The sequence below is a fragment of the Cupressus sempervirens genome, chromosome 5 (genome assembly GCF_028749045.1).
Source record: "Cupressus sempervirens isolate cs-2001-9-10 chromosome 5, ASM2874904v1, whole genome shotgun sequence".
Classification (NCBI taxonomy): Eukaryota; Viridiplantae; Streptophyta; class Pinopsida; order Cupressales; family Cupressaceae; genus Cupressus; species Cupressus sempervirens.
Genome location: NC_143122.1, coordinates 816,150,700 through 816,222,788, shown reverse-complemented (window position 1 = coordinate 816,222,788; position 72,089 = coordinate 816,150,700). Strand labels below are relative to the sequence as shown.

At 32.7% G+C, this 72,089-nt stretch overlaps 1 protein-coding gene across 1 annotated transcript; it reads right to left on the bottom strand.

The window, feature by feature from the left end:
• Positions 1-35,574: 35,574 nt before the first annotated feature.
• On the bottom strand, positions 35,575-67,053 carry LOC149558402 (protein ACCELERATED CELL DEATH 6-like). The gene is made up of 3 exons (XM_089832643.1): positions 66,536-67,053; positions 65,594-66,072; positions 35,575-36,514 (listed from the first exon to the last, which is right to left on the bottom strand). Exons 1-3 carry the CDS (start codon positions 66,987-66,989, stop codon positions 35,690-35,692), a joined length of 1,758 nt encoding a protein of 585 aa, XP_089688769.1. The 5' UTR covers positions 66,990-67,053; the 3' UTR covers positions 35,575-35,689.
• Positions 67,054-72,089: the final 5,036 nt, after the last annotated feature.

Sequence of the window (72,089 nt, the reverse complement as noted above, 5' to 3'; positions counted from 1 at the left end):
GGCAAGGGGCCCCTTATCATGATGTGAAATTTGTAGTACTTGAGCCTAGACATACCATGTTCTCTGCAAGGTTCTTTTGTTCCCATATATTCCTAAAAATCATTACAAGGAAACTAATAGAAAGATTTGAGTTTTTAAATAATGAAGGCTTCTATAATAACTTAGAAGAAGGGAGTCATAACCAATTCTTGTCAAGATAGAAGTTAGAAGGGAGTACCAAGAAATGTATTTAACTCTAGCACATCCAACTGTGATATCAATAATAGTGATGAATTTAGATCTATGGCAAAAAATCATTAGCAAGATTCTCACAAAATTAATCCCTAGATGATTCTTATTACTAGAAAATCTATGACATTTGATATTGGTGCAAACATGATTTCATTGGGAACTAGCTCGAAACTTCAAAATAAAAAGTCACTCTATGTAAAGAAAAGTGATTAGGTCCAACCCATGCCGTTGGCTAAGAGATAATGCTTGCGTACAAACTGTAAATACCAAAACATGATGGTGACCTCTTTATAACAAACAATTTATGATATGATTGATCGCTGAACAAATAATAAAAATTATTTGTAGTGGTCAATTATGCACAAAGAATGTATTTATACCATGAATGACAAAATTTGATCAGCTTAGGGGCTTCTTATGATGTAAATCAAAGATGTATGCTTGGGTTACTGGAAGCATATGCCTTAGAAATCATATAAATTATGATTGTGTGCCACATGGACAAAACTTGAGTATTTACTTTTGTAGCAAGTTGGTTGCAGTAAACATGTGTGTTAGTTATATTATTTCTAGGATAAGAAAAGTGCAGATGAAATATAGTTTCTACTCTTCAATACTATTTGCTACAACAAGGACTCTAATGATATCCATAAAAAACAATTAATAGATATCCTTCTAGGCCAACATGATAAGATTAACTTAGGGAAAAGATATTGTGTCATGTAAATGGGTGTCCAAGTGTCACAATAGCTAGATTTTGGTTGGGGGAAAGCAGTGTCATCAATGACCTCTGGAACAGGGCCAATGTTCATCAAGCTTCTCTAGACTCATTTAACACCTTGCTTGATAGAATTGTTCAACACAAGAATCAATGAATGGCAACACTCAAGAAATATACATGATAGAGAGTCTATGGGTAATATCATTAAGAAATTAACTTGCAATCACCCATGCAAGTCTAGATTCTAGACTCAATGTATCTAAGCTAAGAACTCACGAGCACAATTATAGATATTTTAATTGATTATATATATATATATATATATATATATATATATATATATATATATATATATATATATATATATATATATATATATATATATATATATATATATATATATATATATATATATAGAATTGGACATTGCAATTTTGATGCAAAGAAGCATAGCATTTCAATGAGGATGCTATGCATGCGACATGAGTTTTGATGAGTATTCATCACAATTTTGACACACAAACCCATAGCATTTCAATGGGGATGCTATATGTGTGACGCACATGTCTACTAGTATTCGTTGTAATTTTGACAACCATTGGTCACATAGGTGGATAGTGTAGTAAACAATGCTTGTAGGTTGAGGTGGATATCCTAACAATAGCTCCATTGATATATCTACCATTGTAACATTGCAATTTTGACAAATGTTTAGGGTGTCATAAAATAGACAAAAAAAAATCAATGATTGTGTTCATCATTTTATCAACATAGTGGTGTCAAAATTGTGATGAATCCTCATCAAAAATTAGGTCTAAATTTACTAGTGTAAGTGAATCCATAGGAGAAAGCATCATGGTGACCAATGTGGAGTTAGAAACGGATTTGATAGAACAACAAGAGAAGATCAAGCTTCTTGAGGAAGTTGTGGAAGAGATGAAAAAAACCTAGAGGAAGTTAATAAAATTGCAGGCAAGATAAAGATAAGTTAGAAGTGGATAAGGACAAATGAAGAATCAATTAGAAGAGGAAATAGAACTAGAATCAGACCATCCACTAGCAAAGGAACCTTTTCTAAAGGAAATAAAGGCACTAAGTGCCAAAGCACTAGAAGGCATTCCTATCTTTACTGGAATAATGGATGTAGAGTTAGTTATGGAATGGATTGAGGGTATGGAAAATCACTTTGAATGTGATGGAATAAAAAAGGCACAAAAGGTGATGATATCCAAATCAACGTTAAGAGGACAAGCATAAACTTGGTGGAAGTTCTTGCAAGAAGAAAGAGAGAGGGAAGGCAAGAAGACAATAGTCAATTGGAAGAATATGGTTGCTAAGGTGAAAGAAAATTATTTTCTAGAGGATTATGACATCTGACTACATAAGAAGAAATAGAATCTTAAACAAAGAGACCTAGACATGACTACCTATACTGAGGAGTTTCAAAAACTAAGCCTCAGCATTAAGGTTGGAAAGTATCTAAACGGTCTTAGATGGAGTATATAAGAAGAACTAAGTCTCTTTACACTTACTACCCTTCATAGATATTATTAGATGGTTGTTAAAGCAGAAGAAAAGTTGAAAAAGAAACAAGACTCAAGTACTAAGGGCAGAGGAAGAGGTATAGATTCTAGAGGAGGACATAGAGGAGGTTCTAGTGGAAGAAGCAATGAGAATAAAGGCCAAGAAGACTCCAAGTTTGTTGAACAAGAACATGAACCTCATAAATTAGGTAGTTATGGAAGAGGAAGAAGATTTCCCAATGGTGGAAGAGGAAGTTCAAAGGGATTTAGAAAAAGTTCCCATAGTTCTTCCATGAAGTATCACAATTATGGGCAAGTGGGTCACCCAACTTATAGGTTGTTGGATACAATTGATTAACTTTGTGTTGTCTTTGATGTTACAAAAATGTCATATCATTATCAATCAGTGTATGTCAAGCTCACTCAGACAATGAAGATAGATTTCTATGTCTACTAAGCATTTCTATTCAGAACAAAGTGTTTTCTAAGTTCACTCAGGCATCCAAGGAAAGTTTGTAGAAGATGAGTGTTAACTAAGCTCACTTAGTTAATGAAGGAAATGTTGATGGAATCACTGCTAACCAAGTTCACTCGGTTACCAAAGGAGTTGTCCAATTTGTAGTGTTAACCAAGCTTCACTTGGCCAACATAGGGAAATTGTTTCTGAGTTAGTGTCTACTAAGCTAGGTCAGCTAATGAAGGATTTTCTTATTTTGGCATATTAAGATTAATTGATTGGTTCTAGCTGACTAAGATGATGAATGTTAATGATTCTAAGTTATATTATAGTTGACTTGACAAAAGAAAAGATATAAGCATAAGGTCAAGCTATGGGATAATGTATCACATAGAAGAAGTAATGAAGATTTGAGAATTTCTCTAAGCAAGTGAATCTGAAGATAAGAGGGATGTGTTTGAGGAGCTGAAAGGATACATTCAATTAGGAAGGATCAAGTACAAGCCAAAACAAAGATCTATAATCAACAAGTTAGTTGCATCTAAATCAGGTCATCTCATTGTTACTCTCTAACCATTGTAGCAGTGATATAAAATCTCTTAATAGAGTTGGCTTAACAACTATTTGCAAATCCTCTAACAAGGTGGTAGTTTTATTGAATTGTTGAAAGACCTCTAACAAGGTCACTCCTAATAGGGTAATTGAATCCTTTAACATGGTCACACCTAATAGTGTGTTTTGTAACCTTTAACAATGTTGGCTCCTAACAGGGCTCACTTTAGAAGAGTGAAAATTAGTAACTAGTTACAATTGGTGGTTTTTTCCCAAATTGGGTTTCCACACTAAATCTTGTTGTCAAATGTGTTCATGCAATTTCTTTTATTCTATCAATTAAATTAAAGTAATTATAATCATTGATAACATCTTAAGATGTGCAAAGAAAATTCTTTATTAAGTACATTCAGTATCTATCGAGTTACAACACTAATTGTGTGTATGCCAAGCATCAACATTTCAGTTTTCAAAGTTTATTTTGTACTAAGATCTAAGGGATCTAGGATTTATTTTTGTAGTAACTAATTCACCCCTCCCCTCTCAATTACTCTCCTTTATATATTCAACAATTGGTATCAGAGTTGTTTTGGAGCTTGTAGAGAAGGTTTTAAGGACCTAAGCTAAAGATCGTGATGTCTTACAAAAGAGAGATTCCCAAATTGAAAAGAGACAATTTTTCAACATGGAAAGGACTTATTAGGCTACATCTAGCTACTACTAGTGACTTACGTTTCAAATATCTTGATATTGAATACAAAACTCCCACTAGAACATTATTAGTTGAAGATATTGTTAAAAAGAAGAATCATAACATCATGATGATTGATATTGCATCTGCTCTTAGTTATGCTAAATTTGATGAGGTAAAAGACTATCAAAATGCTCATGAAATGTGGACCAAACTAAAAGATATCTATGGAGGAGATGACAATGTAAGAAGTGTCAAAGCAAAAATTCTTAGTGGACAATTTGACCAAATGAGACTGAGAGAAGATGAAAACATTACAAAATATGTGGAAAGAATCAAGGCCAGTGTAAGTGCAATCAAAGTAGTAGGAGGAGACATTTAGGAGACAACTATTGTAAGCAAGGTACTCATAACTCTTCTTCCTATCTATGCAATTAGAGTACCTACTATTCAAGAAATGAGATGTGATCCAAATAATAAATTAACCTTGGATGTTGTAGTTGAAAGACTGATAGCTTTTAAATTAGACAACTATGATAACTATGTTCCTATTTCCAAGAATATTGTGTCTACATTTGAAGCCAAGATCTCACTTAAGGAAAAGAGAAAGAAATAAAAAGCCAATAAATTAGGAAGTGAGGAAGAAACTAAAGAAATTTTTGACAGTGATATTGAAATTTTTGAAGACCTACTTGCAAAGAAATATTCCAAAGGTAGAGAAAAGTACAAATTAAAATTCCTCTAATCTGCTTCTCTTGTGAAGAAGTTGGTCATATTGTTGCTAGGTGTCCTAACAGAGAAAGAAAGGATGAAAATAAAATCCACAAGCACAAAAGCAAGAGGGAATTCAAAAATCATAAGAACTACAAGGACAAAGGAAAGAAAACTTGTTTTATGGCTAAAGATTCTGATAGTAGTGAAGATGAAATGGTATATATTGTTGTAAAAGATGAGTTTGATGATGAAGGAGATAAGATGGCACTTATCTCTCATGTTAGAAAAAATGATACATGGATTATTGACAGTGGATGCTCACACCATATGACTGGAGATAAAACAAAGTTTGAACATTTTGAACATTATGATTGAGGAAGTGTAATATTTGGTAATAATGAACCTTGCTACATAAAAGGAAAATGTCATATATCATTAAATAATGAACTTATATATGATAATGCTTATTGGTTTAAAGGACTAAAACATAACCTACTGAGTATGGCACATTTGAATGACATTGGATTCAAGGTACAATTCATGAATGGCAAGGTAAAATTGTTGGATGACAAACAAAACCTGGTTGGATCTAGCAAGCAAACAAAAGATAATCTATTTTATCTTGATCTCAGTGAATCTTCATGTTTTATTTCTCAAGTAGAAGAAAGCTGGTTATGGCACAAAAGACTATGTCATTTAAACTTTGAAAATTTGGTTAAGATAAGAAAACATAAAAGAGTAAGAGGTATTCCTAGATTGAAGATAACTAACATGGGTTTATGCAAGAATTGCCAAATTGGTAAGATGGGAAAGACTAGTTTCAAGAGAAAAAACTATTATTCAAAAGAAGTTTTAGAAATTGTACATACTGACTTATGTGGACCTATTGGAATAGAGAGTTATAGTGGAGAAAAGTTCTTCATTCTTTTTGTTGATGATTATTCTAAAATGATGACTATGATGTATCTAAGAGAAAAAATAGAAGCTTTTAAAAAATTAAAGTGGTATCTAGCAAGAGTAGAAAAAGAAATTGGAAAGAGATTGAAATGCTTAAGATTAGACAGAGGTGGTGAATTGAGCTCCAATAAATTCAATAATTTTTGCATTGAAAGAGGAATCAAAAGAAAAGTATCATCCCCTAGTACACCTCAACAAAATGGTATAGTTGAAAGAATAAATAGATCCATCATGGATTGTGCAAGGACACTAATGAAAGAAAAGAATGTTGCAATCAAATACAAGAAGAAAGCTATTAGCACTATAGTTCATACCTTGAATAGAGTTTAGTTGAAGAAATTCTCAAACAAAACTCCCTATGAACTATGATATGGCTACAAACCTAATGTAAGTTATTTGAAAATATTTGGCAGGAAATGTTATATCCTGAAAGAGTCTAGAAAAGGAAAATTTGATGTCAAAGGTGATGAAGGCATATTTCTAAGATACTCCTACAGAAGAAAAGCATACAAATGTTTGAATTTTTATACTCATTAAATCATAGAAAGTGCACATGTTAGAATTGGTGAGTTTACAGAAAAGAGTGAAGAAGAAAGCAACAAAGAGTCAGAGGATTATAGAAGATTCATTTACTATGAAATTGATACCCTATCAAATCTATATGAAAGAAAGGAGGCTTCACCTTTTGAGTTCCCAAAAACTCCAACAATTATCAAGATACAAATAGTGCAACCCAAGTTACACTTTGAAGGACATGAGTCATAGTTAGAAGCTACCGAGCTAGTTCAAACCGAGTTTGAAGGACTTGAGTCACAGGAAAAGGGACTCAAGCTTGATACTAAAGTTCATGATGAAAATAGTGGAACTCATACCAAATACAAAGAACCTATTTTAGCAAAATGTCAGAAGGCATCATGCACCTGATCAGATCATTGGAGACAAATCTAATGGAACAATGACAAGAAGCAAATTGAAAGGTATATGTTTACTTGCTAAATTTGAACCAAGAAATACTAAAGATGCATTAGATAATGAAATTTTGGTTGAAGCAATGAATGAAGAAATAGAACATATAGAGAAGAATAAAACTTGGACTCTAGTTCCTAGACCCAAAGATAAAAATGTAATTGAAACATAGTGGGTGTTCAGAAACATGCTAAATGAAGATGGAAAAGTATCTAAAAACAAAGCAAGATTGGTATGTAAAGGCTATTCTCAAGAAGAAGGTATTGATTATGGTCAAACTTTTTCCCCTATTGCAAGATTAGAAGGTGTTAGAACATTACCTGCATATGTAGCTCATGGAGGATTTTAAGTATATCAAATGGATGTTAAATTTGCATTCTTGAATGGAATTCTTGATGAAGAAGTCTACATTGAACAATCAAAAGGTTTTGTAGATCCTAACAAAAGAGACATGGTCTAAAAATTACACAAAGAATTATATGGTCTTAATCAAGCTCCCATAGCTTGGTATGAAAGAGTACATAACTATTTGATACAGATTGGATTTCAAAGAAAAAATTATAATAGTAGTCTATATATCAAAGGACCAGACAAGAAGATTGTGTTGGCTGAAATATTTGTTGATGACACATTATTCAAAGGAAATGATGACTTGTGCAAAAGATTTTTAGAATAAATGAGAAAGAAATTTGAAATGTCTATGTTTGGAGAGATAAAATTCTTTGTTCAATTATAGATTCGATAGAAGAAAGATGGTATCTAAATCATTGAAACAAAATACATCAAGGAGATATTAAAGAAATTTGGAATGGAAGACTCAAGACCAATTGGAATCCCTATGTCTACCAAACACAAGCTTTCCAAAAATGATGGTTCCAAAGAAGTAGGATACCACATACTAATCAATGATTGGAAAATTGTAGTATGTAGTACATACAAGGCCTGGCATTGCATTAGCAATTGGTATGGTGGCAAGATTATCAGAAAATCCTAGAGAAAATCAGATGATAAAAATCAAAAGAATTATGAGATATCTAAAAGGTACTAAAGACTATGGCTTATGGTACAAACTTAGAGGCAATCTAGACTTGAAGGTGTTTACTGATTTTGATTGGGTAGGAAGTCTTGATGACAAAAAAAGCACTAGTAGTGGAGCATTATTTCTTGGTAAAAGACTAGTCTCTTGGACAAGTAAGAAACAAAATTGTATCTCTCAATCCACAATAGAGGAAAAACATGTGGCAGTAGGAGTCAATTGTTCTAACATTTTTTGGTTCAAACAATTGTTGGAAGGAATGAAGGTAGAGATCAAAGATCTAGTAGTCATATATTGTAATAACACTAGTGAAATCAATATATCAAAGAACCCAGTGATGCATACACAAACAAAGCACATTGTTATAAAATATCACTTCTTAAGAGAATTGGTGCAAGATAAAGAAGTCAGATTGGAATATATAAATACAAAAGAGAAAATTATAGACATATTCACCAAGCCATTACCTAAACATGCATTTTGTATCTAAAAGGTAAGCTAGGGTTCATTCCTCTATCTGAAGCTGACTAAATAAAGTTCAATGATGCATCAACTAGAGCAAGTTGAAGATCAATCAGTTGATGCAGTATTGACAAGGGCATCTTGCAACAAGGGCATATTGCAAATGAATCAGTACTTAAGGTACATTGATACTATCAAAATTATTGTCTTTGGCATGTGTTGTCAAAAATGGAGAAGTTTACTATTATATCTAATAGAAATTTTTGTTATTACAAAGAGGGAGAATGTACTTAGTAGAAGATTGTTGCAAACATAAGTTTTTTGATAAAGAAAGTTCTCTCAATGAAACTAAGGATATGCTCCTTATTTTATTCTTATTCCAAAATTTCATTGTGTCATGACATGTTGTGTTGTCATCAATGCCAAAGAGGGAGATTGTTGGATACAATTGATTAATTGTGTGTTGTCTTTGATGTTATACAAATGTGATATCATTATCAATCAATGCATGCTTAGCTCACTTAGACAGTGAAGACAGTTTTCTAGATTTACTATGCATTTTTGTTCATAAGACAATGTCTACTGAGTTCACTTAGGCATCGAAGGAAAGTTTGTAGAAGATGAGTGTTAACTGAGCTCACTCGATTAATGAAGGAAATGTTGATGGAATTAGTGCTAGTTGAGTTGACTCAATTACCAAAGGAGTTTGCTACTTTGCAGTGTTAACTAAGCTTCACTTGGTCAACATAGGGAAATCATTTTTGAGTTAGTGTTTACCAAGTTGGGTCGACTAATGGAGGATTTTCTTATTTTTTCATATTAAGATTAATTGATTGGTTCTAGCTGACTGAGATGATGAATGCTAATGATTATAAGTCATATTCTAGCCGACTTGACAAAATAAAAGATATACGGTCAAGTTGTGGGATAATGCGTGAGATAGAAGAAGTAATTAAGATTTGAGAATTTCTCTAAGAAAGAAAATCTAAAGATAAGAAGGATGTATTTGAGGAGCTAAAAGGATGCATTCAATCAGGAAGGATCAAGTACAAGCCAGAACAAAGATCTATGATTAGCAAATTAGTTGCATCTAAATTAGGTCATCTCTTTATTATTCTCTAACCATTGCAGAAGTGACCTAAAATCTCTTAACAGAGTTGGATTAACAACAATTTGCAAATCCTCTAACAAGGTGGCAATTCTACTAAATTCTCTAAAGACCTCTAACAAGGCCACTAATAATAGGGTGATTAAATCCTTTAACAAGGTCACACCTAGCAGTGTGTTTTGTAACCTTTAATAGGGTTGGCTCTTAATAGGGCTCACTTTAGAAGAGTGAAAATTAGTAACTAGTTACAATTGGTGGTTTTTCCCAAATTGGGCTTCCACATTAAATCTTGGTGTCAAATGTGTTCATGTTATTTCTTTTATGCATGCAATTAAGTTAAAGTGATGATAATCATTGATGACATCTTAAGCTCTACAAAGGAAATTCATTACTGAGTACATTCAATATCTACTGAGTTACAACATTAATTGTGTCTATGTCGAGCATCAACATTTCAATTTTCAAAGTTTATTCTGCACCAACATCTAAGGGATCTTGGATGTATTATTGTATTAATTGATTCACCTTTCCCCTCTTAGTTACTCTCCTTTATATTTCCAAAAATAGGTGTCCTAATAAAACATCATCTTCACAAGGGGAGAAAAAGATAGCATATGTGCAAGAGGAGGATTTTCCTAAAAACTTAGAGGTGAGTTTGGATTTAGAGAAAGGTGAAAATATAATGCTAAAAAGATATTGATCAAATATCCTACCAAATATGAGCACAACTGAAGGAGGGTTCTTTTTAGGGTCAAGTTCAAGATATTAGGCAAAGTGTCTAAGGTCATAATTGATTTTGGACCAACTGATAATGTCATTTTAGAGGAGGCAATTCAGAAGTTGAAACTCACCAAGATACCTCATGAATGTCCCTATAAAGTCAATTGGTTGAATAAAGGGCATAACATATTAGTTAATGAGCAAGTATGGATTGAGTTAGCCATAGGCAAGTATCAAGATGAATACTTTGTGATGTGCTACCAATGGATCCATAACATCTATTTCATGGAAGACTATGGAAATATGACAGGGAGGTAGTACACCATGGCAAGAAGAACCACTACTCATTCAAGAAGAATGGGGTAACTTTAAAATTTAGTCTTTGATAGAAGAAGATGCAATAGAGAAGGTAGAATCCAATACACTCTTGATGAGTGAGAAGGAACTCCTAAAAGATATGAAGAAAGAAGAAGGAGTGGGCTATGTTATATTGGTGAAAACAAGGAAGGAAGAGGCACCTAAACACTCACCTATGCTAGAAGAGGTGAAACAATAGCTAGATCAGTTCAAAGGCATCATTTGTGGAGGTACACTAGCTAAATTACTACCAAAGAGAACAATTGGCCATCACATTGATTTTGTGCCAAGGGCATATTGCCTATTAGGGTCTAATCAAGAAGATTATAAGCCCATGTATTATCCTAGTAGTATTGGCTCCTGAGAAGGGAGGTAAGTGGAGAATGTGTAATGATTCTAGGGAAATAAATAAGATAACTATTAGAAATAGGTATCATATTCCTAGAATAGAAGATTTGATGGATTGCTTAGGGAGCGCTAAATACTTCTACAAGATTGATTTAAAAATTGGCTACTATCAGGTTAGAATGAAAGAGGGAGATGAGTGGAAGTCATGATTTAAGACCACAAAGGGGTTATATGAGTGGCTAGTAATGTCATTTGGGCTTACAAATGCATTGATGTAGGAGCATCCAGAGGTATAAGGGAAATCTTGTGTCACCCAAAAAAAAATCTACTTAGACTTAGTTTCTGTTTCATGTCTTTACATTTTTGGATACCCATTTGGGTCAAATAGAGGTTCCAAATCTCACAATTCAACTATCAGTGTGCTAGAAAATCCTGAAAAAATAGGAGCATGCAATTTAGCCATCATTTTGGTGACCTAGAAGGTGTAAATTGGCCAGATGAATGTAATTGTGATTTAGAGCATTCCAGAAAAAGAATCAGGTCAAAAGGCCCCACGGTTCGAAAGTTATTGCAGTTTTTCAGGTTTTGGAGACCTCCTAAGAATGCTTTGAAGTCAGGTTAGGGGCATTAAATGACCTCAAAAAGGGCTGAAAAATGGGGGACAAGCCAAGCTTGTCCATAGGACTATAGAGCGCTTCGAGAGCTTTTCGAAAATATAAACGGTTCGTCAATCAGAGCTACGGTTCAAAAGTTATGCCTCCCGGAAGTTCGGTTACCATTTTTGGATTCTTCTAGATTTGCACCGACTTCTAACGCAGCTTTTGGAACCTTCTATTTGGTCAGTGGAAGCCTACTAGCACTTTCTAGAATGTACTCCTAGTCCTTAACCCTCCGGGGTCTATTTAAGGAGATTTTTGGCATTGTAAAAGGTAGTTCAGAGTGGAGTTTGAGAGGAGGTACTGAAAGGAGAAATTATCTCCAGATTTATGCTATTGTAAGCCCTTAGGGCATGTTTTGAAGTTTATTTTCTTGTACTATTTGTACTAGCTTATTTTCTCAGTTAATATAATTTTCCCTTTTCTATTGTGTCCATTCTGTTCTTGGGTTGTGTCCCCATCATGCACCTAGTACCTTAATGAGGGTAACTAATGGGGTTCTAAAGGACTATATAAGAGTCTTTATGGTAGTATATTTAGATGATATCCTCATTTTTAGTAAAAAAAAGAAGAACACATGAAACACCTAGAACTTGTGTTTAATAAACTCTAAGAGGAAAATCTCACCATAAACCTTGAAAAGAGTGAGTTCATGAAACAAAACCTAGTTTACCTAGGTTTTTTTGTATCACAAGGTAATTTGAAAATGTACAAGAGAAAGGCTAAGGCCATTTTAAGCTGGCCTACTCCTAAGACAAGGACTGCAGTCATAAGTTTTCATGGGTTTGCTTAGTTTTATAGAATTTTATAAGAAGATTAAGTGAAATATGTGCATCAGTCCTTGACACCATAAAAGGAGGAGTCAAGACAAAGTTTGTGTGGACCAAGGGAGCCAATGAAGGCTTTGAAATATTGAAGAAGGAAGTGGCTACCCAACCTATGCTAGTTTTTCCAATTTTTAATAAGTCATTCATAGTGGAATGTGATGCAAGTAACATTGCAGTAGATTTAGTCCTAAACCCAGAAAGCATGCCAGTGACATTCTTTAGTGAAATGTTAAATGAGGCTAGGTTTAGGTATTTGTCCTATGACTTAGAACTATATGCTTTGGTACAAGCCATTAAAAATTGGAGGTAGTATCTATTGCCTAAGGAGTTTTTGGTTTTCACTAATAAGCAAGCCCTTAGTTAGATCAACACTAAAGATAAGCTAAGTTTAAGGCATATCAATTGGATGGACTTACTACAGTCTTACACCTTCACTATTAAGCATAATAAATGAGTAAATAACAAGATTGTAGATGCACTTAGTAGGAGGTTGCTCACTATTTAGGAGATCTAGTTGTAGAGAATTTGAGTTGAGGGATTCAAAGACCTCTACAAAGGAGATGCAAACTTCTCAAAGATCCATAAGGTGTGCACTGAATTTGACAATCATTTTCATAGTGAATATGTTGACTACACATTACAAAATGGTTTACTATTTAAGGGAAAATAATTGTGTGTTCCAATAGGTTCCATGAGGGAGAATCCTATTCAATAAAAACATAATGGAAGTTTGAGAAGGAACTTTGGGTTGTACAAGACCATAGACTTAGTAGAGAGGTTATACTATTGGCCTAAGATGTAAAAAGATGTAAGGAGATATGTAGAGTAGTGTGGAGTATGTCATAAAGAAAAGGGAACATCATACAATGTAGGTCTCTATCAGCCATTTCCATCCCAAATAGGTCTTGGGAATGTATAAGCATGGACTTTGTATTAGGGTTACCTAGAACACCAACTATTTTGTAGAGTGTCTTTGTGGTAGTGGAAAAGTTCAATAAGATGAGTCACTTTATCCTATATAAAACAACACAAGATACTAGTCACGTTTTCTTCAAGGAGATAGTTAGGATACATGGCTTTCCAATGAAAATAGTGACAAATAGAGATGTGAAGCTCATGGGTCATTTCTAGAAGACCCTTTGGAATGACTGGCAACTAGTTTGTCTCATAGCTTTACCTATCATCCCCAAATGGATGGTCTAATAGAGGTAGTAAATAGGGTGCTTGGTAACTTGTTGAGATGCTTGACTAAGGAGTATGGACAAGGATGGGAGAAAGTCATTCATCAAGAAGAATTTTCTTATAATGACAGTACTAACAAGACTACTGGTAGAAGTCATTTGAAGTGGTGTATGGGTTACATTCTAGAGGATTTCTTGAGCTTGGAGATAGGAAGGGTTGTGTGGGAATTAATGGGCATGCTAATGATTTTTCTCAATTAATGAGAAAGGTACATGAGGAAGTAAAGAAGACACTGATGGAGGCAAATCAAAAGTTTAAAGCTAAGAAAGATGAAGGGAGAAGAGACCTACAATTTGAAGTAGGAGACTTGGTTATGGTTTTATTAAACAAGGCTAGACTACAAAAAGGCATACCAAGTAACCTACAGATGAAAAGGATTGTGCCATGCAAAGCATTGGCTAAATATGGTCTAAATGCCTACAAGGTGGAATTACTGAAGGAGATGTCCATCTCTCCTATAGTCAATGTGAGGGACTTGATCAAATATAAAGGACTAGAGATGGATGATGAAAAATATAGTACTAAGGTAAGTAAAGATGTGGAAGAACTCAAGGTACCTAATCATTGTAATATCCCCACTTTAGTAGTTGTCTAGTAGTGTGACTATTGGCCTTTTCTTTTCTTTTCTTTTCTTTTTTATTTATCCCACATTGCTTGTAAAAAGTGGTCACTCCTATGAAGTAGACATAAAAGGAGAGCTTGTGGCTATTGTTAGGCAAGTTGAATATGAGAAGAAAATAGATGTATGAGTTACAGATCTATTCTTGGCATTAGAGGATGTCTATCCTCTCTTGTGGCATTCTATACATCATTACTAGAATATCATGTTATAATGTTGGAGTAATTAGTGAGTTGAAGAGTTGTCTATGTATTTTATTTTATTAGTTTGAAAACTAATATTATTTCAACAGTAGTTCAATCTTTAGTTTGCATAAATTCCTTCTTATTCATTTTATGTGTTCTCAAATCTATGCAAAGACATTAAAATCTATATCAGTAGTTGGTTCATTTTTTGGGCATTTCCAGGGTGTCCTTTACAATGGTAATAGAGCAATTTCCTGCCATCCTATGGGGTAGGAAATTTATATTATTGTCTAATTTTCTATTACAATTGGAGTGACCAACACTCTAGCATTTTCTAGCCATGGATAGACATAGAAGGACTAGTAGTTCTAGAAGTCAGTGGAGTAATGATGAAGTTAGCATGAAGATGAATGCTTTATGGGAGAGTATGGAGAAACTTAAGCTTCATCAATAGAGATTAAAAAAGAGCTTGTTATATCTAGAGGCAATTGAAAGGGTAGCAATGTATATGGTTTTTGCCTTTAAAAGGTCGACATTGAGGTTGCAGGGAAGGAAGCTTGAGTTTTCCCCGACAAGAGTCCCTGATGCAAATGTACCTATATTTAGTACAACATTTGCAAGTCCTATCTATAATGTTGATGATGGAATTATTTCATAGGGACATATGGTTGTGTCAATGGTAGCAAAGGATAATGACACCAAGCTTCATCAGGTTGAGGCTCTTAGAGCTCTTGCTATAGTTAGAAGAGAGATAGTTGATGCAGTTGTTACCACTAATACTTTCAGCTCTCTCAAGGAGGAGATTATTATTAAAGATTTGTATGTGAGATCTCATGGTGTTGCTACAATGCAAGAGGTGGTTGCTTCCTTAGGTGGGATCAAGACACATATAGAGCCACCTAGCTATGATGTTGGTGATGAGGGTGTTTTAGTGGAGTCATGTGTGAAGAGTCAGGAGTCCACATATGAGACTTTTTCATGGGATGGTGATGCATCAATAGTGGGATTAGGAGAATGTGAGCATGTTGTCATATTAGCAACCACTTATGTCTTAGTTAAACCATCCAATGAGAAGTTTAGCAGTATGCATGCAATTGTTGATGTGTGTTCTAATGATGGTGCACATGTTGATGATTATGAGTTTTCATCAACTATAGATTTAGTTCATTTTTCTGTTGTGGCAATTAGTGTTGTTCCTAGGTCCATATATTTTGATGTGGCTATATATATTATTGATATAGTTGGCATGAGTGCATATGATTGACTTGTAGCTACATCTTTTTCAATGCATGTTGGTGATAATCAGGATTCCAATCCAATATGTATTATGTGGGTGGATACAGGGAAGAAGAGGTTTCATAGATCTTTTATGTAGTTGCCTTCTGGTAACATTCTAACTTCTATATCATCAGAACAAGTTTTGGGTGCTAGGTTGTAGGACATGTGGTTGATCCTAATGATGCTAGTTTGTAGTTGGTGTAATGTCCATAGGGATGTCACATACTACTTCATTTGGGATCCAGGTGGAGGTTGGAGTTCATCGTGTTGTTGGATTTCTTGAGGACAAGTAATTTCAAGGGGGGTCGACTGTAATATCCCCACTTTATTAGTTGTCTAGTTGTGTGACCGTTAGCCTTTTCTTTTATTTAATTTTGTTTTTATTTATCCCACGTTGCTTGTGAAAAGTGGTTGACCCTATGAAGTAGGCATAAAATGAGAGATTGTGGCTATTGTTAGGAGGGAAAAATATGAGAAGAAAATGGATGTGTGAGTTATAGATTTGTTCTTGGAATTAGAGGATGTCTATCATGTCTCATGACATTATAGACATTGTTCCCTTGGGGTTTATCCTTTGGAATTCATTTCTATCAACTTCATTAATAGGTATCTTGGGCACATCTCTAGCTATAGGAAGATTGGGTGTTTGCTCATATCTTTCTCACTCCTTGTTCGATACTTATGCCATTGTGGAGGGATGATTTTGTTAGCAGCAAGATGGGAAGTCATTACTAAAATATCATGTTATAATGTTGGAGTAATTAGTGAGTTGAAGAGTTTTCTATGTATTTGATTTTATTAGTTTGAAAACTAGTATTATTTCAATAGTAGTTCAATCTTCAGTTTGCATAAATTCCTTCTTGTTCATGTTATGTGGTGTCAAATTTATGCAAAGACATTAAAATCTAAACCAGTAGTTGGTTTAGTTTTTGGGCATTTCCAGGGTGTCCATTACAATAAGATCAAACCACAGGTTGACAAGATTCTAGATTCAAGAGTGAAGAAGAAGACTAGACATAAGACATACATGGAGCACCTAGCTAAGTGGAGACACTAACTAGAGTCTACCTAGATAGCGGAAATTGATTTCAAGAAGCATGGTATCAATCTAAAGTTCTCAACACCACAAATCCCTTATCTTTATGTTTTAAGGGGAGAATGGTGTAGGAGCACCCTAGAGTCTTACTTAGATTCTACTCTATTTTTGGCCTATAGCTGGTTCTATCCAACCACCAAGGTAATAAGGAATAATCATAAATTCCCAAGGTTTATTTGGTGTGTGTGTTGAGTTAAGGTTGTTTAGAGGTTGTGATTTGTATGCTCAGTCAGGCTCTAAAGTCAAAGTCCTAGCAAAGTCAACAAAAAATGATCAAAGTTTGACCAAAATCCCACAATAGAGTGGCACTTATTTTTTAAAATTTTTTTTAGGTTTTTTAGGATCCAATTATTTGATTTTGGATTGAGTTATTCAAGTTAGGAGAGGGAATTGCTCAATTAGCAAAAAGTTGCAAAAGTTGCTCGTGACAACTTTTCCTAAAAACTAGGAAATCATCTTAATGGTGTTCTAAGAATGACATAAGGGTCCAAAAATATGGGAATTAGATATATAAGGTAATATAAATCCTAACTTGACAATTGGGAAATGAAATTGTATGGACTAATGATTGGAAAGAGCAAGAATTGACTATAATTGCATAATAGAGCCTTCATCCAATCATATATGGATTGACAGGACAAAACTACTACATTGAATCTTCAATTTATGTTGATTACTTACCTAGTGTAGCATTGGTTTAATTTTTTTGCACGTATTGTTATCAATTTTGTTAATTTTTTGTGTGTTTTATATTCACTCTTTGGTTCAAAGCTAGTCTTGTAAATATGTGCCCCACTTGAATTCCTATGGTTGAACTTCCATGGCCTCTTGGAATCAAGTAGGGGACTCTATATATAGTTTAAATATGGTCCATGCATTCATTTTTTGAAGGGGATTTAATCTTACTAACAAGCCCTAGGTGAGTGCAGAGGCATTCTAGCTAGGTGCTTGTACAAGACAAGAGTAAGAGGGCTTGTTTAATGGATTAGGTGTGCCAATTAATAAGTATATAAATGAAGGTGAGTGTTTCATAGATAGTTTTATGCAAGGATTACTATAGAGGAGACCATTGAATCATGTGTTCAGATCAAAGAAACCAGACAGAGTCACATGCCCTAGAAACCCTCAAAAATAGGGGTTTGGTGAAAGTCCTATGTATGGACTTTTTGGGGGACTAAGACCTAGGGAATATTGAAGCCTAGAAATACCTTAGAGAGAATACCTAACCAAGTTGGGGGTTAGTTTGGAGAAATTTAGAGCTATTCTAAAAAATCAGGTTTAAGGAGGCCTAATTGGAGCAAAAAGTCCACAAGGCCTAAAACCTTGAAAACTTAGGACTCGATAGAAAATCCTAAGATGAACCCATCAAAATTGATCAAAATGGATTGAAGACATATCATGAATAGTAAGGATAACTATTCCTATTACCAAGAGAAGTTTTAGAGGAAAGGTGGTTGAATTGAGCCCATGAGTGCATAGTTGAGTTTGAGGTATGGTTGATGTTTGAAGTTGGTGGAGAGTTCTAAAGAGGATAGGGATTGTAGAATTAATCTGTGCATAGGGTAATGAAAATTACCCTAGAAATACCAAGGAATAGTCTTAGGGAGAGCTAGAAAAACTCTTGAGACTTAGTTAGGAATCTCCACCACTGCCTTAGTAAAGACAACCATCATGAAAGTTAACCCATAAATCACTAGATACAAAGAGCCTCTTCCTCTTATTTTTAAAATAAACAATTAAAAGATCTCAACCATCTCCAAGAAAGATGTTATACATTAAAGGATCTCAAACAAGTAAGAAATAATTCATTGAAGGAATTGCATCCATCTATCAACTGATTGAGCATTTCCTTCCATAAATAGAGTTTCTTTCTTCATAGGAGACAAATCATTTAGTCATCAAGGGAGGATATCTACATCCAATATTTATGCTTCTTCCTCTCTAGTAAATCAGATCAATAATATATACATCCATGATCTATGATTTGGGAAAATATTGACCTATTGTATAAGTGGAGACATCCTAAATTCTACATCCCAACATTCAATAAAGTATACATATTTTTTAATGTAGTGGACTTAGATCCATACACATGGGTTTTATAAGAAATTTAACATTTATAATTTATCTTTTTTTGCAAGCCTTATCTCATTTCAATATTACTTCCTATACATGGGCTTGAATAAGGAAATCCCCTTTCCCCTAAAAATCCCACCTTCTCTTTTGAATAGGTTTAGAATAATAGAATTTTAGATTTAGAAGTGCAGTTACAATCATAATGTCAAGATCTTCATATGCAATCCTCTAAGGCATAGGTAAAACTACATTTGAACATAGGTTGAATTAGGTCCAACTTGGTCCTATTGAACCTAGATTTTACATTAGTAAGGTTCATCTCCCAATTTTCTAGATCTTAGTTTTTTTCCAAGTTTATTATAGTCAAACAAGGATTCTACAGATCTACATGTGTTTCCTCTACTAGACCTCAAGATGAGTACATATTCTTCCTCCTTGATTTATAGAAGTTAGTTTGATACACTAGATTTTATATCTTGTTTCCTATCATTAATTAACTTTTTTCTATACCTTATTTTACTTGTATATATACATTTCTATCAATTGACATAGATCTTTCCATACATTTCTACACATTAAATAGAAAAGAATGCAAAAGGATCCTAGAATCAAAATTTTATATTCCTCTCATTAGCATCTATATATCTACTTGGATTGGGGTAGTCTAATTTTCAACTAAGAAGACACCACATTTTAGGATCCCCATATTTTCCAAATATATTAAGTGTAAAGTGTGTAAGAATTTGGTATAGCTTTGAAACCATGTAAGAACTTGTCTTAGGGAAAAATCACACCAAGATCAAAAAGCTCAAGCACTGGCACAATATGGACCAATAAAGTATTATCAGAATAACAATATGAAAATGAATTGATGTATATGTACACTAGAAGTGCCTATATATAAAGGCCTCTAGAATGACTAGGAGTCAACAAAGTGATAAGTCTCACAACTAAGCACATGTCCACCAAGAGTGGATTATCCTCCATTGAGCACAGAAGTTAGTGCAATGATGAGAGGATAAGCTTACATAGGTGTGTCATGTAAAATGATGTTGTAGACACCATGTGCTTAATAAGAGTGTAAAAAATTGTGTTGTCTACATGACAACTCAATTGATTATGCAAACTCCTATGTTGTAGACACCATGTGCTAAATTAGAGTTGCTAACTCATGTGTTGTCAACAAGAGAACTCATATGAGTACACATACTCCTAGGTGTCTAACTAATAAATAATAAAATAATGCATTAACCTAAGTAAACTTAAGTAAAGTATAATAAAAATTAATTGTTTACAGTAACACCCCCCCTTAAGTGCAACTTAGGGGAACACACTTAAGCTCATGAAAGCTATGATAAAAATGCATGATGGGTCCTAGCTACTAGGACATTTTAGGTACCCATGTAGAAATGCAATGCAATCTCTCTGAAAATGGAGACAGAGGGGAAACCTCATGGGAGAAACCCTCCCCCAAAAAGAGAGATGAAAAAACAAGATGCATGGATGGATAGAGTAATTAAGACAATAGAGAAGCATGAGAAAGAAAAAACCCCCAAAGAGGAAAAGGTCCCCCTCCAATAAGAGAGAAGAAGAAGAAGAAGAAGAAGAAAGGATCAAGGTAGTCCCCCCCCAAATGTAGAATGCCTATTAGTGATAGCTGCTCCAAGATGAATGTAGAATTTGATCCATGAATGTTGAATAATGTTCTTCCCCTTAGGAAGAAAAAATGTCATAGGTACATATGAGATGCTTCCCCAATATGTAGAAAGAATCCCAAAGATGAATGGTGTCTCTAAAACTTGCTCAACTATCCTTGTGTTGATACTGATGATCACCCCTTCCAACACTATTGAAAAGAACAAGTTCAGATCTAGCAAGGATGGATGTAGAACATATCCCAAAGAACCAACTATCTCCTCGAATGATAAAGAAACCTCCTACAACTACTGTACATAAGGATCCACAATCATATCAACCTTGTAAGATTGATCATGTAGAGAATGGATAAGAGGTTTAGAGTGTTCCCTCACAACAACTAAAAAAGGATCTTCTTCATTAAAGAGAAGAATTATATCATCAATAATGTCTCCCAAATCTTCTATGTAGGACTCCACAAACAAGCCTGAAATATTTGTAATGTAGTCATCCCCTGATTTTGGAACTGGAAGAAAAGGTGTACCCAACTATACTAAATTACATGGACCTATCACTGTAGCAATTTATGCATGTGGAATTTTCTAATGTGTTGACCTCGTCCTGCATCTATCAATAGGATCCCCCACAAGTGAACCTGTTGAATCAGTATCACTATGGTCACTATCAGTTCCACAATGTATGAAGTATGGAGAGGATTAGAGGATAAGCTAGGTGAACTTTCCTCAAAGTGAACATTCCTCTCTATGAATATCTCATGAGTCTCAGAATCTATAAGTCTATATGCCTTAACACTTTCATCATATCCAATGAAAGTACAAGGCCTTGGTGCTAGTGCCTTGAATTTCCTTGAAGATATGGGTGCCCATGCTGAACAACCAAAAACTTTGAAGTGTTTCATAACTAGTTTTCTTCCATACCATGCCTCAAAAGGAGTCATTCCATCTAAGACATTTAGAGGAGACCTATTAAGGATTTTATTAGCACTACTTATAGCTTCTACCTCAAGTGATGGATCAAGAGACTTAGCTTGAATCATGCAACTTGCCATTGACATAAGAGTTCTAATCCTCATTATTGAAAAACTTGTCTTTTGTGCACTAAATGCTATAGGATTGTAAAGATCAATACCCTCAAGTTCACAAAATTCTCTAAGTCTTGAGTCCACATATCTACTTTCATTGTCCATATGAAGAATCTTGATGGCTTTACTTGATTGCTTCTCAACATGACTCTTGAAGGCTAGAAAATTATCAAACACTTCATTCTTTTGATTAAGAAAGTAGACCCATGTGTAGCATGAAAATTCATCAATGAAAGTGAGGACATAGTTAACCTTGGTAACTGATGTCACTAAAAAAGGGCCTACTAAAACAGTGTGAACCAACTCAAGAACAACTAATGCTCTCCAAGACTTCCCTTTGTCATACTTTTCTTCTAGATGCATATCCATTGAACAAGTTGAACATTCACCCTTAGAAAAGTTGATTGTAGGTAGACCTTTGACCATATTTTTTGAGCTAAGTTGGTGAAGATAGTGGAAGGCAAGATGTCCATACCATTCATGCCATAATTTACTTTGTAATTGTGAATGTGTCAACAAGGCATGTGAAGGAGACTTAGGCACAAAGTGGGAGAAAGAATAAAGCCTTGTGTCATGATTAACTTTACCCACTGCAACCAATGAATCATCCTTAATATTTTGCACTGTTACTAAATCAGGAAGGAACTCAAATTTATTGCCACCTCCATACTGAGTGATTTGGTAAATTGAAAGGAGATTAGTGGTAAGGTTAGGAACATAGAGAACATCTTTGAACTCTCCATTTTTCATCTCAACTTGTCCTTTCCCTTCAACTTCCACTTGTGTATCATTCCCTACAAAGATGTGAGGTACCTTGGACTGCTTTAATGAAGAAAAGTGTCCTTTTGAAGAAACATACGATGTGAGTCACCTAAGTAAAGAATCCATTCCCCTGAAGAACTTGAACTTGCCATAAATGCTTTCCCTTTTCCCTATGAAGTGAATGGATATGAATCCTTGGAAGCATTTGGCACATTGATTTTTTTCTTCCTAAGTAAGTTTTCCAACTCATCTAATCTCTTAGTCTTGCAATGATGCTCATCATGATTTGGTTTCTTGCAATATGCACAAAATAGTTTATCCTTATTGTTGTTGTTTCCCTTCTTTTTGGAAGAAGAATTGCCTTGTTGTGAGGAGGAAGATTGTTGTGTCTTTGATTGTGATTTTTTCTTTCACTACTTTTTCTTACTATTGTTAAAAAATTTTCCACCTTGATTTTTTTGGTTCTCATTACTAGCCACCAATGTCATAGACTTGGATGATTTGAGAATTTACATATCTATCAACTTAGATTTTTCCAACATCAACATTTCAGCAAAAAGCATCAAATGAAGGTTGAGTGAAGGCACTTCCCATGGTCAACTGTGAGTTTTGTAACTCGAAACAAAAGATGCATACTTTGAAGGTAGCCACTTCAAGATGTGATGAATCAAACTATCATCCTTCATGGGATTGCCATAATACTTAAGTAGTGCTCTCAATTCATTGGCTTTGTTGACATAGGCTTGATTTGTGTCAAAATTCTTAGGATCCAATAGAAGTAGATCATCCTCAATTTCAAATCCCTTTTCCTCATCCACCTTACCATACAACCCTTCAAGTTTTTCCCAAGCACCCTTGGCATTCTTAAAGATGGAAATGTGTAAGAAGAGATCTCTATGAACACAACACCTAATAATTCCTAAAGCCTAGTTGTCTTTAACTTTCCAATCAACTTGTGCATCAACATCAATGGATTTTACAATTGTACCATCAACATATAGATTTAAAAAATTTCCATTAGTCTACTCCATACAATATCTTTCCATATAGTATAATTGTGTGAAGTTAAAAGTGGAGTTTTAGGTGAACCCATGATGCAAAAAATTAAAAAAGCATGAGAGAGAGAGACACAAGAACACAAGACATACCCCCCCCCCCCCCCCCCTTTCACTTAATCAAAGAACCCCCCCAAAAGTGATACTTTTGGCACTTTATATGTAGTGTGTTTACAATAGACCACTTGTTAAAATGGACAAAAGTGGAGTTCTATTTTGTTGTTTACAACCTCCTCTTGGAGTTTAGATTTGGTACTTAGCAATGTAGCTTAGATGTACAAAAATTTTGCAGTTTAATCAAAGCAATACAATATAAAAAAGGACCTATTTATGAAAGTGGTATTTTTGTCCACAGAAGCCTATAATCTAATTGCAAATCTGAAAAGTAGATGAAAAATTGTTCACTTTAAAAAAAAATGAACTTGAAAATGTTTCTAAATGAGACCGTACGAAGCATTTGAAGTTGCAAAATGTAGGATTGGACAAGTACAGTTGCCAAAAATTGAAATGTCTAACACATTCATGTACCAAAACCAAAAAATAATAGCACTACTAAATTTTTTAGGAAATTATAGCCAAAATCAAAAAAAATTGCACCAGATTTGGAGTCTGGATGACTAAGATATGGCCTCCCCAAGTTAGACTGTCAAATCAAAACTGCATATAGAAGGGGTCTACTTAGTAAAACACTGGGTTAAATTTGAAGTCCAAACGGTCATTGTTGCAATGCAAATTAGCCTACTAGTGATGATCAAACGACCATCAAATCTAGGCAAAAAATCCATCTAGCAAGTTGGCATGGTTGGGTCATACCGCTGATGTGTCAGATTTGTACTATACAGATAGCTAATTGGAATCCATGTGGGTAGCTGATGTTTCACCTAACATGGCAGCATGTGTTGGTAGCCTAGGTGGTAGTGATGTTTCTATTTAACCATCGTTGGTGGCTGATAATATATCTAGGGGTGGTAATGTGGATTCACTGATCAGAGAGGTTTGCAAGAGCTTTGCAACATGTCACTCGATAGGAGAAAGGCTAACAGAGAGGTCATCAATACTAAAAAATGTCTACCCTAGTAGGGGTTATTAGGATCCAAAGAAGTTGATAGAAGATAGTGCTGAAGGTGGATAACAATCAATGGAGGAGGTAAGAATGCCAGAAGAAGTAAAAGCCGTCGGGAGATTGGATGTCTAGTAGGAGGTAAGTCGACAGGGGGGTGTGGGGGACTTTAGTCCCACATGCACCCCACTCTAATGCAAAAGGGCTATTAGTCTTAGATTGGTTTTGATGTTTGAGTGTCAACAAACAACCAAATTCTCAAAATGATATCAAGTATAATACAGATGCCAAGCTACACTGTTTGCCAAGCCAGAGAATTCAATAGGTGTCGAGTGAACTTCAAGTGTCGAGTGAAGTTCAAGTATCGAGTGATAAGTGATTCTAAGTGAAATAGAATTTCTATATGTGTCAAGCATTAGCAACTAGTAAGTGTCAAGTAACATAGAATCAACATATGAGTTTGCATCTTCACAAACTCAGATGTAAACCATTTTTTGAGCTGACTTAGGATGAATCTTGAAGGATCTTGAGGATAAGATCAAATCTTTTCCATTACCTATGTAATCAACATGTAGCTAATAAAAAAAATGGAAGAGGCATGCAACCAATAGGTAAAGTGTAAGAATTGAGTGGGAAATGAAGAGTAAATATTGATTGTAGATTCCTACCTAAACCTAAGTCTTTGAAGCCTTTAAAAGGAGGACAAAAGCCCATTGTATGTGTGTCTGTGGGAAGTGTATGAGTGAAATATAGAAAAGTTCAAAGGGGTGTTTAAATACTTAGAGAAGAGCAGAGAAACATTACAAAATTTAGTTGATCAAGAATAGAGTATCAGAGTTTCGAAGAGTGACATATTAGATCAAGCAAGGATCAGAGTAGACAGAGCTAAACAAGGATATGGAATTAGCAATTGAGGATTGCAAGTCATCAGGTCAAGACATTCTTCTATACTCTCTAACCATTGTATTATGCGAATGAAAATCCTATTTTGATAGGTTGGCTTAGCAGCTATATAGGTTTAGTAGCCACATTCTAAATCCTTAATAGGATTGTAAAACCTTTAACAAGGTAACATTTTAAGTGAATGTTTGTAAATCCTTTTACTAGGTCACTTTTAATAGGGTGTAAAGTCTTTAACAGGACATGCCTTTCATAGGGTAAACCACTGGAAGTGGTTAAAACTTTGTAACCTTAAATAGTTACATATTGCTACAGTGGTACTTTATGGGTGTCATCCCCACCCTAGTTTTGCCTTCTCATTTTGGAAGGTTTATGGGTTACCAAATCTTGTGTTATCTATTTTTCATACATGTCTTTACTTTCATGTTTATTAGATGAATTAGATGCATGTGAATTTTTTCAGTTAAAAAGGTTTTGAAAATGTTAAAGTTAATTACTTCTAATTCACCCCCCCTCCTCTCAGAAGTAAATCTTGTAAATTCCAACAATTGGTATTAGAGCCAAGTTCTTGCAAGGAGGAGCCTTACAGCTTGGAGAAAAGATCTGGAAATGGAAGTCTACAAACTTGGGAAGATCATAGAGAATCAGACAATAGATATACAACTTGCTCTTTATACTTTGGAAGAAGCTAGGGAGGAACTGAGAAAATCCTTAAAGAGAAGAAGAGACATTGCCATAGCTAAGAATGATACACAATACAAGGAGATTGACACCTCAAAACTATTTGCAAATGGAGATTCTAAAGAGTTTGATGCAACAATAGTAGACCTAATGGAAAATAATAGAGCTCAAGAAGAAGAAATTAGAACACTCAAGCTTGAACAAGAGTCAAAAGCCATAATTCTTTGTGAGGTAATTGAACAGAAGAAAAGAGCCATTAAAGACAAGGCTATACTTGAAGAAGACAAGAGAAATCTTGCCAATAGATTGGAAGAAAAGTCAATTGAACTTGCAAGAATATCAAACATGTAACTAGACACCCTAAGCCAGATCATGAATGCACACCATGAACTGAATGTCAAGGACATTGAGATCTCTACACTGAAGATGAAAAATGAAAAATTGCAAAATGATCTAAAAAGAGAGAAGAAAATTGCAGAGAGCTTCAAAATCTAATGAGGAAATCAAGTACTTTGAGCAACTATTTAAATCACCAACGGCTAGCAGTGATACTTCAGGACTAGGATACATCAGTACTAAACAAGGAGAGTCATCCAAGACTGTAGAAGAAAGGAGTAACAAAGGCAAGAACACTAAACATACTTGTCATTTCTATGGTAAGAAAGGACATATCTCTAATGTATGCAAAAGCAAGAATGCCCATTAGCATGACAAACCTAAGAATGTGAGTTACTGTCATAAGTGCAGAAAATAAGGACATCAAGCACATAAATGCAAGACTATGACTACTAGAACACCAAGATTTGAAGCTCACTGCTACAATTACAAGAAGTATGGACATAGAGCTTTTGAGTGCAGATCAAAACCTATGTGGACACCTAATCAGTCAATAAGAGGAAATAATTATGGACATCACTACAATTGGGACTACAACAACAAGTACATCTATCATTACTGTCAAGAATATGGACACATTCCTAAAAATTGCATAAGGACACATTTTAGAGGAAACTATAGCAGATGGTTGAGTCAAACCACATGTTTCAGTTGCTTAAAGACTAGTCATATCAGTAGGAATTTCTCTGCAAGGTCAAAGGCACCCAACTCAAAGAACAACAAAGGTAAAGAGAAGGTAGATGTTGAACACATCAAAGGAGAAATGAATAAGACATGGAAGAAGAAAGATGGGAGTAGCACATCAAATGAAGGGATCACTTCACCTAAAAGGTCAAGTGATCACACTACATCAAACTAAGTAAAGAGAAGGCATGAGGGACTGATTTACAAAGCTTTATCATACATCAAATCCTAAACAAGCAAAGTACTAAAAGGAAAAGATCAGTATGAACAAAGATGGAAAGTTAAAATTTCAAGATTTCAGAAGTGTTGCCAAGTTTCCCTCAAATGTCGAGTAAAATTTCAACACATGTTGAGTTGACTATAAAAATAGTAGAAGCCAAATGATTAGTTGGAGCTGAGTTGGTAGTAGAAGCTGAGTGGAGAGAAATTTCAGTTGAAACTGAGTGGACAATAATCATGTGGATGCCAAGTGATGAAAACCCAATGGAAGCTGAGTAATCTAGATATGCTTCAGAAGTCAAGTGGATAGCTGTAAATGCACTAAGCATTAAATGCAATGAAAATAGGGTATTTTATCATGTTTTCAATCATTTTTTTACTCATCACGAATGAAGAGCAAAGATGAAAAAGAGTGCAAAGCGACTTCGTAGTAGAGAATCTAGTATTTAAGCAAATTTCAATAGCAATTTAGCATGATTTCATCAATTTTGAGGTATTTATGTTTGTGCCAAGCTATGTAGTTTCAAATTTTCTTTGTGTACAAACCCTAAATCACACAAATGGCTTCTAGCTCTAGGAAAACTCAAGAGAAGGAACTATTTAAGGTACAACTTGTGTCTAATGAAGTGAAACAACCAAATTTTTGCCCAATACTAGAGATAGCATATAAGAATGATCTGGTTAGAGCATTATCTAGCATATCCCCTCAAGTAGTTATGGTTCAAGATGTTAGGAGATGTTATGATTGTAAGATTGGAGCCATAGGAGACATGAAAATGAGGGAAGCTTATGAAAAACTATGTGAAAATAGAGTGTTTAAGGAAGAGTACCAGATTGTTGAGAAGAAGGGTTTAATGCAAGCCCTAGAATTCCCCATAGTATTCAAAACTAAATAAATCAAGCTAGTGCTTAGCAAAATACATGATGGAAGCTTATGGTTGGAGGATGGCCCAGTGAAAATCACAAAGAGAATTGTACATAGAGTGATAGGGTGCCCAACCCTAGATCGACCAAAGACCCTTAGGAGTGATTCTAAGGAGGCAATTGAGAAAAATACTGGTGCCAAGTGGAACAAGAGAGAGATAAGAATTGATACCATCCAAGACCCTCTTGTTGATTTTGCTATTAGAGTCATTGTACACAAGTTTTACCAATCCAGTAGACTCAATAGTGTGCCTTGCATTGTAGTGGATGTAGGCCATAAATTGGTGAAAAGGGATCATACTTATGATTTTGCAGAATTGTAACTATAGCAAATTAATGAAAATTTAGCAGCTATAAGGAGAAGTAAGGGAGCCCAATGTAGATTTGGTGCTATTTTGATTTGTATATTCTTTTATGTGTAGAATGAGTTTCCTTCTTTCGGCAAAGTTGCATGGAAAATTGATAGGTTAATCATAGCTCAAGTTAATGAATATATAGAGTAGATGGGAGCTAATTTTGAGACCCTTATGACTAGCTATTTTGAAGACTTCAAGAAGACAATGAAGCAAAGGCTAAGAATTCCAATGTCATTAGTAGATAAACATGTAACTGTTGTTTTCTTTCTTGTAGATATTGATTATATATACATACAAGCTGCCATACCAAGAGTTAGATGGTTAAGACCTCTAGGCTATGAAATAAATATAGCTGAGGCATTAGTAGCAATAACTGCACTACTAGCAAAAGAAGTGGACAAAAGTGCACTACATTTTGGAACCTATGATGTGGTTTGGTCAAAAGTGGATATGGAGTTAAAGAATACCTCCACACTAAAGAAGAAGGATAAATTTGTGAAGAATTTAAAAGCCAAATTTGGTGAGGGCACAACAGAAGAAGAAGGTGAAGAAGCCAAGGATGATGAAGACGAGCAAGGACAAGAAACACTTGCATTAACCCAAGGAATGGGGGAAGATGTAGAAGAAGAGGAAGGTGTTGAGCAAGAAGCTCCAAAGCTAGAGCCAAAGAAAAGAAAAGCATAAAAATGACTAGTTGCATAGCCAAAGGGAAAGAAGAAAGCAACAAAGCCAAGCTCAACCAAGCCAACTACAAGGGCAAACACTAGGACAACTACTCAAGTGGAAAAAGAACTAGGAAAACAAAAGGCAACAAAACAAGGAGGGCCTGTAGAGTAGAAGAAAAGAAGAAAGTATGTTGCACCTCCTGAATCAGACAAAGAAAGGACAGAGTCTGATGAAGATCAATTCAGATTGGTAAGATGTTCTACCAAGTCTAAATTGGAAAGTATTTTTCAATAACATTAGTGATAATGTAGATCTAACTGGTTTAAAGACCATAGATTTTAATAAGTTGTCAAAGGAAGAACAAAACATAGTGGAAGAGTCTAACTACACTATGATTGCTAAGTTCAAGACCACCCCACTTGAATTGGACAACTCAATGCCTAAGGAGCTAAGCTCATTAGTTGAAAATAAATGGCATTATTGTCTTAAAATGGAGAAGGAAATAAGGGAGTCAACATTGGTTCATGTAATTCCTGACCTAACTAAAGGAAAAATAACAAAGGCTAGCAAGAAACATGGGAGCAAATTTTCACCTAAATACAAAGCCTTTAGTATATTACAAAATCAAATTAAGGATAGTGTGTAGAAATCCACTCTTATGTGGAAGGTTATATATGGGTTGACTAGAGTAAAAGAAGGGCAGGAAGACCCCTTTGAAGGGAGAAATGATGAAGAATAAGAGGAAAATGAAAAAGAGGAGGACAGAGAGAAAGAGAAAGAAGAGGAAATAGTGGAGAAGACACAAGGTGAAGAGGCAACAACTGAAGAATAGTAGGAAGAATAGACTGTCCAATACACCCAATTGCCAACCCCAAGTCCTCCACATACAACACATGCAGAAAAAATAATTGTCAAGGATGTTCTTGACACCTCAGGTCAAAAAATCAATCCTTTGACTACAAAGGATCTCAAAATGACTCTTCACCAAATCACAATGCAATAACAACTGTGCACAAATCCTATTTTTGTGAGTATGGAAGAATTACAAAAGGCTATAGAAAAAATCACAAGGGAGAAGGAAAACACACAAGAGCCACCTTCACAACCTCTCACAGCTACAATAGATCAACTTAAAGAGCAGGAAGCACAAGATAAAACTATTAAGGTTGATGATACAGTCACAACAACAACAATTCCAAGGAGCCAGCAAAGGAACAAACATGGAAAGATGTTCCTATAGCACAAATCCAAGGTGCACCTCCTCAAATAATCATTATTAACCAAGGCAGTAGAGAAGAGGAGAAAACCCCTAAGGAGCAGGAGGTAATACATGCATTGGTAAACTTGCCTACCTCAAGGGATCCTACCAAAAAGTTGAGCATTGATGTACTACCATTGCAGATTTCAGCACCAAGCTCAAGCTCCACCAAGTTTGCTAGGGTACTTCACTATGGAGACCCTGCTCTTGATGAGGAAATAGTCATACCTAGTTATGACTCTAGAACAATGAATTTAGCATACATAAATGAAGTGTAAGAGGCACTAGAGAGAAGGAAGAAGCAAGAGATACTTAGAAATGAGTATAGACATAAGAAAGAACTTGTTGAAATCAAAGACATATTCCAAGATGCATTTAGCTTACCTGTACCTGATGAAACCAAGCCCATCTTGGAGCAATTGTCCAACATAGTGGATCAGGTACAAAACAAAGACCTTGATACAAATGATAAGTTATTAGAATAGTCTAAAAGGAAGTTTCAAATGAAAGTTAATGAGAAGATATCTAGTGAGATAACACTTTCACAAGTAGAACTCACTAAGAAAGTTGAAAAAGTGAAAACAATACTTGGAAATGTATTCTCACTATGCTCCAAATTGTGTGACTCATCATATTTCACACAAGAAACTAGCCAAAGGATATTGAGCTTGGAACAAAATCTCAAGATTTATAGCACACAGCTACCCAAAGATCCAGCTCAGAGTGAGAAGCATTTTGCAACAACGCTTCATACCCAGAAGGAGTTAGCTGTATGAACAACAGAAGAGGCGAATATTAAGGCCAAATTAATGTAGATTTAACCCTTTATTACTCCAAATCTAGAAGTATTACATCAGAAAAGGGCCTATGTAGAAAATGTTTTAAAGAAAGATCATAACCTTTCTACACTAGAAGGCCTTGTACATCTTGTAATAGAGATTGCCATCCAACACAAATCACTGGAAATAGCATTGAACAACTGGGATGCTTCTCTGAAGATGATCATGGATGTATATAATTTTTTTTTGGCTAAATATTCTATTCATCCTTAGAACCCTTTGACATAAGTATCAAAAAAGGGGGAGAAATAATAAAGGGGGAGATATGCATTATGTAAATAAAAAGGGAGAGATATAAACATTGTGCATATAATAAGAATGAAGGAGATACTACAATCTTTGATGGAGGAAATAAAGAATATCCAAAAGGGGAGATATTCAAATTTTGAGGAAGCAATAAGGAGATATAGCCAAAAAGATGCAAAAACTACAAGAAAATGTGAAAAGGGGAGCAAAAACAGAGAGTACAAACAAAGCAGAAATATAGTACACAGAAACAAAGGCAAGAATGATAAGGTAGATTTAGTACGAGACAAATTCAACTTAAGGAATTTTGGATACAAGAATGACACATCAGCTCAAAGGGAGTTACAAATTTTTGAGGTATATAGTTTTGTACACAATTTTTGAACAAGTTTTTGAAGTCTTGTACATATGCTAAACAAAATGTGTAGTATACTCATAGAGATCAAATTCATAATGATTAGTTAAGTGTTTTTGCCACTCATGTCAAAGGGGAAGATTATTAGTCTCAAATTGGTTTTGACATTTGAGTGTCAACACACTTAACCAAATTCTCAAGATGATGCCAAGTATAATATAGATGCCGAGCTACAATGTGTGTCAAGCCAGAGAATTCAATAGGTGTCAAGTGAACTTCAGGTGCGAAGTGAAGTTCAACTATCGAGTGATAAGTGATACCAAGTCACTATAAGTATCAAGAAAAGTATAGATGCTAAGTGAAATAGAATTACTATAGGAGCTAAGTGAAACAAAATTTCTATATGTGTCGAGCATCAGCAACTAGTAAGTGTTGAGTAACACAGAATCAATATATTAGATGTAAACCATTTTTGGAGCTGACTTAGGATAAGTCTTGAAGGATCTTGAAGATAAGATTGAATCTTTTGCATTACCTATGTAATCAGCATGCATCCAATAAGAAAAATGGAGAAGGCATGCAACCAATAGGAAAAGTGCAAGAATTGAGTGGAAAATGAAGAGTAAATATTGATCGTAGATTCATACCTAACCCTAAGTCTTTGAAGCCTTTAAAAGGAGGACGAAACCCCATTGTATGTGTGCATGTGAGAAGTGTATAGGTGAAATATAGAGAAGTTTAGAGGGGTGTTTAAAGACTTAGAGAAAAGCATAGCAACATTGCAGAATTCAGTTGATCAAGAACAAAGTATCAGAGTTTTGAAGAGTGACATATTAGATCAAGCAAGGATCAGAGCAGATAGAGCTGAACAAGGATCTAGAATCAATAATTAAGGATTGCAAGTCATTAGGTCAAGACATTCTTCTATACTTTCTAACCATTGTATTGTGAGAATGAAAATCTTATGTTGATAGGTTGGCTTAGCAGCTATATAGGTTTAGTAGCCACATTCTAAATCCTTAACAGGATTGTAAAACCTTTAATAGGGTAACATTCCAAGTGAATTTTTTGTAAATCCTTTAACCAGGTCACTTTTAATAGGGTGTAAAGTCTTTAACGTGACAGGCCTTTCATAGGTCAGACCATTGGAAGTGGTCAAAACTTTGTAACCTTGAATAGTTACATATTGCTGCAGTGATACTTTGTGGGTGTCATCCCCACCCCATTTTTACCTTCTCATTTTGAAGGGTTTCTAGGTTACCAAATCTTGTGTTATCTATTTTTCATGTTTATTAGATGAATCAGATGTATGTGAATGTTTTTAGTTAAAAATGTTAAAGTTAGTTACTTCTGATTCACACCCCCCCCCCCCACCCCACCCCTTTGAAGTAAATCTTCCCATTTGTAAATTCTGATAGGGGCTTTTAAAAGACAAAGCCCGTAGAGGTTTCAAATGGCTAAGAAGTCACTGTTGTTGAGGTCTATTGGGTTGATTGTGCTAGTTTTGTGTGGAACCATCAGTGATGTAGTGAAGATTACCAATGGGGAATATGTGTCAAATTTAATGTGTAGGAATATAGAATATTCCATGGGCACCAAGATTTGACCACCCAATTCTTGTAATAAAAAATCTGCTCTATAGGCCTAATAGGCCAAAAAAAATTAGAAACAAAAAATAATTGTAGATCTAAAAAGAATAATTGCAGAGACTGAAATAATAAAGTATGCAAATCTGAAAATTAAATTCAAAGATCTGAAATGATCATACCAATTCTGCAAATCAGGCCTTTGGGTGTTGGTTTGCAAAAAAAATTTGCCTCAATTTTGAATATGGCTTTGGGTAGGAAAATTTATAGTCAAAATTTTCTAAATTGATGCTTCAGATGTAATGGTGATGTCAGCTTTAGCTCTAGATACTCCTAATGACTATAGATACTCCAGATCTAAAATGAGGTCCTCCAAGAGGTGAAGCAAAAATGGTCTGCAATGGCTATGAGGAGAGAAGCTCCCTCAACTTTGATACCATGTAAGAATTTTCCTTAGGAAAAAATCACACCAAGATCAAGAAGCTCAAGCACTAGCACAATATGGACCAATAAAATATGACCATAATAACAATATGAAAATTAATTGATGTACATGTACACTAGAAGTGCCTATATATAAAGGCCTCTAGAATGATTAGGAGTCAACAAAATGATAAGTCTCACAACTAAGCACATGTCCACCAAGAGTGGATTATCCTCCATTGAACATAGAAGTTAGTGTGATGATAAGAGGATAAGCTTACATAGGTGTGTCATGTAAAAAGATGTTGTAGACAACATGTGCTTAATTAGAGTGTGAACAACTATGTTGTCTACATGATAACTCAGTTGATTATGCCAACTTCTGTGTTATAGACACCATGTTCTATATTGGAATTGTTAACTCTTGTGTTGTCAACAAGACAACTCATATGAGTATGCATACTCCTAGGTATCTAACTAATAAATAATTAAATAATGCATTAACCTAAGTAAACTTAAGCAAAGTGTAATAATAATTATTTATTTACACTAACAAAGTGTAAGTCTATCATTGATAGTTATTTCCACCATGCATTATGCATATAGATATGTGTGTGTGTGCATGTGTGTATTAAATTAATAAATCAAAAATTTTCATTTTGAGCTCAAAATTAGAAAGCAATAATTAAACTATGATTTTTTAAATTTGAAAAAAAAAAGCATTCCTTTCATTTTATATACATCTTTAATTTATAGGCTACTTATTTTATAAATAATATTTTTATTATTAAATATCAACACTTTTACATATGCATGGCTATCAATGTAAGGTAGAGGCTACTAATTTTCTTTAACTCATTTTTTTAAATCTTTTGGGACAAGCATGGCAAGACACATATAATATATGAATAATAATGACACTAATTCAAAGGCTCAAGGAGGAAAGAACTAGCAAGAAAACCTCCAATCTTGATCGTTACAATAAGAAAAATAGAATAGAGCCACAAAAACAAATATAATCTCTCGGCCTATCAAATGAGCACAAAATATACTCTTATAATCTTGGGTTTACACTAAGAAGCAACTAAAAAATATACAACAAAAATAAGCATTTCTAATTAAGATCACAAGGCAAATACAATTTATTGGAAGGAATAACATCAGACTTATACATCGATCTAACAAGTTACCCCATGTTACAATTATAGAATGTTTCTATATATAATGATATCAATAAAACATATTAAAAACTTCATGGTAAAACTTGTTAAATAAACTAAAATAAATTTAGTAAAAATATACGCACTTAACATTAATTATTGTACTACTAAATACAAGAATGATTCTAAAATAGATTTGTTTAAAAATAAAATGTTGCACTAACAACAATATTATTAATACTGATAAACTAGTATTTAAAAATATTATACATAACTCTTATTCAAAAAATGCTATACAGCACAATAAATTTGACACAATTTTTTTGAGAAAATACATCATGCAAATAATCCTTCATTGAAAATAACTATTAACCATGATATCTTTCTCAGGTCACGAACGAGAAGAAACTAAAAGATGATTTTAATTTCATGGATAAAATAAATAGAACAATAATAAGACCATTCACTTTGAATATATTAATAAAATATGAAATCATCTTTAATAAAGATAGTTTGATACATTATTATATAAACGTTATAATACGTTATTCTACTAAACCTTATGCTACTCCATAACATACAATAATTCCAAATACTATGGAAAATGATGGAATTATGTATATGAGAACTTGGTTGAATTGCTTCCAAAGTCGAGCTCGCTCTTCCATTGTAGCTTTGAAATAGTATTCAATTACCCACAGCAAGGATATAAATATAAGTGCAAGTGTGGGTACAATGAATGCTGTGAATATTTCACCTCCCAATAGTAGCTGGTATTTGTTAAAATGCTTTTTATCCGTATTCTTCAGATCTTCATAATGTCTAGGTATCGTGAAAAGAATTGTTGCACTTAAAAATGCAAGTCCTGTAGAGACTACAGAGGTTCCCAAGCTCAACACTGAAAAATTAGCTAACAATGATCGATTTGAATCAGAACTACCATTGACTCGCTCACGAAATAACCAAGCAATGACCACTGTGAGGGAAGAAAATAAGGCAAGACTATCAGAGAATAGAAATATTTGGAATAGTGTATTCAATCCCAAATTAGCAACTTCATCTTGTTGTTTGTTTCTCCAATTACTTGAAGCTCCCCCTGGTACTGAAAATACGGCTGTAAATGTAATAGAAGCAATGAGAGATGCCACTAGTGTGTCCACATCCATGATGTTGTTCCCTCCACCACCCCCTTGCTTTGATTCTTCTGATTTCTCAAGCTTTAAATTGGTTATGCAACTTTTAGAAGCTCCGGCATCTTCTAATATACTGTTTATCTTCCCACATTTAGTTTTTCCTTGCTTTAAAGCTATATCTAGTGCACTCTCTCCATTGCTATTAATGGCATTCACATTTACATGTGGAAATGATATCAAATATTCTATAAGCTGCAAAAGAAACAATAGTAGTCAACTTACACATTTTCTAATACATAAAATAATGTATTCACCTTATTATAATGACATTCTCTAATTACAAATGATTAAGTTATTGTTTGAAAATTCAAAAAAAAACTATCATTAATAATATATTTATGATAAATATTAATATTAAATATAAAAAATTATAATAATACAAAGTAATGATAGAAAAATGTTTAAAAAGATGACATTTAATGTTTAGTAGTTATATTAGATATTATAAATCATGAATTTTAAAATAAAATATTATTATTATTTTTAAATAAATAAAATAACTATAATTATTATGAAATGAAATATGCATTTTTTCACAATCAATGGTATCAATTTTTCACATATATTAAAATTTTAAAAATAAATTTTTAATATTATATAATAATATTGAATAAATATATAAATCCTAATAACTTTTTAAAATATTAGAATACAAGTGAGAGATTAAAAGAATAATTATTGTCTTCAATTTTAAAATTGTCATTAAAAGAAATCAATATTAAGTCAACAAATAGTATAAGGAAAAAAAATAAAGATACAATTTTCTATTATTAATATATACAAGAAAGTCTTAGATCTTAGGATAAGAAACCTTTTCTTTTGCATTAAGGTCTTATTTTTAGTCTCCATGATTTTCATTTAGATATGTCTTCCCTCATTGACCTATTTTTGTCTATGAAGCCTTTCTCTAAAAGTCTCTCTTGCTAATATTATTATCACACAAAGTCCTAGTAAAAAAGAAATGTATCATCATTCAAGAACCTCCAAGATTGCCCCTCAACCTTCCAATTCGAAAGTGCTCAATTCTAAAACTCCTATTATTATTTCTAGTGAGTTCAAAGATAAGGAGTTCAAGATGACATTTCAAAAAAAAAAAAGAAACCCCTCCCCTTGCATATCTATGAGGTTCCCTATGATGGAAAGGTGGATTTCAAGTATGACACTAGTGACCCTTGTTGATCTATCAGATTGACTATAAAATATAAGAAAGGAAAAATAATTATTTTTGGTTGTGACTTAGAGGAGGATAGTAATGACTAAGAGAATTAGTTAAATAAGGGAGATGATGAGAAAGGGAAAAATAGGAATGATGTTGATGTTGAATCAAATACCCTTTGTTTCTCTAAAAGGTTTTAGACTAACAACTCCACACATATCTTGGATATCATTAACTTGATCAGGGATCTAATTATTGGTGAATATGATACCAATCTTATCCCTATTATGGATTGTGTAGGATGTAGGATTATGGCATAGAAAGTGGCCAATTTGAAGGCTAATGTGGGAAGGTTTAGGAGCAAATTGGTACATATGGAAAGAAAGGTAGGTTGTATTTCTAGGTTTAGTCATTGGGATATGCACCATACAACTACTTCTTTGTGCATATTGTACAAGAAGACGTGCTTGGTAAGGTGGATATCAAGAAGGAAAATAGAAACCCATGTTGATCAAGCAACCTAGCTATGAAATCTAGGAAATGAAAAGAAAATCTTATGGGTTGTAAAACAGACAAGGATAACAATGACTAACAATTCCATGCATATCTTGAATAGTGTAAATGAGAATCTCATTTACCTAAGGAGGGATCTAAGGATTGGTGAATAAAATACCATTCTTATCAATCCTATTATGGATTGTGTAGGATGCATGATTATTGCATAGGAGGTGGCCAATTGTAAAGCTAGGGTGGGAAGGTTTGGGACAAGATTGGTGGATATGGAAAGAAATATGGGTTGTATTTACATGTTAGTCTTTGGGCTATGCAGAATACAACTACTTCTTTGTACCTACTCTACTAGAAGATGCTTGGTAAGGACATAGAAGATGATGGGAATTATATGGATCTCTTCAAGTTTCTTATAGATGATTGGATCTATGTTTTGTACAAGTCAAGATGCATTATAAAATCTCCTAGAAATGTCTAATATTTTTATGTCTCATGTTCTACCTCTTTTTACCTTGATGAGGTGTCATTTTCCCTTATTTTTATATATGTCTTTTATACTATAGATGATATCCATGATTTACTTCTTGATAAATAGTGTGTAATGATTTATAAAATTGTTTATTGTCCTTTTCATGGCTAATTAGTTGTATATACATACATGACCACTTTGTATGTGTTTTATTTTATGTCTTCTCTCTAGGTAGTTTTTTATTACTCCTTTATTAATTTCTCATTAATCGTATGCCCTTAGGTTTTGGTTTTGTGAGAGTCAAAAAACTTTTGTTTTACTATTCAATACTAATAACATGTTGGATACAATTGTTCAAATTGTGTGTTATCTTTGATGTCACAAAAATGTCATATCAGTCATCAAACAGTGTCTACTGAGCTTAGAAGGTAAGCAAGGCAAAAGATAGTGTCTACCGAACTCAGAAGGTCAATTAGACAAAGGATAGTTTCTACTGAGCTCATAAAGTTAGCTAGACAAAGGATAGTGTCTACCAAACTCAAAAGGTCAGCTAGATAGTGTCTACTAAGATCAGAAGGTTAGCAAAGCAAAGAAGCAGTTCTTACCGAGTTCACTCGGTCATCAAAGGTAATTTGGAAGAAGCAGTTCTTACCGAGCTCACTCGATCATTAAAGAAAATGTGAAAAAAGCAGTTCTTACTGAGCTCACTCAGTCATCAAAGGTAATTTGGCAAAAGTAGTTCTTATCGAGCTTTCAAGGTAATCAAAGAAATTCAGTTTTTACAAAGTAAACTCGGTAGCCAAAGGATTTTAAGGATATTGCAATGTTAACCAAGTCAAGAAGTTTAACTCAGAAAATTTTTGGAACTAGTATTTACCGAGCAGGTAAAGTATTTCATTTTTTTATGAAATAACGTTTATTTGTTTAAGAGTAATATCTGTAATCGAATGATGTATGATTTATTGGTAAATGTAACATGTAAATGGGCTGACTTGAGAATCTGAATGGTATAAGTAAGAGGTCAAGTTGTGAATTCTAAAAAGTATGAAATAGAAGTGAATTAATGTAAAAATGAAGATTGATTATTGTGGAAGGGAATTTGAAGGATGATCAGAGATCATTGAGGAGAAACAAAGCCATATTTGATCAAGGAGGATCTATTGATGCTAAATAGAGACCTGTAACTAACAAATTCAGTTGCATCTTGTTCGGTTCAATTCATTGTTACTTTCTAACCATTGTAGTAGTGATTCCAAATCTCTTAACAGAGTTGGTTTAACAGCCATTTTGTAAATCCTCTAACAAGGTAATAGTTCAGTTGAATTGTTCTAAAGACCTCTAGTAAGGCCACTCCTAACAAGGTGATTAAATCCTCTAACAAGGTCACACCTAACAGTGTGTATTGTAACCTTTAACAGGGTTGGCTCCTAACAGGGCTCACTTCAGAAGAGTAAAAAATTGGTGACTAGTTACTTGGTGGTTTTTCCCATATTGGGTTTCCACGTTAAATCTAGTGTCTCTTGTGTTCACTTTATTTTCAGTTACATGTATGAATGCTTGAAAATAAGTACTAATTTAATTTACCGAGTTACAGCATTTGTTTACCAAGTAACTAGATCTTTAAGACATCTAAGGGATTTGTGGATTAATTTTTGTTAGTAACTGATTCAAGCCCCCTCTCAATTACTCTACCTTTAATACCAACTATTGGTATTAGGGCTATTGGTGCTTACAGGAAAAGATTTCAAGGATCTAAGCTAAAAATCTGGATGTCTTACAAAAGGAAAATTCTAAGACTTAACAGGGACAACTTCTCAGCATGGCAGAGATTGATGAGGCTTCATCTAGCTTGGTGATACAGGGCTAAAGTACCTTGATGAAAAATATGAAGAACCCTCTAGTATATTATCTGTCAATGATATTGCTGAAAAGAAGACTCACAATAACATGATGATAGATATAGCATCTGCTCTAAGTTATGAAGAATTTGATGACATCAAGGATTGCAAAACTGCCTTTGAAATGTGGAACAAGCTGAAAGAGATCTATGGAGGAGATGATAATGTGAGAAGAGTCAAAGCAGAAAGTTTGAGAGGGAAATTTGATCAAATGAGGATGAGAGAGGGTGAAAACATTGCAAAGTATGTTAAAAGAGTTAAAGCATGTGTTAGTGTAATCAAAGCATCTGGAGGAGATATTAGTGAGGAGATAGTTATAAGTAAAGTTCTTAGAACTCTACTTCTCATTTATGGAATCAGAGTCTCTACAATTCAAGAAAGGAGATGTGAGGCAAATCATAAAATAAATTTAGAGGCCATAGTTGGAAGATTGATTGCATTTGAGCTAGATAACTATGACAATTATGTTTCAGCTGCCAAGAACATTGAATCAGCATTTGAAGCCAAGCTTTCACTCAAAGATAGAGGGAAAAATATGAAGGATTCACAATTAGACAGTGATGAAGAATCAAAACAAAGTTCAAACAGTGATCTTGAAGTGGTTGAAGCTCTACTAGCAAGAAAATATTCAAGAGGCAAAGGGAACTACAAAGGTAAAGTTCCTCTAATCTATTTCTCTTGTGAAGAAATTGGACATATTGCTACTAGGTGCCCAAATAAGCAGAACAAAGATGAGAAGAAAGGTCACAAGTACAATGGAAATAAAGAATTCAAATCATTCAAGGATAAAGGTAAGGAAACATGTTTTATGAAAAAAGATTCTAATGATTCTGATGATGAAGAAGAAGATTAAATTTTCTACATTGCTGTGAAAGATGAGTCTGATAATGATGAGAAAATGGAACTCATTTCTCATATGAGTAGAAATGATACATGGATCATAGATAGTGGTTGTTCTCATCACATGACTAGTGATAAGTCAAAGTTTTAATATTTTGAAGACTATAATGGTGGCAGTGTAAGATTTGGTAACAATGAACCTTGTTGTATAAGAGGAAAATGAAGAATCTCACTAACCAAGGAACTTGTATGTGATAATGCATATTGGGTAGAAGGACTAAAGTATAATTTGTTGAGTGTGGCACAGCTACTCAATAATGGATTCAAAGTAGAATTTATGCATGGAAAATAAAGATTGTTGGATGGAAAAGAAAAGTTGATTGGATCAGGCACTCAAACAAAAGGTAACTTATTTTATTTGAACTTGGTGAATGTTCATATTTCATTGCTCAAATTGAAGAAAGTTGGTTATGGCATAGGAGATTGTGTCATGTAAACTTTGACAACTTAATAAAAATTAGTAAATTCAGGAAAGTAAGAGGTATTCCTTACATAAAGAAACCTGAGGTTGGTCTATACAAGAATTGTCAAATTGGTAAAATGGGAAAGACTAGTTTTAAGAGCAAGAACTATCAGACTGAAGAAGTTCTATAAATTGTGCATACTGATTTGTGTGGACCTATTGGCATTGAATGTTATGCGGGTGAAAAATTCTTTATTCTATTTGTTGATGATTATTCAAGAATGATGACTGTCATGTACCTAAGAGAGAAATCAAAAGCATTTGAAAAGTTCAAATGGTATTTGGCCAGAGTAGAAAAGGAAATAGGCAAAAGACTGAAATGCTTAAGGTCTGACAAAGGTGGGGAATTCATTTCACATGAGTTCAATAACTTTTACATTGAAAAGGGGATCAAAAGATAGGTTTCAGCACCTGGAACTCCTGAACAAAATGGAATAGCAGAAAGAAAGAATAGATCTATAATGGATTGTGCAAGAACCTTAATGATTGAGAAAGGCATTGCTATCAAATACTTGAAGGAAGCTATCAGAACTATAGTTCATACCTTGAACCGAGTATAGTTGAAAAAGGACTCATTCAAAACAACCTATGAGTTGTGGTATGGCTACAAACCCAATGTAAGATATCTAAAAGTATTTGGAAGCAAATGTTACATTTTGAAAGAATCTAGAAAAGGTAAATTTGATGTAAAAAGTGATGAAGGAATATTTTTGGGATACTCTTGCAAAAGAAAAGCATATAGATGTTTGAACTTATCTACTCACAAAGTCATAGAAAGTGCACATGTGAAAGTTGATGAGTTTGCAAAAAGAACAGAAGACGAAAGCAAAAAGGAACTTGAAGACTACAGAAGATTTGTTTACATTGAACCTAATACAATGTCAAGTATACCTATTAATTAGGAATCCTCAACTCCAGAGTCTTCATTAACTAAGTCACGAGAAGTTCAAACTGAGTCAGCATCTACTGAGCTGCGAGAACCCGAGTTGCAAATAGAAGCTATCGAGTTAGCATCTACCGAGCTTGAGCAACCAGAACCAAAACTAGAAGTTGAGACACAGAAGGATAACAATGCAAGTCATTCAAAAGGAAAGGAGCCCATGTTAGCCAAGTATGTCAGGAAGAATCATGCACCAAATCAGATCATTGGTGATAAATTAGAAGGAACAATGACAAGAAGTAAGTTGAAAGGCATTTGTTTACTTGCTGATTTTGAACCTAGAAATGTCAAAGATGCACTAGACAATGAAAGTTGGATTGAAACTATGAATGAAGAGATATAACAGATAGAGAAAAATAAAACATGGACTCTTGTACCTAGACCCAAAGACAAGAATGTGATTGGAATAAAGTGGGTATTCAGAAACAAACTAAATGAAGATGGTAAGGTATCAAGGAACAAAGCTAGATTGGTATGCAAAAGATATTCACAAGAAGAAGGTGTAGACTATGGAGAAAATTTTGCTCTTGTTGCAAGATTGGAAGGTGTGAGAACCTTACTTACATATGCTACATTCAAAGGATACAAATCTTATCAGATGGATGTCAAGTTAGTATTTCTCAATGGCATATTGGAGGAAGAGGTTTACATCGAGCAGCTTGAAGGTTTTGTTAATCCAAACAAGAAGGACATGGTCTGCAAATTGCATAAACCATTATATGGTCTGAAACAAGCCCCAGCATGGTATGAAAGATTGCATAACTATCTTATTCTAATTGGTTTTCAAAGAACTAATGAGAACAACAGTTTGTACATAAAGGAAGGACCAGATAATAAGATTGTTTTGGCAGAAAAATTTGTAGATGATACTTTGTTCATAGGAAATGATGATCTTTGCAAAGAATTTTTAGAGAAAATGAACAAAGAATTTGAAATGTCAATGTTTGGTGAAATCAAATTCTTTGTCGATCTTCAAATTCAACAGAATAAGAATGGCATCTACATCACTCAATCTAAATACATTAAGGAGATACTAAAAAATTTTGGTATAGAAGATTGCAAACTAGTTGGGACTCCTATGTGTACTGGATTAAAATTGACCAACGATGATGAATCAAAGGAAGTAGATCAGACATTGTATAGATCTATGATTGGAAAGCTGCAATATGTACTGCACACAAGACCAGACATTCCCCTTGTAGTAGGGATTGTAGCAAGATTCTCAGCAAAACTAAAAGAAAATCACATGATGGCAATCAAAAGGATCATGAGATACTTAAAAGAAACTAAAGATTATGGATTATGGTATAAACTTGGAGGAAAACTGGATTTAAAGGTGTTCACTGATGCAGATTGGGCAGGAAATATTGATGATAGAAAGAGCACAAGTGGAGGAGCTTTCTTTCTTGGAAAAAGATCAGTTTCTTGGATAAGCAAAAAGTAGAATTTGTACATCTCAATCCACAGTAGAGGCTAAATATGTTGCAGCAGCAGTAAATTGCTCAAACATTGTGTGGTTTAAACAATTATTGGAAGGTATGAAGCAAGAAATCAAAGAACCAATTGTTATGTTTTGTGATAACACAAGTGCAATTAACATCTCCAAGAATCCAGTGATGCATTCAAAAACCAAGCATATTGCCATAAAATATCACTTTGTTAGAGAATTGGTACAAGAAAAAGAAATAAGATTGGAATATGTGCATACAAAGGAACAAATTGCTGACATATTCACAAAGTCTTTACCTAAGGATGCATTCTTGTATCTAAGAGGTAAGTTAGGAGTCATTCCCCTATCTAAAGCTCACTAAAATATAGTTTTAGTGATGCATCAATAGGAACAGAATTGGAAATCTATCAGTTGATGCAGCAAACTAATGAAGATATTGCATATGAATTAGTACATCAAGTACAATGTTATTTAGTTGTTTTGAGTTGTCTTTGGCATGTGTTGTCAAAAAGGGAGAATATACTATCATATCCTTCTAAAATTTGCAAAATAATAAAAGTTTGTGTAAGAGGGAGAGATTATTATGAAAGAGGGAGTTTTGTATTCTGTCATTAAAAGACTTGTTTTCAAATTTCATCCTACTATGACATGTTGTGTTTCCATCAATGCCAAAGAGGGAGATTGTTGGATATAATTGTTCAAATTGTGTATTGTCTTTAATGTTACGCAAATGTCATATCAGTCATCAGACGGTATCTACTAAGCTCAGAAGGTCAGCAAGGCAAAAGACAATGTCTACCAAACTCAGAAGGTCAGCTAGATAAAGGATAGTGTCTACTGAGCTCAGAAGGTCAGCTAGACAAAGTATAGTGTCTACTAAACTCAGAAGGTCAACTAGATAGTGTCTATCGAGCTCAGAAGGTCAGCAAAGCAAAGAAGCAGTTCTTACCGAGTTCACTCGGTCATCAAAGGTAATGTGGAAGAAGCAGTTCTTATCGAGCTCACATAGTTATCAAAGGAAATGTGGAAAAAGTAGTTCTTACTGAGCTCACTCGATCATCAAAGGTAATTTGGCAGAAGTAGTTCTGATCGAGCTTTCAAGGTAATCAAAGAAATTTAGTTCTTATGGAGCAAACTCGGTAACCAAAAGATTTTAAGGATATTGCAATGTTAATTGAGTCAAGAAGGTTAACTCAGGAAATTTTTGGAAGCAGTATTTACCGAGCAGGGTCAGCCAGTAAAGGATTTCATTGTTTTATGAAATAACATTTATTTGTTTAAGAGTAATATTTGTAGTCGACTAATGTATGATTTATTGGTAAATGTAACATGTAAATGGGCCGACTTGACAATCTGAATGGTATAAGTAAGAGGTCAAGTTGTGAATTCTAAAAAGTATGAAATGGAAGTGGAATTAATGTAAAAATGAAGATTGATTATTGTGGAAGCAAATTTGAAGGATGATCAGAGATCATTGAGGAGTAGCAAAGCCATATTTGATCAAGGAGGATCTAATGATGCTAAACAGAGACCTGTAACCAGCAAATTCAATTACATCTTGTTCAAGTCAATTCATTGTTACTTTCTAACCATTGTAGCAATGATTTCAAATCTCTTAATAGAGTTGGTTTAACAGCCATTTTGTAAATCCTCTAACAAAGTAATAGTTCAGTTGAATTGTTCTTAAGACCTCTAGCAAGGCCACTCCTAACAAGGTGATTAAATCCTCTAATAGGGCCACACCTAACAGTGTGTATTGTAACCTTTAACAGGTTTCGCTCCTAATAGGGCTCACTTTAGAAGAGTGAAAACTTGGTGACTAGTTACTTGGTGGTTTTTCCCATATTAGGTTTCCACGTTAAATCTGGTGTCTCTTGTGTTCACTTTGTTTTTAGTTATATGCATGAATGCTTGAAAATAAGTAGTAATTTAATTTGCTGAGTTACAACATTTGTTTACCGAGTAACTAGATCTTTAAGACATCTAAGGGATCTATGGATTAATTTTTTTTAGTAACTGATTCACCCCCCCTCTCAGTTACTCTATCTTTAATACCAACATAACATTCATTAAATTTAATAACTCTCACAATATAATATATCATTCCTATGTATTTTATATCATATAATATTGTCACCAAATCGTATGTATGTACCAATAACATTTATTAAAATTCTATGAATCATGTGCAACCTTATATTACAATGTAATGAGATAAAATATTTATGTTTCTGTATTAGATAATGTTTATTGAGTGTATAATTGGATTAATATTCTTAAATATTGCATGGTTAATCTTTCTATAATTTTAAATTATATACTTTTATACTATATATAATAAATAAGTTGAATTTTATAATTGTGATGATCATTCATATTTTCAATATTTAATTTTCTAACCTATATAAATAAGAGATTATATTATATCCTCATTTAAACATGAATTATGATTAATTTGATTTTTTATCAGTTAAATTATTTACAATAATATGTATCTTTCTTCCCAATAGTTAATTTATGTATATTATATATTTTTATTTGGTTTGGTGTAAAAATATTGACTTTTGTATTGAGTTTTGAATTATAAACACCACTTAGATAATTATAATATTATCACTTAAGTGTTTGATAAGAGAAAATATAATAAATTAAGATATGACATTACCATAAGAGGAGTCTTCCTATAATAATTTGATGATCAAGAGTACAAGGAAACTTTATGCAAAATAGTGTATGGCTAGAATCAGACTAGAATTTAGGGGTGTGGGAGGTAATTAAATTTTCAAAAAAGTAAATTCTAAGTACAATCATACAGACAATACGAAGAGGGTTAAAAAATGAATATGATGTTGAAGATGAAGTGATGGAAAATATAAGGAAATAAATCTTTCTATACAATACATATAATAAAGGTGAACAATTTTGGTCCATAAAAGATCATACAAAGTTTGATTACTTTAATGGACATGAAATTAGGTTACTAAAAAGATTTGAAATATAATTTATTTTTAAAATTAACAATTTTTATATCATGAAGGAACAATAGAAAAAGAAATTATAGATGATTGAATTACAAGGTGAAAAAGGTGAAAAAAGTATGTATTGTATAATTAGGAATACTATTGGCAATATTGGCATGGCATAATACTTAATTTGTAATAATGTTTTTCTTTTTAGCAAGGCTCAAATACAATTGGCATGTAAATATTGAATGGTCATATTTGGGATGTGGTCCTTATTTGTGATCAAGTTGTTTCATAGTTCTAGGTCAAAAGTATTTACCCCTCTTTGAAAAATAAAATTATGAAGACTAAAGAAACATAAACTATAAATTATACCTTCAAAGAAAAAATATAGAAATAAATTGACGAGTCTACATGAATATGCACAACTAAGGTGAATCATTTTATTTTATTTTCCTCTAGTTAGTGGAAAGTGAGAGTTGTAGTTTTATTTACATAGGATATTTGATGAAAATTCATAAGAGGTACAAGAATGATCTTTCCAAGAATCAAATCACCTTTATGTAGTATCCACTTTGTTTCCTTATTGGTTTCATTCATAATTGCTCATTACTTTTATTTTCTATGAGCTTAATTGACCTTTTTGTCTATAGCAATTTATTCTACTAAATATTGAACTCTACCTTAAGAAGATTGTATTCCTTTCCTGTACCTTTTATGTTTCCTTCTAGAAAATTTCTTCCATGTCTTATAAGAATATCAATATCAACAAGATTTTTTCATCATTTTCATTATGAATATAATTATTTCATCCATGCTATATTTTCATTTTCATTATTTCATTTACATATATTTTCACTCTTTCTTGGTTTACCCAATGATTCCCTAATTGAATACTCAACTTCTATAATTTATTAGATTACTTATTAACACTTACCTTCTTTATCTTTGATAATAAACTCTTTTCAATAGATCTATGGATGTTAATTATCAATCAAAAACCATTGTTTCAAGTAATTGTATGTACAAAGAAATCAAGAGTATTATGGAAAAAAGAACATATCTTCAAAGATAAACTAGACCCAATTTCACTCCTTGCTCTTTCAAAAAGGAAAATTCTACTTCATGAAGACATCAACCCAAAAGTATCTCAGTGGAAAATAAAGACAAAATCCCTTGATAAATCAAAAGATTGGATTACAAAGTGTTCATCATCCATAAAAATAAAATTTCCACAAGGTAGAGTTATTTTAGAAAGCATAGCTTGTTCACAAAATGGAGTGGACCAAGGCAACATACTAGTAATATTGTGAAGTGGTGAAAATTGACATTTTTAAAATACATAATTATTTCTACCCTTCTTGAAATTTTCTATATTTATATTGAAGAGAGGAATCATCCAAAAGGGAATTTCTATATTGTTAGATAGTAATTTATAAAGGTTTTGGTTTTCACTTTATAGATCAAAACATTAAGCTAAATAGTAAAACATATAAACCTAAAAGTTTTCCAAGATGTGTTAGAATACCATATTTAACTATAAAAATGCTACACATAGAAAATATAAGGAATTTGGAAATATTGTGGGTTCATTCATAGGGATAGAAGGGAAATTATTCAATTTTATAGAGGTAAGAAATGTTAATAGACATTAATGTTAATTCTAAAAACCAAGACTCTTAAATAATCACAGAGTAAATAGGATATTATATTAAGCTAGAATTTTCAATGGTCTAGATAATAAAAATCCAATAAAAAGGCATTAAAACAATAAACAATAATATAGAACAATTACCATGAGATGTCAAGAATAAAATAAAGTTAAACAATGATATAGGAGTGGCCTTCATTGAAAATATAGCCTCTAAAATTGAAGCTAGTGAGACAAATAATTCCACAACCCAAGGGAAGTAAATGAGAGATTAACATGATTTAAAGAATCTCTAAATTGGTTAATTGAACAAGTAGAATCCTTACATGAAGAGATAAGAAAATTATTGTCTTGTTTGGATGAAATAAATAGAGATAAAATTATAGAAAATGAAAAGAGCCAACAAAGGGTGGTGCAAGAGAACCTATTCACTGGGTGTCTCATAAATAGTTTGATCTATAGATCATATTATATTTAATGTCTTTTTAATGTTATGCGAGGACCTAAAGACCCTTTACAATCCATTAGTAACATTTTGTAAAGTTATTAAAGCCATTATATTCACATGTTGATCTATAAGCTCCTAGTAAAGTCAAACCACTCAAATATATCCAAATACAATGGAATTGGTATAATTTGTGACTCAATGTCAATTTTATAATGTTTGAAAGATTTAGGAAAGCTTTGAAGTCATTTGAATAATAATTTAAAAATTTGTTCATAAGTTGTCAAAATTTTCATGACATCTTTTTAAAAGGTTGTAGTTTAAGGCTTTTCTATTGGTTTAATATGATGGAAAATTATATGGATTTGGCTTCCAAAGTCTAATTTATAAAGAGAAAGTTTGGAGAAGGATTGGAGTGGACAAAAACTTATACTTGAAGAACTATTCTCTCATTTTCTGAGTTATTTTTTATAAAATTTGTTAAATGATATTTCAATTTGTATGTTCTTAGAAATAATGATAAGGATATGAAAATTATATTTTTCTACTTTTTAATGTTTATTTTAATTTTAGTTTTGGTTTGATCTAAATTGATTAAGTCTTGCAAAATTTATGGTCAGTTTTGTGAAGGCAGGTCTACATCTTCCTTAGAGTTGGTAATTTTGGGGAAAAGGGCATACATTTAATTTTAACACTTGGATCTTATTATAAAATATGAAAATTTTATTTATGTCATAGTTCTACAAATGCACTGAATATATTGGCATTGTTATGGTATTTATGAAAGTTATTAACATTTGTTTACAAGTGGTACATTTTTCCCTAGTTTGATGAATTTCTTAAGGAGGCAAAATGTTTGAATTTCTATAAATGATTACAATAAATTATCATTGTTCATCCCTACATGTAAATCAAAGGGTATAGAAGGAAGTAATGAATGGCATAGAAGAAGGAAAGATCCAAGAAATAGAATAAGAAGAAGAAGAATGAAACCCAGGAGAACTAGAAGCAACATGGGATCTCTTGAGCATAAACCATCTCATGGAGTTTGAGATGGAATGAGAAAGAAATATAGAGGCAAAAAAATTAAAATAGAGATTGATAAGAGAAAATCTATGATTTGGTGAAACAAATTTAGAAGATAATGAAGAAATATTTATTGTTGACAATAATGAGTGGGAGGGGGAACATAGGGAAAAATAAAAACCATAGCATTGGCAATTAATTCCTTTAAAGTATAAGACTTGGTTATGGGAAGACAAAAGAAGTAGAGAGGAAAAAATCACTAGTTGAATTAAGAGAAATATAAAGGGTAGTAGAAGATCAAGAAAAAAACACAAAGGTAGCATTTCATTTGAAGGGGAAATGAGGCTAAAAACTTGGAATTTTAGGGCCATGAATATCCCTAATACATAATTCCTAACCAAGCATTTCATATAAACATTTCAATCAAAATTTATAATAATATAAATAACAAGCTAAGTACATAAGAAATGGAATATTTTGATATAAGATTAATATTATGGAAGATAGAAGGAGGCACATGTAATGGTGCATTAGGAGGTATAGAAACATAATATAACTTGAAGAAGGAAGCCTATGAAAAAGATAGTCTCTAGTAAATACTAGACAAGAAGATGGGTGATAAGCATCAATATCGCCCGAAAATATATTTCAAATAATGTATATATATATATATAAAGAAAGTTGGATAGAGATTGAAGCCCAATTATTGTAGTTCTCAAAAGCCCATGTTGTAATAGTCAGTGATTTTGACACCATTATGAAGTTTGTTGAGATAATGGGTGTTGCACACATCACATAATATTGTTATCTTTTATTATTTTATTTTATTATGTAATGTTGCACCTAGATGGATGTGCAACATGGAAAGATTCCCATGGGATATACTTGATGAGTTGCATTGTAACATTGTGATAATATTCCATGTAATTATTTAATATTGGAGAAAAGAATTAAAATTTCCAATATTAAATGTGGGGTCAATGGGTTAGGTAGCACATGGTTTATGTAATACCACTTGGTGGTTTTGTGGGACTTGCTATTATTTAAGCAGACACAAGGGTAGTTATTGTTGTAAGTGAAAAAAAAGGGAAAAGGTGAAAGAGTCAAATGGGACAAGGCCTGATAGGTTAGCTAAGGGAGAATTTTTGAAGGTTGGAAGCATGGCATGTGATGTGTGGATTCATGCTTTTTCACATGGATTTCTCGGTTGTGGCTATGGCTTTGAAGGCTTCCATGGTTGTATTTCAATGGTATTCTTGTTGAATAATACATGGTGATGGATGCTTTTGGAGGCTCAATTTTTTTTCTCAATGAGAGTTTCCTAGAGTATATCTTGTGTCACATTTTTTGTGGGTATGCTGTAGATATTCTCTTGCATGTGGATTTTAATTGCATGTTTCTTTCACATCTATTATGGGTTATGTGGAAAGGGTTATATTATTTGTTGCAAGTTTCCTTACAAAGACCTCAGATAAAAGAGGAGTGAATTGGATAAAATAACAACCCTAAAAGGACTCTAATGAATGTTTATATAAAATAACAATCTTTAGTAAATTACAACAAATAGCAGAATAATTGAATAGAATAATATGAAGTAGGGTTTTGGTATGATTGGAAAAAATATGGCAGGTTTGTGCTCACCTATTGACTCCAAACTTCTTACTAATGTATGATTAGATAACCTCTCAGTCCAATTATTAATAGAGGAGGAACACAAGCCTCAAAAATTCCCTTTCAAGTTTGAGAAAATGATGATGAGTGTAAATAATTCCTAACCTTGGTAGAAGGTTGGTGGAAAGAAACAAAGGTACAGGGTTCTAAAATATTTTGTTTACAATCCAAACCAATAATCGGTAAGAAAAAATTCTAACAATGGAATGAGAAATATTTCAATAAAAGTTTCACAAAAAAGTAACTAATGGAAGAGGATATTAACAAACTAAATTCGGAGGTTATTAAATCTAGAATGGACGAAGGATCTATACCAAAGAAAACAAACTATTTATCAAAAATAATTGAGACATATTATTGAAAGAAGAGATATTCTGGAAACAAGAGTGAAGAGAAAAATAACTTTTACATGGTGACAAATTTTGTTTTTAAATATCCACGATAGCACAAGAAAAAAGAAGAAATGTTGACAAGACCAATAGAATCAAAGGAGTGAGTGGGGATATGATTGAGGATTTGAAGGATATTTTAGAGGAAGTTCCAGAGCTTTTTAAGAGCATACTAAACAATTGGTACAATTCAAATCTCAACTCCTAAAATGAAATGTTTTCCAACATGCCTAAAATCATAAAAGTTAATAAAATAAGATGCTTGAAGCTAACTTCTCCAAATTCGAATTAGCAAGCATTAAACAAATGTAACCCAAATAAGGCCCCTGGATGAAATGGATTTCAAGCATGGCTTTAACAAGAATGTTCTCATTTTGTAGGAGATTAAATGGCATAAGCCATCGAAGGTACATAAGGAACTTAGGTAAAATTATTTAAGAGATTAGCAATACCTTCATAACTTTAATTTTGAAAAAAGGAAGATCAGAAATCTTGAATGATTCCACATACATACACACACACACACACACATATGTATATGTTTATATATATGTATATACATATATATGTATATATATACATACATATATATACATATACATATATATGTATATGTATATATGTATATACATATACATATATATGTATATGTATATATATGTATGTATATATATACATATATATATATATATGTATGTATGTATGTATATACATATATATATATATCTATATCTATATATATATCTATATATATATACATATATATATATATATATGTATATATGTATACATAAATACATATATATACATATATATATATATATATATATATATGTATGTATATATATATATATATGTATTTATGTATATATATGTATGTATTTAGGTATATATATGTATTTATGTATATAAATATGTGTATATATGTATATACATATATACATATATACATATATGTATGTATATATGTATATACATATATATATATATATACATATATATACATATATACATATATGTATATATATGTATATATATACATATATGTATATATATGTATATATATACATATATACATATATATGTATGTATGTAGATATATGTATGTATATATATGTATGTATATGTGTATATATATATTATATATGTATGTATATATATGTATTATATGTATGTATATGTGTAAATATATATTATATATATACATACATATATATATGTATGTATATATATATTATATATATACATACATATATATGTATGTATATATATTATATGTGTATTCATATATATATATATATATATATATATACACATATACATACATATATATACACATATATATATACACACACACACATACACATATTTGTAACATTTTATACAAAGTGTTATCTACATCTTTATCTAACAGTTTGAAAACATTGCTTTGAGATATAATTTTAGAAGAAAAAATGGATTTTAGTAGGTAGATCAATATTTGATGGCATAATCGGAAAGAGTCTATAGCATAATGGTAACTTGTGAGCCTCTTATTTGGGAGGCCTTGGGTTTGAGTCTACTCGAAGATAATAAATAATAAAAATGAATTTTAATTAATTATAATAATAACTAACCAAAGCTTCAGTCGTTTACCTACAAACATATATATATTCTATGGTGTAATAATTACTTAAGAAGAAATTCATTCCATACAACACAATGCATAACCCAATATGTTTATTAAATTAGATATACAAAAATCCTATGACAAAGTGGACTGGTACTCTCCAATGCAAATTGTTAGAAGCATTTGAATTCATAAGATAATGGATTTAGCTCATGTGTGAATAAATATCAACTACAGATATATCCCTATTAATTAATGGATGACCAAAAGGATATTTCAATATATCAAGGGGACTTGTGCAAGGTGACCCTCTATCTCCCTTTTTATCCATTACACTCATAGAAATATTTGGAAGTATAATGAACACATCGAAAAGAGAAAAAATATTGTAGAAATCAAAATGATAAAATCAATAGCCAATACAACACATTAAAATTTTGTTGATGATACTATGTTGTCAAATATAGGATGTGCAACAATGTTAAAATAGTCCTCTCTACCATCCCAATATACCAAATGTCATATTTTCACCTAACTTTAGAAGAAAGACACAATGTAGACAAGAAAATGAGAACATTTTATTGGAAAGGGTATTAGAAGAAAATAAATTAGCATTAGTTAGATAGGATAAAATATATAGACCAATTAAGGAAGTAGGAATTGGACTATATAATATAAAAGACAAAGTAAAGTATTAAAAGAAAAACTACTTTGAAGATGTATAAAGAGCCTCACAAAATAACGGGCTAAGAAATTAGAAGAGAAATATCTTAATGGAACATAATCAAGTAGCATATTCAAAACAATATCTCTACCTAAGGGATCGTGATTATGGAATTTCTTACTAGAAATTAGGAAAATAGTTATGGAAAACATACCAAACAAATATACAAGATGGTGGCAAAATAAATTTTCAGAGTGATCCTTGGGGGCCTACTTGACCCTAAATAATAGTCTAATATTAGACAAAATGAAAGAGATTTAAAAAAATTATTTGTTTAAAAAAGTAAAGAGTATGTGGAGATACCTAGTAGAGATCCAACAATAGGATGGAGGTGTAAATTTGTAGATAATGTTCAAAATTTGGCTAGGTTACAAAATATGCTTTTGTCATTTATGGCAACATATAGTCAAGATTGAGTAAGAAGGTCTTGGAGATAAAGTTTTTGGATATAGATTTAGAAAATTGTCTAAGTACAATAGAGTTATCTGCCAACATAGGAATTATTTTGGTAAGCATAGTTTGCAAAAGCATTTTTGGCATGTGGACTCTTATGTGGAGAAATTATAGTATGTTAGCGTGACATATTCATGAATGCAAGACCATACAGTCAGTACATATAGAGTGATAATGGTTTTTCTAGTAGTGACATTAGAAAGATAGAATAGAAGAAACTTAAGGAAATGAGTAAATTTTGGGTTAAGGAATTATTTTCTTTATCAAAATAATTACTTTACTACTAAGGGACTACATCCTAGATATTAACCCTAAGTGAGAAAGAGTTAATTTTATAATTTTGCAAGTGTGTGAAGTAATGAAGACCAATAGGTTAAGAAATAGGGTAAAAAGGAAGAAGTTTTGAATATGAAGTCAAGTGTGGTTTTTTGTGATAACTATGCAATTTTTGAGATGCAAATTCTATTTAAGATCATAGCAGTAAAAATTTATGGTCAAGTTTTTGTGAAGAGAAGCAAGGGAAAAATAGATATTGAAGATATCAACAATGCTAAGAGGTTTTTGTATCTATATCTTGTATTAAAGAGCATTATTGTATATTGCATGTTAGAGCAATGGGCTCATCTTGCATACTATGTTTAATTGTAATTACAAATCCTAACAAGGTTGAGGCTTTTAACAAGGCCTAGTCCTCTAACAAGATCGAGACACTACACAGATATAATAGATTACTAACAAAATATGGTGTTATGTGTTGCATTATTTTATGGTTTTCTTTATTGATCAACATAATCAATTTACTTCCATATGCAAGTTATAAATGTGTTAGTGACATCTATAATTGGGGAAAATTTTGTGAAATACTCATTCAATCCCCCCTATTAGTATTTCCTATTTTTAACAATTGGTATCAAAGCACAATTACTTAGAGAAGGCCTAAGAACTCAAGTAAGATCTCTATGTATATGGATCAGTTATAAAAGATTCTTGAAGAAGCTCTTGGGCATATTGATATTCTTACTAAAGAAAAAGATACTCTCAAAAACAAGTATGGAGATACAAAATACTATAGTGAGTAGCTGAAAGATAAGATAGACTATCTTAAGTTCAAGAAAGAGCCTAAAGATCATATCAAGGATAGTGTTGAAGTTTCAAGACTAAAGAAAGAAAATGAGATTTTGAAGCATGAAATGAAAATCACAAATCTAAATTCAAGCTTGAAGTATTATGATAGTAAAATTGATTTAGATTTATAATTTAAAAATACAAATCTCAGATCTAAATTTACCAAAGTGACATTTGAGCTTGAGACTACAAGATTGTAGTATGTAGAACTTGAGAAGTATAATATAATTGTGAAAGGAGAACAAACCCTTGAGAAGCTTTATTCCAGCAATGAAAATCTTGATGAACATATCTTTATACAGAGACCCTCTTATGATAAGAAATGTCTTGGATACCTTGGAAAAAATCCATCTAAGTAATCTAAAGAAAATAAAGAACTAGATCTTGTGATCCAACAACTTGAGAACAAAGAAGAGAACAAGGTTAAATCTAATTAATATGGAGATGTACCAAAGTAGCTCGTGCAAGTTTAATCACCTAAATAAGTGAAGAAAAAATTCAAAGGTAGATGTTTCATGTATGCAATGAATTTGGTCACGTGAAAAGGGACTGTACAGGTAAGTCATTCAAACCCCCTTTCTAGTCATTGTTATAATTGTCATGGTTTTGGTCATAGAGCTATTGAATATAAGAAACCTAGATTCAATAATGATAATAGCAGAATGTTTAGAGGTATTAATCCTATAGAAAATAGACCTATTGGAGGAACCAATGTTATAAGGAATGACATTATGTGTTACAAGTACTACAAAAACATTAGGTATATAGCTAGAGATTGTAGAGCACAAATTGGTCAGTTGGGACCTAGATATAGAAACAATATTATAGATTGAGAAATTTGTAACAACATGGGACACACAACAAGATATTATGGGATGAACAATATGAGAATGCCTAAAAATATTAGGAATAGCATGAGAAACCCAAATTCTAAAAGGAATATAAACAGCAACAGAAGGAATGAGAATAATAGTAACAATCAAAGATAAAATGTGAAAGATCTTGTAAAAAACCTTGATGAATCATTTGTTAAAGCTAAGGAACCAGCAAGTTAATATGTTGTGTTAGGAAGTTAGTCAAGTGAAGCATCTAAGAATAGATTGAAGACAATTTAGTCTCCAACCAATCACAATCTAATTAAGTATATCATTTCATCAATTAACATAGCTAAATTAACATCATATTAGTATACAAAACTTTAGAATAGGAATTGAGATTTGTGAAGTTAGTATGAGGTAGAACAAGATGAATGAAAGCTATGGTTAAATGCACATATGATTCTGAGTTGATATGTGAGTGCACAAAGTGAAACAAGGTTATTAGTAAAAATTAAAACAACTTTTTTAACTGCAAGTTTTTACACAATTAATGTAAAAGTAAATTAGATATGATTTAAAGGATGAAATAATTTTTTTGAGTACCACTTGAACATGAGAGAATTAAATAATCCATTGGAGAAAATTAAAAGGAAAAATTGGAGTGTTCTAAGAAGTGAATTTGAAAAGCCCTAATTTTATGAATTTGAGGAATTTATTGCTTGCACAATCATAAATTGAAGTTTGAATTTGAAAGGAATAACAACTCCAACTGTATGTGATGTTAGTGAAAGACATAGGTACAAATTTAAGAAACATCCCTACATTTCATTAGATGATGACCAATGATTAGGATCAGTTTCACAAGCACCCAACAATGTTTTACATGTAGAAGACATTGGTGTGTATATTCATTGTAATTTTGAGAGTATAGATAAAAATGACATCCATAGTGACATGGACTTGGTTTGCAACACTAACATATCACTTAAACAATGGTTTGAGCACCTAAAAGACTTAAACATCACTAGGTATATGTTTTATATAGAGTTTGACAATTATGAGTGGACAAGGATAATTATGAGCCACATACATGAGGACATGTTCTTGGTAGAGGATACACCTATCATGATAGATAATGACATGATTCAAAAACTTACTAGTTTGAGAAATGAGGGTAGTAACCTTGTCAATGCCAAGAATGTGAAGAAGTTGGTAGAGACAAATCTGATGGTAGAAACATAAATCTAGACATGATCAAGGAAACTAATGCTAGATTGATAAGTAAAGTAATTATCTATAAGATAAACTGCACTTCAAGATTGAACTTTGTACCTCTTTGATTTATCCATGGAGCCTATATAATGACAGTTAAGAAGGAAAAAGTGAACATGTTTGAAATACTAAGGCAACTGATACATGATAATATTGACAAAATTAAGAAGACAAAGAATGCAGTATTCAAATTTGAATCTTTGATTAGACACTTATTCTTTCAAGTGATCAAAAAATTCCCTAGAATGCCTGACAATGAATGGAACTCAAATAGATGTGCAATGAACTTGAGTACTCACTACTATAGAAAACATTCAGATGACATAATGGCATAAGACATTAATGGAATGATGAAAAGCTTTCAAGCTTAAATATAAAAAAAAGCTTTAGAATTCCACCATCACTAGTTGAAAAGTACAAGGATGACATATGTTTTATGGTTGAAACTAATGTGACTTGCATGGAAATAGTTGAAACAAGGATAAATTATATTGGCCCTATGGGGTATCAGACGACATAGGAGATGATAGAAGGATATGCGAAGATAATTCTTGAATCATAAAGAGCTAAGAAATGTCCTAGATGGGGCACTTATGAAGGAAAAGAAAAAGAAAGCTCACAATTAACTAGATAGTAAAGACATAAAGAAAAAGGTCCACAAAAATATTGATAACATATTGAAGGAAACTAGAATGAGTTGAGAAGAAGTTAAAGAAGCCACGGGAAAAGAATTAAAGATGAAAGCAAGTTGGCAATCAAAAATACTCATTTCTAAGCCTTTAGCTATTGGGAGTGCATCACAAGAAGTGGCAATAACAAGATCATCCACACAAATACCCAGTGCACCCTACGCAACAATATCACAAGTACAACACTAGTTCATCCCACCTATTTAGATAAAGTAAAAAGAAGATGTCAGAATCATCAAAGTCCAATCAACCACCCCTCCTAGCACTAGAAGGTCTGCAGGGTTAATTGAAGTTAAATGGGAGCCAATTGAATCTCCTAGACACAAAAGATTCAAACAAATGGCTAGTGGAAAAGAGAAGAAAAGGAAAACACTTCTCACATATAAAGGTATATAGAGAAGAATAACACTACAAGTTATTGAATTAAAATATGAGGAATCTAAAAAGGAAGATACACAAGTAGAAGAAATAAAGAAGGTAAAAGAAAAGGAAAAGGGAGAATCAAAAGTTTCTGCTAGAGGAAGAAAACTATGAAAACCAAAGATAGAAACATTGAATTTCACAATCATGACTAATGGTAACATTGTGTAATTCAACAAGCTCTATGATTTGTATTATAATTTTGAAAATATTGAGCTAAAGAATGTAGTATTAAGGCACCTAATACTAAATTGCAAAAAATTCTTAAATATGTAGTCTTCCTCCCAAAGACTTGTATAAAAGACTTGTTAATAGAAAGAAGAGAGTAGTAGAAGAAGATCATAAAATAAGACAAAACCAAGTAAGAAATATTTGTGAAGTTTCCAATGAAGAACACTTAGAGAGTCTATTGAGTAGTCTTGGACCTTACCTAAGGAACATGACAAGGCTTATATTGATCATGGGAGGAAACTATGAAGAGGTCAATAAGGAGATAGAGACAATACTAATAAAGATATTGGAAGAACTCAAGCCATATAGTCCATGGACGTCTACAACAGAAAGTGTTGTGATAGAGGGAGAAATCCCTACAATATAAACACAAGAAAAGACAATGGATGGAGAAGCATTAGAAGTAGCATCAAAGAGTGTAAAAGATACATAAATGAAAGAGGCAATAGAATCAGAAAAGATGCCACAAGTTATAATGGGGACAACCACTATGCAAGTGGACATCACTAGTATAACACTAGATACAACAAAAAATCCCTTCAAGAATTTTGGCCAACAGTTAACAATTTGGTAGGTTACACAAGCTCAGAAGATGAAGAAGAAAAGAGGAAGAGAGAAGAAGAATAGAGATATAAAGAAGAAGAAAAGAAAAATAAAATAGAAGAAACGAAGAAGAGAGAAAAAGAAAAGAAGGAAGAAGAGAAAAAGAAGAATAAAAGGAGAAAGAAGAAAGAGAAAAGAAAGAGGAAGAGAAGAAGGATGAAAAGGAAGAGAAAATAGAAGAAGAAAAGGAAGAGGAGAGACTTAAGAACAATTGGAAAATTATCATGCAAGAAATAACATTTTTTCCACAATTGAAACATACAGAGACTATAATTCATAAAGTTACCTTTTAAGATTAGGCATATATCTTATTGGAAACCCCGGTCAAATCTAAGTCACCAGTGGAATCAGCTTTGGCCAATTTATCTGGTGATGATGATGATCAAATTGGATTGATATCATCTTTGAGTAGGTTATTTGAAAAGAACAAGAAAGTAAAGAGTCTTAAGGAAACATTAGACGATGTTTCTGAGAAATTACAAAGTATTGTATCTAGTAGAGTTATCGAAGCAGATCCTCAAGTGAGAGAAGTGGAACTAATTAAGGCTTTTGATAATGGGTTGACTCAATTAACCAAAGTAGTAGCTACACAAGTGCAAATTAAATATAATGTACAATTATTTGATACAATGTGCAAAAAAAATAAAAATGACTTGGGACGATTTGACTCTTGTATAAAAAAGTTAAGGAAATATGCAATAAAAGGAAGAACATGTATGGATAATGCACTTTGTCATACAATTGTATTAGAGATGTGAATGAGGAGTTGAATAAGAAGAAAAAAGAAGTACATAGTATTTCTAATGAGCTACAACAACCTAACATGAAGATTGAAGACCTGTAGACAAAAATCACAAAGATTTATGATGATATAAGTCTAATTAAGTTGAATAGAGAGAGAATTATCAAGAGATTTTCATTGTTGAGGAAACATTGGATGTTGAAATTAGTAATATACAAAATCATCTAGAGTAATGTCTTAAGGCTAAGACATAATATGAAAAATTTGTATATTCAAATTAAAATGTAGTTGAGGTAGCATCTTATGGATTGTGTGGCCTTATTAGTGTATCTAAAGTAGTCAAAGAGATGTGGGAGAAATAATTTGAGAATTGAAAAGAAAGCTTTGTTGATTATATTGCAAGAATATCAAACTCAACATGAAGGATAAGGTAACAAAATTTTGACGTGTATATAAGTTTTGTCACCACCTTTGTCATTGAAATCAAAGGGGGAGTGAGTAAAGAAAATTGTATATACAAAAAGAGAGTATAGTAATACAGTATAGTCAAAGGGGGAGTATCCCTATGAATGTAAAGATGGTATATATAATGATCCATAGTTTTGTAAATTTTGTAATGGCCATGTAACATAAGTTGCAAGTTTTGAAGTTTTGGTTTTGGGACTTAGCCAATTTTCCCATATGTTTCAATCAATGCCAAACTAGAGATTGTTGGAAATTTAGATAGGTTACACAGTATGATGTTTTCATTTATGGAAGCATATAGTCAAGATTGAATAAGAACGTCTTGGAGATAAAGTTTTGGGATAAAGACATAGAAAATTGTTTAAGTACAATAGAGTTATCTGTTAGCACATGCACTATTTTGGTCAACATAGTTCACAGAAGCATTTATGACATGTGTTCTCTTATCTAGAGAAAGTATAGTATGTCAGGATGATATATTCATGAGCACAAGACCATACGATAAGTACAGATAAAGTTACAACAGTTTTTCTAGTAACAACATTAAAAAGACATAACGAAGCCGAGTTAAGGAAACAAGTATTTTGGGTTAAGGAATTATTTTATTTTTCAAAATAATTACTTGACTAATAAGGGACGACATCCTAGATGTTAACCCTAAGTGAGAAAGAGAGAGTTATCTATTAGCACGTGCACTATTTTGGTCAACAGAGTTTGCAGAGGCATTTATACCACATGTGCTCTTACCTAGGGAAAGTTCAATATGTCATGATGAAATATGCATGAGTGCAAGACTATATAGTCAGTACAGTCAAATTTACAACAAATTTTCTAGTAACAACATTAAAAAGACATTATAGAGCCGACTTATGGAAATGAGCATTTTGGGTTAAGCAATTATTTTCTTTATCAAAATAATTACTTGACTAATAAGAGATGGCATACTAGATGTTAACCCTAAGTGAAAAAGAGTCAATTTTATAATTTGGCAAGTGTTTGAAGTAATGAAGACCGATAGGTTAAGAAATAAGGTACAAAGGAAGAAGTTTTGAATGCAAAGTCAAGTGTCATTTTTTGTGATTACTATGCAATTGTTGAGATGTGAATTCTAATGTAAGATCATAATAGTGTGAATTTGTGATCAAGTTTTTGTTAAGAGAAGAAAATATAAATAAGATATTGAAGATATTAGTAGACATATGATGTTTTTGTATCTATCTCTTGTATTGAAGATCATTACTGTATATTGTGTGTTTGAGTAGTGGGCTCATCTTGCATACTTTGTTCAATTTTAATAACAACTCCTAACAAGGTTGAGGCTTCTAAGAAGACCTAGCCCTCTAAAAAGGACCGAGACACTATATGGATGTAATAGACTCCTAACAGGGTCAATATCTTTCACAAGATACTTTTGATTAGTGGATCATTTTGTGTGTACCATCCCCACTGGGGTTTCCCCTTTGCCAAGGTTTCCCTAGTTAAAAAAAATATGGTGTTATGTGTTGCATTGTTTAATGGTTGTCTTTATTGTTCATCATAATCAATTTGCTTTCATATGCAAGTTATAAGTTTGTAAATGATATCCATGATTGGGGAAAAGTTTGTAAAATACCAATTCACCTCCATCACCCCCTTAATATTTGCTATTTCTAACAGATAACACCCAATTGGTATAAGAAGAAAATGAAAGATTACAAGATAATTTAGGAGAAAGGAAAATCATAATAAAAATGGGAAGAGAAAATAATATGGATAAAACATAAAATAGGAGTTTACAGAGTCAAAGGAGGATATAAAGCATTATAAGGTTCTCAAGCTGTAGAGAAATGGAAAATACCCTTGCAATTATGTCAAGATAATCTTTGCTTTCTAAAAGTTGGTACGTTCCTCTAGGAAAATCTTCAAAGATATATATTTTAATTGATGATTTGTTTGCAAAGAAATAGTCCAAAGGTCCATCAAGTTGTAATCTATGTGAAGTAGAGAAAGAAATAGTAGATCACTTGTTTGTAAGTCATTCTCATACCTAAGAATATTGGTTATAATTGTCAAAAATAAGGAGGGAAGACAAACTTTCCAAATAAACTGATGAATCTAATCTAAGGATGGTTGAGCATATGTAAATAAAGTTTTTTTTTTGTATTATGGAAAGTCTCCCCTACTATTTTGATTTGAAAATATGGAAAGAAAGGTATAGTAAAAGAATTTAGGAAAAGAAAATAAACATAACAAGCTCAACAAATAAGAGAGAAGTAGCAATTGGAGAGATGAAAAACAACAAGTTGAAAATTTATAACAAAAGAGAAGTAAATTTCATAACTTGGGATACTAAAAATGAGGAAATTGTGGTATGGTTTGCAGATTGCTAAATAGGGTAGACGTGAAGGGATGGATAGTAAACTAGAGAGAGAGACATACAAATGGGAAATACCTAGCTATTGATGGTATAAATATAAATTTGATGGGGCCACATGGGGAACCCTGGGACAATCGAAACTAGATGCATTATCCCTTAATGGGATAAAGAAACATGTGTATGATTAGTAAGATGAATAGGAAGGATACAAATAATAAGGTTTCTAAATATAATCTCTAATAGAAGGTCTCCTATTATGCAAAGACTTAGGAATTGAAAATATTTAAATATAAGGAGACTCATAAATAATCCTAAATGCAATCAAAATAGGAAGAGCCCCAATCCGGAAGCTCAATTCAACACTAGGAAGAGCTTCAGTACCACTTAATTTTTAAACATAGAAGGATAAACCGCATATATAGGGAAGGCGATAAGGATGTAGATAGGTTATCCAGCTTGAGAGAAGATGGTTGTATTATGCAGAGAATAAGATAATTGTTAGAGCTTAGCAACATAAAATAGTAGATTTCTAGTAAGGAGATACATTATTGCTTGGTACATACATTCATCCTAATTCTCAATTTTGACATTAGCTTAAGTAGATTAGGGTTCTTTTTTCATCATATTCCAATTCAAAAAACTACAGCCATAAAGGAGCCAAGAAAAAGAGCTAGCTCCTTTACAAATAGATACAAATATGAATACGACAAGGTAAACCAATCTATGATTTGGTTGCCCGTTGAGCATAGAACATTTTCTTACATAATATAGTGGGACAAATTGTGGTAAGACAATATCTTCTATATAAATTTTGATTATGCTTATGAAATTTTAACTCTAAATAAATGAATAATCTAAAATATATATAATAATATTAAGAAAATATGGGGATCATCACAATAATTAGACCATTAGAAAATGGTATCCCGAAAATCCTGAAAGGAAGATTATTAATTCAAACTCAAAAATAGAAAAATGTAGTCCTGACAGATATTTATATGATTTTTAATAGCTACTCTCCATGCTTAAATTAAAGAGTAGACATCATGTAAGCTAAAGATGAAAAGAGAGACATAGGATCTATATTCGAATTTTTTTATTTGAATGTGTATGAGAATAGAAGAATATAGATGGTCTTGAAGAACTTGACAGTAACTAAAGACAAAAACAATTATAGACTTAGACTCATATATGTATATATCAATTAATCATGACAAGTTAATATCATGTAGTATGAATATGAAAATAAATAAGGGGAGATCAAGATAACTCAGTGATAAAAACTAATAATGTTTTGATGCTTTAAACAAGGTAGTGATTGCAAGAATTAAAACCTAAAAGTAGGGAAGAAATAAAATATAAGCCAAACATATTATTTATTCCTTAATTGTTTTATTGGCGTGCGCGTGCGGAAGGAGGGAGAGGGAGAGAGAGAGAGAGGGAGAGAGAGAGAGAGAGAGAGAGAGAGAGAGAGAGAGAGAGAGAGAGAGAGAGAGAGAGAGAGAGAGAGAGAGAGAGAGAGAGAGAGAGAGAGAGAGAGAGAGATGTGTATGTATAAGATACATTTTGTCTTTTGATTAAAGAAACATTTAAAGATGGCGATAAGTAGAAATAGTTAAACTTTATTAGTGTGGTTTATAAAACTAGAATTGTTTACCAAATAAAATAGATTTACAATCTCAAGTTATAAATTTGTTTAACTTTTCTTATCTACAAATATTAATAAAAATAAATTCTTTATTAAAGAAATCATAGTAATTAAAATAAATGAAATTGTTTAAATACTTATAATACAAAAGTTAAATAGTTAATGAAAAATAAGATAAGACTAACCTGAGGATCCACCTCATTCATGATGGCTAGGTGTAGTGCAGTGTTTCCAATAATATCTCGATCATAACTTACCAATTTTGCAACTTCTTCGGGCTTATAGTTAAATAGTAGCTTTTGCACGACATCAAATTGATCATTTTCTACTGCAAAGTGTAGAGCAGTTTTAAGATCATTGCTACGAATTTCAACACAATCAGGCATGCTTGAAATGAATATTTCAATCATGTCCCAACGACCCTTGATAGCTGCCACATGTATAGCACACCTTCCAAATTCATCCTTCTTTGTCATCAAACTCACATCAAAACAAAATATATTCCAGTTTCTTGAAGAAAAATTTATAATTTCAGTAACAATTCTTGGATCTCCCCCATGGACAGCATAATGCAAAGGTGTGGCACCATGGATATCATCTATAAATGTTACAAAACGCAATATGTTGCAAAAACTATGTCTCTCGATTATCATCTTCACAACCTCTGCATCACATTAACATCAAATAAGTAAAGATTAGAATAATAAAGTCATTAAAAACCCATTACCTTGATTAGTAGTTATACATATAGTATACAAAACTTATATTTATGATAATATTTACATGACTACTTTCAATATTTACATAAGTTCAAGATGTTAGAGATTAAATATAGGAAACAACTAGTGTTAGAAGTGTATTGTCTTTAGAGTGCTATAACATACAATTTTTTTGGTCAAGAAATAAGAATAAATAATTAAATAACAGAAATAAAAATAAAGGATGTTTTTCAAAACACGTTTGACACATCTTTTAAAACAATCTGTGCTTAACTTAAAGAGAGTGAAAATACAAACTAATATTCGCAAAAGAGAAATCTGTATAATGGTAAGAAAAACATCATATTGAGAAAATATAAATATGTATAAAAATAAATTTATTTATTTGTTGAAAGGAAATTGCTTTACCAAAATGCCCTCCATAAGCAGCAACGTGTAGACATGTTTGATGATCATTCCTAGGCCAGATGATGAGATATAAGGGCGTGGCCCCCACCAAAACCCTAACAGCTTCCATGTGACCGTGCTCCGAAGCTATCAGCAATGCCGACTCTCCAAACTGATTGCGCTTGGCGGCTGGGCACCTGTTGTAGCGGTGAAGAGTAGTAATTATCTCTGCATTTCCCCGCTTTGCAGCTTCGTGCAGCGGCGTATTCAGATCGGCATTGCGAGCTCCAGAGAGGCGTTTCACATTTTGAAGAATCCATTGAAGCAGCTCCAAATGCCCTTCCTTTGCAGCGATGTGAAGAACAGTATTGCCTTCAAAGGTAATTCCCCTCAAATGCCTAGGGTTTTGGCCGTGCAATTTCTTAATTGCATCAAGATCGCCATTTTTGGCAGCATTGAAGACTTGAGCATTCATCTTTGTCGAGGATTTAGTTTTACTTTTGCTCTCGCACTCCTGATTAACTGATCAGTTTCTCGGTGAATCTCTCTTCATACTCTGTGGCTTTAAATAATGTTCTGAAGCTTGATTCAGAAGCCTCCTTACGTCATAAAGAAAAACATGTTTTCCATGCAGTCCGCTAAAACTAGATCTCCTATCACTTTCTTCTCGCCTGGAAGAATTTCTTTTTTCAAATATTTGCACAATCCGGAAGAATTGTTTTCTCTTTTAAAATCATTTACTGCCTCTGTACTATGTTTTCTTTACCTATGCGAGAATAAAGAGAAAATTGCTCTGTTCTATGAGAATAAAGAGGAATTGTTCTGTTCCATTTTCTAAAGCCATTAACCCTGCCTAGCCATTGGTTGAACACGTCTTTTTTTATTCATATTCTAAGATTTGAAAGCAGCATGCGACAGGCCGCAAAAGCTAATTCCTCTCACTTATTGATTTATAGCGTGTCTGGAATTTTATTTTATTTTGTTATTTCCAGTCTGAAGATTTCTCTTCTGTTCGTCCTAAACTCGGGAAGAATTGTTTTCCCCTTTCTATCATTTCCTGTCCCCGTACTTGGTTTCTTTAGCTATTCGTTGAGATTTTTCTTTAAATATTCTCAAATTGTTGAATACGGGTTGAGATAAAAGATCGATGCATGATTTCATTCGAGGGATAAAACGTAATAAAAAATGAGAATGTAAAAGTAAATGTGTCAGACATTCCATCAAATATGATCTGATAGGTTAAAAGAAAGTTAATTTAATAAATACGGTACTTAAAGATTACAGCGTGCTTCTCATGATCATGGATGAGAAATTTAGTACATTTCTTTTACAGTTGAACGAATAACTGAACGCTTTTCTCTTTTTTTAATAGAATTTATACCATTTTTCCTAATTTTGAATTGTTTTTCCTTTATTTTCTTTCTTTAAATGATTCTCAAACTAAATTTGCCTCATGTACTCTTTTCTTTATTAAAATGTTGATAATATTTTTCTTTTATGTTTTAGAATTGTTTATCATTATGTAGATGGTGTGATAGTTGATATGATTCTTGTTTATCATTATTTTTTATTCCTAGTTACGAATTGTTTTTTCTTTATTTTCTTTCTTTAAATGATTTTCAAACTAAATTTGCCCACACACTCTTTTCTATATTAAAATGTTGATAATCTTTTTCTTTTACGTTTTAGAGTTGTTTATCATTATGTAGACTTCTTGGGAGTTGATATGAGTCTTGTTTATCATTATTATTTTTAGTCAAAATGAATTAAATGACTATCATTCTCATTGAAGAGTTAAACATCTTATTTGCCTTTAATCATTATGAATAAGCTACAAAAGTTGTGAGTATTTATTTAACTTTGAAACATGTCAAATATGATTATTCTTTGAAGCCCATTAAAGAATATTACATTCCATTCCTTAACAATATATGAACAAAATAGATAGCCTCAAAATTTGGAGTGGGATGAAGAATCTATTGAACAAAAGAAACAAGAGATCTCCTAAGAAAATTATTTCTTCAAAAGAGAAACCAAGACCAAGGATTTGAGTTTATAAGTAAGTAACTTCCAACTCAAACTTTCTCAAAAACCACAATAATAGCTTGGATTGCTATCACATTATTAGTGTTATTATCCATATGGTATAAGATTAAATAATAATATTGTTCAGTCATGACCTAATGAATAACTTCATCAACTAGGATGTACCCTAGAAAAAAACTAGGCTAAAGAGGACATAGATGAAAGAAAAAAAACTAGGTGAAAGAGGACATACATGAAAGAGGGATGCTTAGGGTGTGGTCCCATGGAGGGGGACTTCATAAAATAATTCAACGGGTACTCTAGGGATTCTTTAGGATTATAATTAAAGTGGGAGGTTCCATGAATTTCATGGTAGAGTTTTTCTTTAAAAAGTTTCAACTCCATAATTTATGGAAGTAGGTGGTCTCATTTATTTATTTTTAAATTTTACCATCTTCAATTCACTTACTGAATAAATAAACATGTTTAAAAAAATTATTGATAAAAATTAGAAATCGGTACATGATTGACAAGTGGCACAGAAAAAGTCTAAGCTTGTGGGGCAATTTCTAGCTACACCTACCGCTACTCTTACCGCTAAGCTTGTGGGGCAATGAACAGCTGCACTTACTGCTTCTCTCTAGTATTTTAGAGCAACAGTCTTTTCCATCATTAATGTTCTGGCACAGTCAATCACAGATTTGTTTCTTCTCTCAACAATTCCATTCTGTGGTGGAGTTCTAGGAGCTGACTTTTGCCTTTTGATTCCTTTATCATTACAGAATATCTCGAATTCATTTGATGTAAATTCACCACCTCTATCTAATCTTAGGCATTTTAAGCTTTTCCCAGTTTCCTTTTCAACTCTAGCCACATACCACTTAAACATTTGAAAAGCTTCAAATTTTTGTTATAAGAACATAACAGTCATCATCCTGGAATAGTCATCAAAAAATAGCATTATGTATTTATCTCCTCTATAGCTTTGTATTTCCATTGGACCACATAAGTCAGTGTGAACTAACTTAAGTATCTCTTTAGATGTATAGTTTTTTCTTTTGAAACTTAACTTTGTCATCTTTCCTAGCTGACATTGTTTGCACATGATGTTATCAGGCTTCTTCAATTTTGGTAAACCTTTGACTTTCTTCATTTTACTGATGTTGACTAGATTGTCAAAATTGACATGACATAATCTTCTATGCCATAACCATTCATCATCAAATGTTGCAAATAGGCAAGAAACATCATCCATATCAAGGTAAAACAAATTACTCTTTGTTTGATCTCCTTTTCCTATCAGTTTACCATCAATATCATAGATTTTTGTAGTTTTGTTTCCAAATTCCACTTTACAACCTATATTGCCTAACTGTGAGATACTTAGTAAATTGTAGTTTAATCCTTCAACATAGTATGCATTGTCACATGAAATTTGTTCTATAAGCTTAATGGAACCTTTTCCTTTGATTTGACATGGAGCATCATTACCAAATCTAACACTATTTCCATCATACTGAGTAAAGTTAACAAACTTACTTTTGTCTCCTGTCATGTGATGTGAGCATCCACTGTCTATGATCCATCTGTCATTCTTGTTTATACATGTTACCAGTGTTGTGGGCTCTTCTTCATCAGATTGGTCCTTTATGGCTACATAAACAACTTCATCATCATTGTCATCAGAATTTTCTTCAACAATATAACACTTCTTACCTTTTTCTTTGTAATATCTCTTGTCATCATCTCTTCTGTACTTGTATTTGTTGCCTTCCTTGGAATCCTTTTTCTGTGGACACCTTGCAGCAATATGACCTACTTCATTGCAATTGAAACAAATGATAGGCATTTTACCTTTGAATTTTCTTTTGCCCCTGTGAAATCTTCTAGCGAGAAATGCTTCCAGTTGTTCCACATCTTCCTCATCAGTGCTGCTGTCACTGGATACATACTTCATTTTTCTTCCTTTCTTTGATTTCACTTGTTCAACATCTTTCAGTGATAACTTGGCCTTAAAAGAAGATTCAACATTTTCAGGTCTATAGTTGTCAAAGTTAGATAACTCAAATGTAGTGAGTCTACCTATTATACCTTCAAAACGTAGATTGTTTCCTGGTATACATCTTAGCTCTTGTATTGCTGATACTCTAATAGCATAGTTAGGGAGCAAGGTTCTTAAGAACTTACTATTAACAATATCTTCATCCAGTTGACCACTCAAGCATCTTATTGCACTTACCACTTCCTTTATTCTTGCACCATACTGAGCAACACTCTCATTTTCTTCCATTTTCATGTCATCAAACTTTCCTCTCAGACTTTCTCTTTTTGTTCTTTGTACATTCTGATCTCCTCCATAGATGTCTGATAGGGCTTTCCACATTTTGAATGCAGTGTCACATCCTTTGATATCATCAAATTTAGCATAGCTGAGTGTAGAGGCAATTTCCAGCATTATCTGATTGTGTTCTTGCTTGTTTTTCATGTCTTCTATAGTAGGAGCACCTGTTGGATCTACATGTTTAGTGACAATTGAATTTTGGGCACAATCTCCTATGGATCCAAGATGTAACTTCATCAAACTTTTTCGTGCAACAAAGTTTTCTTTGTTGAGCTTGAGAACTTCTCTCTTTGGCATTTTGATCTTTTCTGCTTGTAGTCCCTTTAAACTAAATCAGCAGTCAGGCTCTAATACCAATTGTTAGAATTCTTTAGAATAATTGAGAGGGGGGGTGAATCAGTTATTCAAGGTCCAAATTCCCTATTAATACCTCTGTACTAATTTTAATAAATTCATACACTTTTAATCCATCCAAACTTAAATCAATCATATAAGCAAGTTACAGTAAATCAATATGCAAAGGTAAAACATGCAAGATCAACACATGACACAATGATTTACGTGGAAACCCAATTTGGGAAAAACCACCAATAACATGCTACTTGATTCTCACTCTTGTGAAGTGATGCCCTATTAAAGGCTTACAACACATTGTTAAATGTGACCTTGTCAGAGATTTCACCAAACTGTTAGGAATGGGCCTGGTTAAAGGTCTTTAGAACATTCTCTTGGAATGTCACCCTATTAAAGGATTTATCTTATGGCTATTAAACCAACCTAAGTCCATAGGATTTAAACTTATTGTTACAATTGCTAGAAAGTAACGATAATGGTCTTTTGATCTGATATAATTTACAACATACTTTGCAGATTTCAGATCACACTTTTAGTTTAATCCTTATGCTTGGCTTCAATCTCTTCTGCTCAGACTGCTTGTCTTCCTTTCAAGCTTCGTCTCCTTGAGTCTTCTTACTCATTCTGCCAATGCAATCATCCTTGTAGTCATCTATCCAAACAGAATTCTTGTGTTGTCTTCTCCCTTAGCACCTTCTTCAGTACTTCATGCTTTTATGCTTGACCACCTCTCTCTCTCTTTTTATTAACTTGTGTCTTCTTAAATAGAAATCTAATTTTCCTTTGCCACTCAATTCTCCCTCTCCAATTTTAGGGTTTCAAAATGGATTAGGTAGGATACAATGTATCTACCCC

Coding starts and splice junctions, on each gene's coding strand:
- LOC149558402 (XM_089832643.1), bottom strand. CDS start 66,989: ATGAATGCTCAAGTCTTCAATGCTGCCAAAAATGGCGATCTTGATGCA. Junction 66,073..66,535: donor TGCTTATGGAGGGCATTTTG/GTAAAGCAATTT, acceptor AATGTGATGCAG/AGGTTGTGAAGATGATAATC. Junction 36,515..65,593: donor TGAATGAGGTGGATCCTCAG/GTTAGTCTTATC, acceptor TTTCTTTTGCAG/CTTATAGAATATTTGATATC.